The 54,089-nt window shown below is 36.0% G+C and overlaps 1 protein-coding gene and 2 long non-coding RNA genes across 3 annotated transcripts; 1 reads left to right on the top strand and 2 right to left on the bottom strand.

Moving 5' to 3' along the window:
* Positions 1–15,312: 15,312 nt before the first annotated feature.
* LOC121411307 lies at positions 15,313–20,037 on the bottom strand. The gene is made up of 2 exons (XR_005969448.1): positions 19,958–20,037; positions 15,313–16,126 (listed from the first exon to the last, which is right to left on the bottom strand). It is a non-coding gene; the product is annotated as an uncharacterized LOC121411307 (long non-coding RNA).
* On the top strand, positions 15,834–20,290 carry LOC121411308. Its single transcript, XR_005969449.1, has 2 exons — positions 15,834–15,892; positions 19,734–20,290. It is a non-coding gene; the product is annotated as an uncharacterized LOC121411308 (long non-coding RNA).
* Positions 20,291–33,338: 13,048 nt separating this feature from the next.
* On the bottom strand, positions 33,339–50,949 carry LOC121411306 (KIF-binding protein-like). Its single transcript, XM_041603959.1, has 17 exons — positions 50,843–50,949; positions 48,874–48,991; positions 48,019–48,185; positions 47,685–47,741; positions 47,471–47,535; positions 44,634–44,757; positions 43,536–43,677; positions 41,420–41,579; positions 40,749–40,947; positions 39,694–39,792; positions 38,410–38,582; positions 37,868–37,951; positions 37,042–37,079; positions 36,002–36,095; positions 35,368–35,424; positions 34,887–34,953; positions 33,339–34,054 (listed from the first exon to the last, which is right to left on the bottom strand). Exons 1-17 carry the CDS (start codon positions 50,906–50,908, stop codon positions 33,971–33,973), a joined length of 1,794 nt encoding a protein of 597 aa, XP_041459893.1. The 5' UTR covers positions 50,909–50,949; the 3' UTR covers positions 33,339–33,970.
* Between the last annotated feature and the right edge of the window lie 3,140 nt (positions 50,950–54,089).

Genomic DNA, 54,089 nt, shown 5'->3' with positions numbered 1-54,089 from the left:
TCGGTATATTATTGATAGAATTGTAATATTGCAAAATCAAGCTATTTGGCGATACATAATTTAGTTAAGCAAGATAGAGAGAAATAAGAAAGGAAAAATTGAAAAAAAGAGAGTGGGAGAGGGGGTTATTGTGCAATATTGCACAATACTCCATCTTATCATGTAGGGTCCAAGTGGTTATTGCACATTATTATTCATACAGACAATTTTAGAGCCCAAATACAAGTGTTATTTTGTTGGTGCACTCGACCCACTTAAAAAGTTTGTTGAACTCGCCTAATATTTTTCCGAGGTGACACAATATTGAAAATATTGGACGACTAGAAGGGGAATTCCCGAAATGTACGCACCACTCATCGCGCGCGCATGCAGTTTTCAATGGCAAATGCGCACTGTGTGTGGAACTGTGACTGCAGAGTGATGAACAATTCCTATTAAATTTTTTCTACAGAGGCTGCAGTAAATCTCTAAATGCAGAGAAAACCAACAACTGTTAGGAAGTTTGGAGTTATATTCGCTTTAATTTCATTTTATCCTATAATAATTTGAATATATTTTAGAAATTGAGGCACAGGAAATACTATTTTTGCATGATAAATCGAGTGCGTAGCTTTAGGACCCCTTCTATATCGGGCGGCGAAATCAAGAAATGTACGAAAAACACGACGGGATTTTCGTATTACTAGTGAGTTTGTGATATTTTCTACTTGGTTAATGATCTATAGAATGTTTGCCACAAATTAGTGAAATATAATTTGTTGAAATATTAAAGTTGGGACAGTTTTCATTGTTTGAAAACAAAGTGCGTAGCTTTAGGTCCCCCCCCCCCCCATCATACAGCAGAATCAGAGTCTCAGGGCGGGAGGGTAAGTTAAAAATTATTTGCTAAAATTCTCTGTATGAATAATAATCATAATACTGGATGTCCCATTTTTCGGTCAATACAAGGAAATATAGGACTCGCTTTGCAAAATATTGGACTCGTCTTCGACTCGTCCAATATTTATGCAAAGCTCGTCCAATATTTCCTTGTATTAACCTCAAGGCCATCCAATATTATATAAATATTCCATCTCATCATGAAGGGTACAAGTGGTTATTGCGCATTATTGCATAATACTCCATCTGACCATGTAGGGTCCAATTGGTTATTGCGCAATACTCCAGCTGATCATGTAGCATCCATTTGATTATTGCGCAATCCTCCATCTGATCACCATTATCATTGTAATACCTTGGTCACATTTGCTCTACGGCGGCCGTATGGCGAGTCGAAAATAGCCGTTTTATTCATTTTTATTCAAACCACCTATATTTAGCTGGTACAAAAATGCTAAAACGACTGTTTTTGACTCACGGTAAGGCCGCCGTAGAACAAATGTGACCGAGGTATAATCATCACCATCATCATCACCACACCACCATCACTACCACAACCATCATAATCACCATCATTACCGTTATCATCATCATCATCCCCATGACCATTCTCCTCCGCCTTCTCATCATCATTGTTACCACCACAATCATCATAATTGTCATCTTTATCACCCTTAACTATTTATCAACGTATTAACTTAATATCTCAATTTTATTCTTCAATTTTTTTCTCAGCAGACAAATTATAATGATTTTTCAGTCACAGATATCTAGAAGGTGTCTGCAATAATTGATTTTTTTGTTCTCCTTTCATGTTCTTTTCATCCTTACATGTATGAATGATATCAACACACAAAAAAGTTCAGGAATCTTGTTTTGTTGATCCATGTCTTTAAAAGAATATTGAAAAAAAAAATAATTTACCAGAATGTGAAAGAGCAAATTTCTATTCACTTTAGACATATACCCAACCTCAGATAAAATGGAATCTGCAATCATTGCTATCCAGATGAATTCATTTAACCCAGCATGGTTTCACTGGTATGATTAATACATCAATCAAAATGTGAGGAATTGCTCTTCCATATTCTGGGAAATAAAAAATTGTAATATCAACACTCTGATTATTATTTAGATTAATTTATTTTAATGTGCAGTCGGTGATTTCCATCTCGGTTTTGACCTATTGATGTTGGGCAGAATATTAATGAGCACAGTAACCAAAACATAAATAACACTGTTCTTAACAAAGAATCATAAAGTGTTGTGTTATCAGTGTGATTTTAATTTCATTGTTAGAAAGTCAGATTCAGCGTTGGACCTATGGAAGTCAATTTGTGCTTCGAACACTGATACCAAACACCAATCGAACTGAAAACCACCCGATGTGTAGCACCCTATCTCGTCATAGTGGTCCTTTGAGCCGCCCCTGTAACAATTAGAATAATACAATTCAAAACAAAACTAAAGGGCAGAACTTTTTATGTGGAGGGCAGGGGGCTTGTAAAACTAATAAAGGAGTAAGAGAGAGAGAGAGAAAGAGATTCTATGTTCACAAACACCAACTACCATAATCAAGACCAAGACTCAATTTTGATTTCATGATTTTAATATTTCCATTTACAGAACAATGGCATCCGTATTGATTTTTTATAATCAAAGTATAGAGAGGTGCACATGTTATACATCAAATATTTCTCCCCCGTTACGCTGATTCCCCCCCCCCCCCCCCCCCCCGCCGCCAAAGTGAAAGTGCATGACTTACAAATAGTACACAAACAATACAATGAGATTTCCAGGCTCATGTCATTGAGGGCGACATTTTCCCCTTTCCCTCTGTACCCCAATTCCTTTTGTATTTCATTACCTCAACATCCCCCCCCCTTTCTCTTTATATCTCTGAAGTCCCTCTATCCATGTTCAAAAATTTACAGTAAAACCAAAGATTCCATTGAGTCTACCTAAATGTAGCAAGCATCAAATTGTGTTATGTGGTTTTTATTTTCAGACACTACTTTCAAACATGACCTTTAAGAATTGACCAAGGGAGATATATGTATAATGCACATGACTTTACTAATCACTCAGCAAAAAAGAAAGTTTTGAGAAAAACTATATACATTTGTGGACATTCAAAATGGCATTACTTTCAAATATTGCTGAGTTTTAGTTATAATCTTTCTTTACCCTTTTAAATCAACTTCTTGATGGGATAAACTTGACCTATCTTTCTCAAAACATAAAGCCATGTTTTGAACTCACACATATATACACATTAGAATTTAATAAATAATATAAAAAGTCTTTTATCATACAATATCATCCTTCAATCTTAGGGGTCTTTCAAGAAAGTCATTTGCAATCAATTGCAGTAATAAGTATTTGGCAGATTGCTTTAAACAATAGCGATGAATTGATACTTTCTCTTGCATGAGTAAGAATAGTGATCAATTGCACAACGAACATTGTTTTTTTTTAAAGAATTTTAATCAAGCTACAACTGATTGCAAATTTCTTGCCACACCCCCTTCTATAAACTGGTACAACCATGATGGCTCAGTGGTAGTGTAGAGGTCCCTGGTTCAAATCCAGGACACTGCTCTACTGTAGTTTGGTAATACATGGATTCTCATCATTAAGTATCTTGGTCAGGTTTCATTCCTGAACATACCACATGATCCAGTTTCATGAAAAGGTCTTTGCAAGGACTGTTATTCATACTGCTGATTTATTATGAGATGCTATTAGAGGAATCCATTTCTAATTCATCGATGTATTGACATGTAATTCATTTTTCAAATCAGTTCTGAAATTATTTATAGATGTACATCATGCCACAAGATATACAAGTATTCATTTAAAATTTGATTTGCTGTTTGCAAGAAAGAGTGATTTTAGAAGTTTTTAAAATTTAGGTTGATTATGAATTTTAAAAAAAATGAAAAAGTCCTATCAAAGACTCATTCATGAAACTGATCCTCTAGGTTTTCTCATCAGTCCAGTACATAACCACAAACAAAATTAAAATCCATAATAGCAAATTCTACACTATTTGACACTCCGAGCAACAGTGATCAGTACTATGCATTCAGAGTTGCTATCAAGAATGTTGTTCCATGTACAATTTTGATATAATATGGTTTTTATTTTCAGCAACAAATTGCTTCAATCCACTACCAGCATAATAGTCTTGTCAGACTATACCTTCATTCAGAAGGCAGAAGTATTATGGAGATCATTTCTACATACTTTCCAACCTCTCTTATCTCATTTAGTAAATCAAATCCAGAAAGACATTATTTACAATCACTCACAGTATAAAGGGAATTTCTTCGATCACTAGCAGTCTTTATGTAATAGATAAATTTGCATTAAAAATGGAAACAAATTTCAATGGGATTTTAAACATGTAACATTGAAATTGTCAGTGCTTTAACAAAGTGAGCTTAAAGCCAAATTCAGTAAAAATGTGTGCTTCTTCAAGGCACATTTGAATCTTAATTATCATTCATAAATGACATTTAAGTAATCAAGGTTACAGCAAAGGTCCTCTTCATTTTGATTCTACTTACTTGAAATGTTAAAGTGATTGCTCTGACTGATTCTGGGAACTACAAAGCATATGACAAGAATGTCTATCATAGAACCAGTGAGTGGACCGTGTACTTGTTACATAGTTTGTATAAATTCTGTGTTTTTTATTTTTAGTTTTATAGATAGATTTGTAAAAAAAAAATCAAGGTAGAGGGAATGCTATATATTTTTTAAAACAATTTTTTATATTTATGTTTCTTGATGAAATAATGATCTCTTCCAATTTTGTTCATCTTCAGCAACCAGTTTGGACTGATCTGCCTACTTTGTGCATCTTCAGATATCAAAGGAAATATTGTATGATTGACAATGCAAGCCTATTTGTAACTCCAGCCTCACTATGAAAACTTATTAAAATGAGGCACACATGCTCTCATCAAAATTTAGTATTATCTATAGATATTCGTAATGCCATTATGGTACATGTATTATATTTCTTTTAAAATCATAATTTGTCATATTTGAAAATAACTGCTGGATTCCAGAAAGGATTCCAAATACTAAATCATTCAGATTTTTCATGGAAAGAGAGGAATTAGTAAAAAAAAATATGAATATCTTGGTTCTAAATTTCACTCATTTCTCAAAGACACGAGTATTGTAAGCATTAACAATTTTTTAATGCATCACCAAACTTAACCCCGATCCTAACTGTAAAACTAATCCTTTTCAAATTGAATACAGATTTTGAAGCATGTTGCATGATTGGAAGAGGAACAGGAATAGCTTGATATTAACAAGCTTTTCAAAGTGTGGTAGGCACGAACCCAAAAAGAACCCATCCCTAAGGGCCTGGCAGCCCGAAGGAGTGCAGGCATAATTGCATTGCTTCCTAACTCCAGCTGTTCACCTTTTTGAGGGACAACTCCTGGAATCCTTACTCAACCTGACAAAAAAGCTAGAAATGGGACAAAACGCCCGTCCACCTCTGAGATCAATCAGCAATCAAAGAAACATAGGTCCACTTGTCCATTAGAAGGTTGTGGGCCCTAAGCTTAGATGGCATGTCTACTACCATTTCCCAGACTTTTTCCACACCCAGGAAGAACACACCGGCCTAAAATGGTCAAATAACCTTTAGAAGTGGGCTAAGGAATTGTGCATGAGAGCAAACTTCCTCTTAGGGCTCAGATATGCTACATGGACTCTTAGGTTGCACAAACCAAAATTGGCACTCAGTACAAAGTCCCCTCAGCGAAAACGACAGAGTAGAAACGGGCCTACTGTTAGAGAAAGAAGGTTGGGAATGGGTAGTTCCAAAACTTCAGCCAATAAACACCAAGCAACTCTCGCTCACTGGTGGCCCCTTGTATTCTTGTGGAACAAACTCTCCTCAGGATAGAGGGAGGCTGTGTAGAATAAACAATAGCTACGCAATGAGCATATATATCCGGCGATACAGACTATAACATGTACCAATATAGCCCCCGCTCACCTCTGCGCATACTTGCAAGCATTACACCTGGCGCGCACACAACTTCCCAAACCCCACCCCCTCCCAAATATACACCCCCGATAACCCAGAGAGTCAGAGACAGAGTCCAAAGTGTCAAGCTTAATGTCAATAGAGTGTGCAGCAACAAGCTGTAAGACACCTGCTGCCAACCAAAATCTTGGACATCTTGTTGGAGGGGGAAAGTCCTCTGTACACTAACATTCTTAGGAGAAATAGAATAAGTACATGGTGTTTACCATAAAAACTTCCATTCTTGTTTTACGTATCTAAACATGTTCTGATGTTACGCAGATAATGTGCAATATGGACTCCTAGATATGCATACATATATAGTCCATGTCTTTATTATTGAAATAAACTTATAGAGTGGGGGCAAATTCATCTCAGCAATATCAATTTCAGAAGTATTCTTAAGGCCAAGTGAACTTACTCCACATGTTGTAATAAAAATGATGTCATTAAAATCATTGAAATATGGAACTTGGGAGAAGTTTTACTATCCCATGTATTTTATCGTTTTGGCTATTTTTTTCCTATCCTTATTTTTATAGACATCCCAAACAATTTATTTATTTTTGGTACCATGCCCTGACCCCCTCTGGGGCTCTCGTTACAAAAACTAAGCAATCACTTCATTTTATACAGAAAAGACAATGCAGCAGAAAAAAGGAGTCCATGGTCAAATGAAGCCGTCAAAGGGAGATCTAAAAGAAGGAGAGTTTCAAAGAAATTGAATATTTGCAAAAAGAAACTACATGGTCTAAAGTTTTTTGTCCATGTTGATTTACTTAACCTGATGTGATGGCACAAGCATAAAGTGGCAATGATGGACCAGTACGAGCAAGCAGAACTGAACTGCATCACCAAGCACCCTGGTTTGAAGGCGTTTGTCTCAATCAATCTGTGGGTTTTAGATACTGCCTACTTGGGGTATCGTCATCAGTATGGTGACAGGGCACGGCATGATGCAGCTGAAAATGACTCCATAACTGATCCTCTTGGAGGATCAACACTTGTTGTTCCTCCCAGAATCTGTTGCTTACAGAAGCTTTGAGGATGCATAGACTCCATGTTTTGGTGTGTATCATTTGGAGCTTATTTGAAACTAAGCAATCACTTTATTTTATACAGAAAAAACAATGCAGCAGAAAAAAAGTAGTCCATGGTCAAATGAAGCCGTCAAAGGGAGATCTAAAAGAAGGAGAGTTTCAAAGAAATTGAATATTCGCAAAAAAGAAACTTGAAGCCAAAGAACACATTAAGTATAGTTTGTGATTGTTTTATACTTGTTGTTTGGTTATAATCTTTTATTTGTAATTGTAGACTGTTTATTTGGTGTTATTCATTGTTATGGAGCTTTTTTCCATGCAAAGAGGGAAAAAATCTGTATATTATTGTTGGCTACACAATCCAGAACCACAAGAACTACATTGTCTACTGTCAAATGTTAATGCAACAGCAGTGGAACAAGCCAAGTCAGAGATAAACAAAATGGCAGTAGAAGAGTTAACAGCTGTGCCTCGAATATACATGGAGGAGCAAGTGAGACTACTCACAGAAAATGAGGGATAGGGCCCAACTTCATTCCAAAAAGTCAGATCCAGTTTACTAGATCAGTCGAGAATTTTGCAGTTCTTGACAGTTTTCACAAAAAATCAGGTAAATTGGACATGACCTTTCATAAATTTTAGGGGGCTCTTATCTAGAATGGTCAGGTAAACTAGACCCGAGGTTCAGTAATTCAGAGGACCCATTTCTTGATTGGTCAGGTTTTGCAAGTGCCCAATTCGACAATAACCTGATGTGATGGCAAAGGCGTAAAGTGGCAATGATGGACCAGTACGAGTAAGCAGAGCTCAACTTCAGAACAGCACCCTGGCTTTGAAGGCGTTTGTATCAATCAATCAATCTGTGGTTTTAGATACTGCCTACTTGGGGCATAGTCAACAGTATGGTGACAGGGCACAGCATGATGCAACTGAAAAATGAGTAGAACGTAAGAGATAAACAAAATGGCAATAGAAGAGTTAAAAGCTGTGCCTTGAATATACATGGAGGAACAGGTGAGACTACGCATAGAAAATGAAGAATAGGGCCCCCTTCATTCCAGAAACGTCGGGTCCAGTTTAATCAATCTATGGGTTTTAGATACTGCCTACTTGGGGTATCGTCAACAGTATGGTGACAGGGCATGACATGATGCAACTGAAAATGAGTGGAAGAAGCCAAGTCGGAGATAAACAAAATGGCAGTAGAAGAGTTAACAGCTGTGCCTTGAATATACATGGAGGAACAGGTGAGACTACGCATAGAAAATGAAGAATAGGGCCCCCTTCATTCCAGAAACGTCGGGTCCAGTTTAATCAATCTGTGGGTTTTAGATACTGCCTACTTGGGGTATCGTCAACAGTATGGTGACAGGGCATGACATGATGCAACTGAAAATGAGTGGAAGAAGCCAAGTCGGAGATAAACAAAATGGCAGTAGAAGAGTTAACAGCTGTGCCTTGAATATACATGGAGGAACAGGTGAGACTACGCATAGAAAATGAAGAATAGGGCCCCCTTCATTCCAGAAACGTCGGGTCCAGTTTAATCAATCTGTGGGTTTTAGATACTGCCTACTTGGGGTATCGTCAACAGTATGGTGACAGGGCATGACATGATGCAACTGAAAATGAGTGGAAGAAGCCAAGTCGGAGATAAACAAAATGGCAGTAGAAGAGTTAACAGCTGTGCCTTGAATATACATGGAGGAACAGGTGAGACTACGCATAGAAAATGAAGGATAGGGCCCCCTTCATTCCAGAAGTGTCGGGTCGAGTTTAATCAATCTGTGGGTTTTAGATACTGCCTACTTGGGGTATCGTCAACAGTATGGTGACAGGGCATGACATGATGCAACTGAAAATGAGTGGAAGAAGCCAAGTCCGAGATAAACAAAATGGCAGTAGAAGAGTTAACAGCTGTGCCTTGAATATACATGGAGGAACAGGTGAGACTACGCACAGAAAATGAAGGATAGGGCCACCTTTATTCCAGAAGTGTTGGGTCCAGTTTAATCAATCTGTGGGTTTTAGATACTGCCTACTTGGGGTATCGTCAACAGTATGGTGACAGGGCATGACATGATGCAACTGAAAATGAGTGGAAGAAGCCAAGTCGGAGATAAACAAAATGGCAGTAGAAGAGTTAACAGCTGTGCCTTGAATATACATGGAGGAGCAAGTGAGACTACTCATAGAAAATGAAGGATAGGGCCCCCTTTATTCCAGAAGTGTTGGGTCCAGTTTACACGATCATTTGAGAATTTTGCTACAGTTTTCACAAAACATCAGGTAAATTGGACACGACCTTTCAGAAATTTAGGGGGCCCTTATCTCGAATGGTCAGATAAACTGGACCTGATGGTTCAGTAATTCAGAGGACCCATTTCTTGATTGGTCAGGTTTTGCAAGTGCCCAATTCGACAATAACCTGATGTGATGGCACAAGCGTAAAGTGGCAATGATGGATCAGTACGAGCGAGCAGAGCTGAACTGCATTACCGAACACCCTGGCTTTGAAGGTGTTTGTATCAATCAATCTGTGGGTTTTAGATACTGCCTACTTGGGGTATCGTCACCAGTATGGTGACAGGGCACAGCATGATGCAACTGAAAATGAGTATTTATTTTACATATTTTCTGTTATCAAATATCGGAAAATAAAGAAAACAATATTAAAAAAAAATGTTTTTTTCTAAACTCAAATGTACGATGTTTTATATCATTTCAAACTATGAACATATGTATCATAGGGACAGTGTTATAATGAGCTATAAATATGATGAACCAGTACGAGCAAGCAGAACTGAACTGCATCACCGAGCACTCTGGCTTTGAAAGCGTTTGTCTCAATCAATCTGTGGGTTTTAGATACTGCCTACTTGGGGTATCGTCAAAAGTATGGTGACAGGGCACAGCATGATGCAACTGAAAAATGAGTAGAACGTAAGAGATAAACAAAATGGCAATAGAAGAGTTAAAAGCTGTGCCTTGAATATACATGGAGGAACAAGTGAGACTACGCATAGAAAATGAAGAATAGGGCCCCCTTCATTCCAGAAACGTCGGGTCCAGTTTAATCAATCTGTGGGTTTTAGATACTGCCTACTTGGGGTATCGTCAACAGTATGGTGACAGGGCATGACATGATGCAACTGAAAATGAGTGGAAGAAGCCAAGTCGGAGATAAACAAAATGGCAGTAGAAGAGTTAACAGCTGTGCCTTGAATATACATGGAGGAACAGGTGAGACTACGCATAGAAAATGAAGAATAGGGCCCCCTTCATTCCAGAAGTGTTGGGTCCAGTTTAATCAATCTGTGGGTTTTAGATACTGCCTACTTGGGGTATCGTCAACAGTATGGTGACAGGGCATGACATGATGCAACTGAAAATGAGTGGAAGAAGCCAAGTCCGAGATAAACAAAATGGCAGTAGAAGAGTTAACAGCTGTGCCTTGAATATACATGGAGGAACAGGTGAGACTACGCATAGAAAATGAAGAATAGGGCCACCTTTATTCCAGAAGTGTTGGGTCCAGTTTACACGATCATTTGAGAATTTTGCTAGTTTTCACAAAAACATCGGGTAAATCATGACATGATGCAACTGAAAATGAGTATTTATTTCATATATTTTCTGTAATCAAATATTGGAAAAGAAGGATAGAAATTTATTTAAAAATACATGATTTTTTTTCCAACCTCAAATTTAGAAAACTGTATCATATTTCATGTATTTTCAAATTATGAAAATATGTATCATAGGGACAGTGTTATAATGAGCTATATATAATTTTTATATGGTCATTTCCCTTTTGAAGTTTTGAATTTTCTTCTTTTTTAACTCACAGTTGTCAACTACAACCCCCCCCCCTCCTTATTTATGAATCACCAGAAATTCATGTAGCAGTTGGTAGGATCTAAAGGGAATTTTTATGATGTACATTTAGCAACAATGTGATGTGCTGTATCTGATTTACTATTATTTTATTTTTTTGTAGGAAACATAGGCACGTTGGATATTGACAGCTTGCAAAATGGTGTCGGGGATTCTTTGGACAATCTGTGTGTGTCCCCATAACATCCTGTGAGGTGACTCATATTCCAACATCTTTCCCATCTGATGTTTACAGAGGCTTTGAGGATGCATAGACTTTTTTTCTTTCAATGTTGATTTCTTGGAAGGCACCTCCACGATTTAGTTTGTATCATTCTATTTCAGGGAAAATAGCTAGCGAAGCTTTCCTGCAAACAACCCAGCTCAACATGGAATGGGAAGCTGTGCATAACAAAGTAATGAATGAAAGGAACAAGGTTTCAAGATTTTACAGTGATCAACAAAAATCAGCAAGATTTCTGTCCTCCATCACTTGTAAATAAATCCTCAAGAGCTGCAGTCCCATTTTTCAAACAAAAAATATCAGCTAACAAATGAACTCTTCATCAATGCATTTCAAAAATGGGTTTACTCAAGTTACATTTAGTGGAGAAGTTTGAGGTGGAGAGTAAAGGGCAGATCAAATTTTGTAGGGGAGGTCTATATAGGGCCGTCTGCACCAGCTCGAGTTTTCAAATTAGCACACTATTTCTGATCTGGCAAATTATTCGGATCTTAAAAATCTTGAGATTGTTTGTAATAGAGACGCGATTATTGCGCTAGTTCATAGGATTAATCTCAAGATTGCAATCCCAAAATTGGGTTTATTTGCCAAATAGTGCGCTATTTTCCGAATTATCCCGCTAATTTGCAGGTGCAGACGCACTCGAGATTGGGCTCGGGGTAATTTATTCATGATGTCAGTTCATAATTAAATTTGCATTCCAATTCCGCCTTGGTCAAAATAAACACATCGTACCGTACACATGCGAATGTCAACCTGTACCTGCACGCTATTATTATCATTTGTCTGAGATTGGTATTATTTGTCCGAGAATTTTGTTTTGGAACCATATTACTAGTAACTTGCAGAAGGATGTCTCATTGGACAGAAGAGGAAACAGCTATCCTAATTAACATATGGAGGGAGGATTCGATATTTGATGAAATAGCCTGCAAAAACAAAAGTGAGAAGCAAATAAAGTACAAGACAAAAAACTTCAAAATCAGAGTTAAAAAAACAAGATATTTTGTGTACGAGTGGAGAGGCAGCGGTACCGAAGGGAAAGTATTACGACATGATAGGAGAGATTCTGGGAGGAACACCAAGTGTTGATCCTCCAAGGGGATCAGTTTTGGAGTCATCAGAGACAGAGCCGGTTCCACACAACATTAGATCTACTGCTGACGACAGCGCACAATAGATGTAGATCTCGGCCTAGATGACCGAGATTAAGAAGAGTTGGGCATATACGAGCCAGAAGCGACGATTCCACACACAATATAGATCTAGATGATCATGACGTAGACCAAGAACCCAATGTAACCTCGCACTAGTGTGAGTGGATGTACACTAGGGTTCCCTTTCACAACTACAACCTTGCTGCCTGATCTGCAATGAGGTAATAAACATGCAATGCAATGAATGTGGATTTTCCATAGCTACAGCTTCCAGGGTTCTCTTGAGGCGCTAAATTGCCATAGCCCCTATGGATTATAAAGAAATTTAGAGTCCAGAAAGAAGAGTAATCCTGCAAGAAAAGGAAGAGCAGCAGATAGTAATTACAATTAAGACCCCTAAGGGAAAGGTTGGGACCCTCAAGGTCGGGAATGTGAACGTCGTCACAGAAACTTTCTTCCATATCCACGGACAGAAGCGTGTTGAAATCAAGTCCACCACAACGTACTTCGACTACGAAGATTAGAACTTTTATTGATAACTTGTTGATCTTAACTTAAGCCATTTTTTTTCATCTTAACTTAAGCCATGTTTTTTTTTTTTTAATATTCTTTATGTATTTTCAGGGGGGGGTAATGTAGAGATGTCTTGAGATAAATAGATGAAATTGAGCTATGGTACTCTGGTTTATGTGAGTGTTGAATTGTGATCACAATCTGCTTTAAATACTGCTATGAATACTAATATAATGTGATGTAGATTACAGGGTTGGCGATTTTTTTTTATTTTTTTTTTTTTTAAATAAAAAAAATCAGATTTTTTTTTAAGATAAAAAAAATCGGATTTTTTTTTTATTTAAATCAGATTTTTTTTATTTTTTAAAAGTTCCTTCGAAAAAAAAGGGTAATTATCCCCCCCCCCCTTACTCTTACAATGACATCAATATTGATGTTATACATTTCACCCCTAATATTGTTCTTAACCACATATTTTGTAATTAAAATCCAGTTAAAATGGACAATTAAAAATATATTTGAGGAATCATGTATCTGAACTTAATTCTATCATACAGAGGCCTATGAAGGAATATTCCATAGGGAATTCCCAGTGAGTAGAGAAAATTCCCCTCTGGGATTTTTCATTCAAATATTTAAAAAATCCAAGAGGAAAAATCCCCAGGCACTCCTCAGTGGAAATTGTCTCACATGTGCACACAAAAGCTTGGTGGCAAAGAAGGCACCATGTTGGGCAGGAACAGTGATCCAATATGGATTCATTTCCAGAAATTGAACATAAAATGGGCTGCAGTGACTTAAAAGGTTTATAAGAGAAAGCTTTTCTCAACAGTCAAATTATGACTGTACTACATTACGTTAATGTGATTTTTATAATTATGTTATTTAAAACATCAAATGTATGATAAATGTAACAATACGAAATAAGAGGCATGTTAAATATGTTGATTACATGCAGGTATCATTTTCTATTTTACATGACAGAAGTAGTTATGTGTAGGCGAAGGATCAAAACTGGAAAACTGCCAACAAACCTTTTCTCATTGACTTTTATATATTACATTTTTTTTTACAAACTGCTCTCTGAAAAGTCTTTGGATTATGTGACAACTTTATGTTAAGAAAGAACTTGACTAATAATAACTGACAAAGAATGTAAAATTTCAGAAGAAAAACTCGACATAATTTACAAAAAATGAGTACCTATTGACAACATACATCTGTAGTTTTTAAGGAATTACCTGATTTTATTGATTTGATTTTAATTTGTTTTAAGTAGATATGAAGACTTTGTTGATCTTTTGTTGATATAAAGTTAATTCAAAGTTTTTCAGTTGACTTGAAGAATTAAAACTGCATTGAACAAATACTTTGTCCATGATTTGTACATTTTTCAATGGAAGTGATTTAAATCAATGATTTAAAAAAAAAATCATGGTGATTTAAATCGCGATTTAAATCACGATTTAAATCAACATGATTTAAATCCGCCAACCCTGGTAGATTAGACTATTTTCTGTAGCAGATTTTTTTTTTTCTTATCAGGTGGTCTGTCATGAATATGACAGATCACCTTTTATATTCATCAGAATTTTCTTTATTTTTATTGCCATATTTTGTTCCCACTTTATCTCAAAATCTGGCACGTTAATTTTCTTGATTTTAATGTCATGTATAGACATCATTATGGACATGTCCAACGAAGCCCTTCAAGGTCATCAAATCATGATGACGTCATCTAGGCGCCATTTTGTAAAATTAAATAATTGATCATATCATCGCAACAAATCATTGAAAATCATCCATATTTGCATCATATCAAGTCCAGGTGACAGGTCATCAGGACATGCCATCAGAGGTCATGCGAAGGTCATGACATGCACATACGCATGCGTCAAAATTTCAAAATTCCCCAAATCCACCGCGGTCAAGTTTGGGTACGTTTCAGGTCATTTTGAGCATCTCAACAATTTGCACGCGCACAGGTATGCGTGTCCATTCTTGCACCTTCCATCGGTATGCATCTATTGAATTAAATTACAGCAATTATATGAATTGGTACTTATCGTATTTTTGTTTGTATTTCTGTACAATGCAGGGTTTTTTTTTCTCCTATATTATAAGAAGTCATCAATCAAACAATTGACTCCAGTGTTTTTCTGTCGGGTGTATTTTTAAATCGAGGAATCTGCTCAGTTTCTTCATTGGTGATCCCGACGTGATTGCACCCAAGGTGATTGAAGCCGGCGAGATCGGAATCCGACCTGACCTAAGCCCCGCCGAAGCCAGCTGTGATCCTTGGCCGATGTGATCTGAAGCCCGAGTGACAAGAAACTCGCAGTGACGCAGAGCCCGTTGTCGTCATGACCTGCTGCTCAGCTCGACATCATCCAAGCACTGGCATTTCCCACCGTCGGACATCGACCTTCTAATGGACATTCCAGATCCGACAGTCAGTCGATCATCAAGTCGAGATGTGATCATTAGGACATTTTAGGTCATTCAATAATTATTGAATGTAATTTATATTGTATTGAATATATTTAAATGTATAATTCGCTTCGATATGCTAAGCGATAATGAAGCTGGTCCTGATGGAGCACCACCCGTCCCCGCATTTGCACACCATGTACAAGCGGTCGCGATTAAGCTCCCACCATTTTGGAGAAGTGACCCTCTGGTCTGGTCCGCTCAAGCTGAGGCGCAGTTCGCGCCACGCACCATAACTCAAGAAGCAATGAAATATGCGCATGTCATCGCCCCTCTTCCGCAAGATGTAGCCCAGGAAATACACAATATTTTGGTCAATCCTCCAGCTACTGATCAATATTCTGCTGTAAAAAAAAGCCTAATAGCGCGTGTTTGTGCTTCTGAACAGCGTAGAGTTCAGCTCCTTCTAACTGAAGAAGAGTTGATTGCAAGCCCTCGCAGCTTCTACGATGCATGGAACAACTTCTAGGTGAGCAGAAGTTAGAGAAAGGAATATTAAACTAACTATTCCTCCAAAGATTGCCCATTAATGTCCGGCAGATTTTAGCAACTACAATACTCAGTGCAGATTTCCTACACAATTTCCGTTTATTAGTAGACGTGAAAAGGCTTAAGTTACTGGACTATTTAACAGGTCTCAATGTAACAGGTAGTCCTGCGAACCGTCCACGCATTAGTTCTGTGAGCAATACGACCGATAACCCTCATCCGCTTTCCGAGATGTTGCACGCGGAGTATGGTGAAATCGCCATACCCACATACAAAGGGCCCTTCACAGGACATTAAATTAAAGCAGTGATCAAATTGCTTTTTGAATGTGGTGACAGGGCTCCCATGTTTGTTGCCCAGGATTTGAATAGGCTTCCACCTGTGAGTTTTGATAGTTTGGATGTGTCTACCTTACTTGGTAGACTCCAAAAGTTAGAGGGAGAGATGACAGCTCTGAAACAATCTGTGTTGTGTCAGGCAAAAGTTTCAGAAGATCTGCAGCTAGTTGCTTCAGAAATGGATTTGCGTGTCTTTGTTCAGTGCAGCACCAAAAGCTAAATCCACGTCTATGAAGTCTGATGTTCTTGATGTACCGGTGCCACAAGAAGCCGAAATAGATGATTCTTGGAGCCAGGTAGTACGTGGTGGGAGGCGTAGAGCTTCATCTGATGAGTCCGTCAACAGGCAAACCACAAACGTTTGGGTGACCAAACAGTCAAAAAAGAAGCCCGGTATAGTGGGGACTGCCTCTGTTGGGGGAATACTGGCAGTCAAGACCAAACAGGTTAATGTGTTTGCCACGAGATTCGACCCTGAGCTGGATTCCTCCACTCTCCAGGTGTGTGTATTTTTTTTTTAGTTTTGTCAGACGTGTATCAATCAGATATGATTATTTACGTCTGGGACCGACCTTTTACGTCACTATCCGAAAGACATGATATCTCCGTGAGAAGATAAACAATTCTATTGCGTGTCGAAAAATAGTTATAGAGAATGCCCGTTTTTCCTCATTTCACATCACTGCCTTATGCAATGATGTGAATGACCAGCTAGGAGGCAGATTTTGCCATCTTCATTTTGCCCCCTAGCAGAAAACACCACTCTTTGAGAAACGTTCAATGTGGAAACTTCACTTCTGTGTTTTCATGCACACTCTCATTTGGTCAAACAAATCACTTTTCTCTAACTTCACCATCAATGTTGGAGGATCCTCATAACTTTGGAGCACTAATTTTGCTTTGTTTTATTTTCATATTGGATCATCTTGTGTGCCCTGCATTGGATTAATTTTTGCCTTTTATGTGTTACTTTTTGCAAACATTGTAAATAACATTTTATATTGGATCATCTTGTGTGCCCTGCATTGGATTAATTTTTGCCTTTTATGTGTTACTTTTTGCAAACATTGTAAATAACATTTCATACGGGATGTGCAATAACTGAACTTATTAAAAACACTTAATCTGAGGAGATCGACCTGCGCCAAGCATTCAAACCAAGACAAGCTGTCCGCACGGTAAGTGGAATCACAACTAACTAATATTCCTAAAAAGACTTCAATTTAAATTAGAACCGAGGTACAGTACATGATGAATAAGTGTAATAGGAACTGATGATGTAAAAACAAAAGAATGTATATCCCCAAGAACAACAGACAATAAACCAATCACTGACAAGCTTTTTTAGCACACAGGGAATCCTGGTTGAGGACAAGGTTACCATATTATAACCTTGTACATTTGATTGGTGTGAAATAGTAGTATCCATTTTTTTTCTTTATTTTCAATTTTAGCTCTCTTGAAAGTGGTAGAAATCACTAGCGTAAATCCGGTCCGTGCAGTGGTGGGGGGAGGGATGAAAGCAATATATTGACCAAAAATAAAAATTTGGGTGATATCCCCACACCTATATGTAACCGTGTATATAAATAATCCTTTAATCTTTCAGTCAAGTCTTTCACAATTTTTTTTCAATGGCTTTAATTGTAATGAAATTGTTGTGTTATAAACTACTGAACTACAGTTCATATATCCAAATGCTAGTGAGCGAGCAAAGGTTCAGTACTTTAAAGACATGACCAAAATCGTCTATCATGAGATGTGATAATTGGATAATGCAGCAAGTGAGCATAGCAGAGCGACCAGGCGAGAAATTTTGCAATTTTTTATGCAAAAGTAGGCCAATTTAAGCACTTTCATAGCATTTAAAAATGAATCCACGCACTAACAACTAGTGTCAACCATTTGATGATTAATTTTTGTTTTCTATCTTGAAAAGTGTGGGGGGGGGGATTATTGAACATGCCATCCCCCCCTCTCCGAAAAGTGGGGGAGGGATGTATCCCCCACCCCGGATTTACGACTGTGGTAGAAATGACAGTAAAAATACAATATCTTGAAACTGACACAATTAATTTATTCATTTAGTAATTTAGAATAATATCAAATGTAACTAAGTTGTGCCATTATGTTTATTTTTTTCAGAATTGTAATGACGTGGAATGAAGGGAAAGATCTGTCACTCCTGAAGGAGGTAGCTTCCTGTAAGAGAGGATCTAAGGAGCGGGGGAAATGTTGGACGGAGGTAGCGGAGGTTCTGCAAACACAAGGGTTCAAAGTCGATCAAAGAGCGATGAGAGATAGATACAATTTTCTTCAAGCCAGGAATCTAAAAGAAACCAAGATGAAAGGAGGGCATCTGGCATTGCGCCCATGGACAATGAAGTCCAAGAGGAAATTGTGACAATTCTAGAGGACCTGCACCAGCAGGACGAACAATCAGACAATATAGGGCCAAGAAACGACGAGGAACAGAAGAAAATAGATGGGACTGAGATGAGGAAGAGGCTGGTGGAAAGCTTCGGAGAGACAAATAGAATAGAAGGTGATCATTTTAGATCAAGTTAATTGCCAAAATATGTCACTGGTCCAAAAGGCCGCCTAACTTTAAGCCTAGCTTATATTTTTATTTAACTATGGCTTACTAAAAGTAAAAGAGAATCAATCTTTTTATGTTGCATGTTCCTATCCCCTTCACTGAATTCTGTTTTGATTGGAATGAAAACTTTGTACTTATCATTCCCAACCATTTGAATAGCTTCGCTACTATTATCATGAATTGAACAGCTACTTTTGTATTGAGTCTCTTTTAGTAGGCCACCCGACAAAAAGCTTATCGTAAAAACGCAAAAAAATAAAGATTTTTGCCAGAGGTTTGTGAAAAATCCATCAAACGAATTGAAAAGTTATTAGAAACAGAAATGTAATTACTTAATTTGTGATGTCATATGCTAGCAGCATTCCTACAAATACTGCAACAAAAATAAAAAATTGCTTCATGTTCTTGACTTTTGCTATTGAGCTTTGAAGTTCACCCAATTGGAAGTTCCTAAGAATCTCACATTCGAAAGAATTGGGCACTTTTGGACCTCACAAGATCCCTATGTTAAGTTTGTGCCTCTCTTTCTTGGTCAAAATCCACTGAAATTGATCAATCTTTATAATTTAGTTCATAGCCGATTCCATGGTCAGTTGCATTACAACTATGCGTCTTCTCTGATACTTCTCTGCTAGCAGTTCATTTGTCTACGAATTATTTATCTCATTTTGTTACTCTTTTTTTTTAATAAGAGATATAGCGTAGTGTTTTAAGTTAGATTATTCTAAAAGATGTACCATTGTTTAAAGTTCAAATCCGAACCATGCCAAATTGTACGAAATTTGTATCCAATAATGTTTATGTATAGCTTTTCCAATACTAGTTGTATTTTTCCCTCCTATCGGAAACTGTACCTATGAGTATGTGTTAATAATTAGTGTAGATTAGTGAAGATTGTTCATGTCCCATCCTGATGCAAACAATCTTGCAGTCGTACTATCTTTTCATTTGTTTTAAAGATATACAAATGTCTTTCAGTGTATTTGTATCAGTTTGTGTTACTTTTGTTAAATACATTTTTTAAAGTAAGTTACTGGACTGTTTGACAGGTCTCAATGTAACAGGTAGTCCTGAGAACTGTCAACGCATTAGTCCTGTGAGCAATATGACCGATAACCCTCATCTACTTCATGAGATGTTGCAGGTGGAGTATGGTGAAATCACCATACCCACATATAAAGGGCCCTTCAAAGGACATTAAATTAAAGCAATGATCAAATTGCTTCTCGAATGTGGTGACAGGGCTCCCAAATTTTGTTGCCCAGGCTTCCACCTGTGAGTTTTGATAGTTTGGATGTGTCTACCTTACTTGGTAGACTCCAAAAGTTAGAGGGAGAGATGACAGCTCTGAAACAATCTGTGTTGTGTCAGGCAAAAGTTTCAGAAGATCTGCAGCTAGTTGCTTCAGAAATGGATTTGCGTGTCTTTGTTCAGTGCAGCACCAAAAGCTAAATCCACGTCTATGAAGTCTGATGTTCTTGATGTACCGGTGCAGCAAGAAGCCGAAATAGATTATTCTTGGAGCCAGGTAGTATGTGGTGGGAGGCGTAGAGCTTCATCTGATGAGTCCGTCAACAGGCAAACAACAAACGTTCGGGTGACGAAACAGCCGAAAAAGAAGCCCGTTGTAGTGGGGACTGCCTCTGTTGGAGGAATACTTGCTGTCAAGACCAAACAGGTTAATGTGTTTGCCACGAGATTTGACCCTGAGCTGGATTCCTTCACTCTCCAGGGATATCTCCGTGAGAAGACAAACCATTGTGTGTCGAAAAATAGTTAAAGAGCATGCCTGTTTTCCTCATTTCACATCACTGCCTTATGCAATGATGTGAATGACATGTATGCGCCTGATATCTGGCCAGATGGTATTTTTGTCAGGAGGTATTTTGAACCTCGAAAGCAGAGACCTGGCATGCATGATGCAGGGCCCTATGGGCCTGGCAGAGAGAACATAAACATTTCATACAACATGAGCCGACAATGAATGGAAAATCATGACAGAACACCTACTTCTTCCTCATGACGAATTAAAATCTTGTCTTTTTTCCTTTTCTTTTCAGAAGATCATGATTTGCCCAGAGACTGTAGGAAGCGCGGAAGCGCAAAGGTAATTTTTAATTTTGTGGTCCTTTCGTAATGGATATTCTAGGTTGTTTGAACTTTTTACTTCACTTTATAATTTACCAAGTCATAGTCCTTTGGGAACATTACAGACTTTCATAAGGACCAGAAATCAGATACAGAATATTTCATGAAGGTCCCATATTTTACATATTTGATGTAAGGTTGGTCAGAACACTATATATCTGTCAACAGGAGATGACAGAGGTACTGATGATATTAATAGATTCATCACAGTCTGGAATTAAATCACAGCTTTCTATTCGGAGATGCATCATATGCAATTAATGAAAATCAGCAAGTCAAGCTCGGAATCTTACCTACATTTTTAATAGTTTATTGACTAGACTCTACTCTCGAGATCTGGATGATCTAAGTTACAAGTAGATGGAGCCTTTATAGAGTTAGACAGTGTGATGAAGAGCATTATACCAATGGTTTCACTTACAGGAGCAAACTTGTGTGCTTCAGAGACTCAATACTGTGGAATTTGCAAGGTTAGATTTCGAATTTAGTCCCATCCTATCATATTTGTATGCATGTCTATCCCAAAGCCCGCGTTAGAAGTTTAAAGAACAATTGGAAAGTAGTCAATCCATCTTTTGAATTTGAAAAAGATTTGACAAGATTTATACAAATTATTATAATATACCATGAATGAAAAATGTAAAAGCTTGGCAATTTAGTTTTTTTTGGGACATGTGCTCTCAACAAATCCAGTTGGATTCCTCATAAACTGAAAAAACTCTACACTCCAAAACCTTCTAAAAATAAATTAGGTGCAAGTTTGTGGAACACATGTGACAATACTCAAAAGAAGAATTACACGTACAGAAGTCGAGTCAGCCGACATTGGAAGCTTGGGCCTAGTTTCTCCAAAGATGGGTTTCAGACTTCAACAAAATCTGTAACAATCAAACCTCTACCTCTGCTTCCTCCTAATTGCCACTACCCAGAGTATAGGACAGGAGCCAAGCTGGATGACTTATCCGTTATGTGCCTGTGAACCATCCTCCTTTCTCATCATCTATTCCACTTCCATCTTGCACTAGCAAGTATGTTGAAAGGAAACGGCGATGGAAACCGCACCACAGAAGGAAGAAAAGAAAATCTGAAAAGGTATTCTTATATTAATATTTCTATCTCATGTGAATTTGATTAAGTACAATAAACCTCTTAAAAATTCAGTGGAAATGATAAGTAACAAAAAATATTTTGCAGAATCGGGATGTTTTCTATTTTTGGTTAGGTTGGTGTTACATGTCTTTGACTTTTTTCCAATCTTCTTAAAATTGTTTATTAATTAAAGCTCCCCTGTGGAAAATATTTTTGCCAATTGATGAAATAATTATTATTCCTTCTGTTAAAGTGCAATCTTGTCAGTATAGAGTACATGCTGTATAACCAAATGTTAATATTTCCTTTTACAGATCAACTATGATGTTGCTCCTGTCATCATATTTCATCAAGATGTTGAAGTCCAACCTGCAGCTGGACCCAGTCCACCACCACCATCCAAATCATGGTAGACTACTCTACATCTCTCAGCCACACCAAACCCCTGACCTCTCCATCTTTTAGCCTTAACACGATTCCAACCAGTTCCTATACTTGTTGATGTGGAGCATTTTACTGGGGTGAAGAACAAATCACCATGTGGTCAAACACTAGGTGGTCCATGCCAACTTTGTAATAGAGTTTCCAATAGGTATTTTCACATGTCAGCATCATCATCTGAAGTTTTGGATTCTTTGGTTCAGGAAAAATGACCACAAGTAGATGTTAACAAATGTATTTGCAATGCATGTTGTCTGAGGTACATGAAAAAGTTGAAATCTGACATATATACTCCTTTTTTTGTCCCATATTTTTTATTTGTGATCAAGTATCACAAGCAGATATTGCCTGTTTGCTCACTCATTTTAATAATTCATTTTTTCTTGAAGCATTGTCTATCCCACAAATTATTCCCACCTGTTTTAAACACAGGGCGCAACTACATAATGTCAAGAATAAAGTATTTTGTTCAGTTTGTGAATGCAATTTGAAACTTGGTAGAAAATATCCATGTGCAACCCTTTCTGAGGAGTCTGTTGATAAGCTGAGAAGAGTAAATTAAACAAGTTTTCATTAGAAGAAAACATTATCTTATGTCCTTCCTGTCAAAGATATGCTCTATGAAAAATTCAGCTCGGAAATTGATGAAAGAGCTCCAACAACAATTTATGAGAAATGTCTCTGCCTCTGAAGGTATTGAAGATGAATATAAGATACTCTCTAAAATACTAAATATGTCCTATTTAGATATATCCCGAATGTGTGAATCATCCAAAAGCTTTCTTTTAAGTTCTGTGTATGATTGTATTCTAACGAACATGAAATTAAATATCACCGATCAAGACCAATACCACGATTTTGCTAAAACTAAAACTTTTGTTGACTAAGATTCTGGAGGAGTTTGGCGACCTTCTAAAGATACACAGACTAGCTAAAAAAAAAGTATATGTTTTTATCTTTCTGATCTTTCAGTGGAGTCTATTATAGAAGCTTGGCAGAAAAGTTCTTTGAGAATAGATTGACACTTAAAAGTAGTAAAGACATAGAAATAGAATACTCTTCCAATGAAACTAATGCTTGTACATCTATTGAGATGAATACCCATTTTAGGAATTTGATTGTTAATTGTAATCATAGTTTGTGTTTTCAAGGAAAGCAAATAAGGGAACATTATCAACAAAATCCTTCATCGGTAATGAACTTTCAGTTAACAGATTTGTATAATTCATTTAATCCACTCGTTTGGAACGTAATATCAATGTTGACTGCCACAAAGGAAGAAAACAAATAATTTCAAAATTCATAGATCTGTTTTAGTTGATAAGGAATATATACACTTCCCCTCCTATAATACCAAGTCAGGAGAGATGCGCAAGTGTAAAAGGATAATTGCCACCTGCTTGTTATAGTTCATTCTTAGTGATGAAAATAGTTATCCTTTACAGATTGCTATTGGAACACTAATCAAAAGACTCTCAAAATCTTCAAAGCTGATACAATTTTGCAATAATTTAGGATTCACTTGCTCTGAAGATACACTTGAAAGATATTGGCAGCAGCAGTTTGCTTTTAGAGAGAAGTTGGGTATTACTTCATCTCTGTTTCCAAATGTTACAACAGTAGTTTCTCTTGATAATGTAGAAGGCCATCGCTCCTAGATGGCATGGCACCTCTGCAATGGCAAGACAGCCCAAACCAAAATCAGAAAAGCAACATTTCTTAGAAATACTTAAAGATGATGACTTAACAATGGATGTGGATATTGATAAAAATGTACATACTGATGATGGTGCCAGTACTTCTACGTGTACCATAGTTTAACTGAAAAAGGATTTGAATTAAGTTAGGAAGGCAGTTTTTGTGTATTTGTTGGACACATATTTACTCCATGTGAATAATGCCCCCAGCAGCCTGGCAAAAAGGACATATGAATATGGTTCTCTTGAACTTAAAATTTAACATCCAAAGAGGAAAAAGTGAGTGAAAAAAAATCCACCCCCAAATTGAAGAAAACTGCATGTAATGCTTCAGCTTCAAATAGAAAATAAGAGGAGGGAGGTCAGGAAGCCAAGCAATGTTAGTGGTGGTGGGGGGGGGGGTACCAGTAACAAAGGAAGACTGGAGTGATTCCCCCACCCCCTCAACTACCTCTGAAACAACACCTGCCAGAGAGGATTTTGGCATGGATTCCTTATACATGTAGTTATACACATAGTTAATTCAGGGCCCTTCTACCGAGGCTCCAGCAAGCTTCCTGAACAGTAAACACCGTATGTCCAAGGAAAGTAAAAGGGCAAATCACGAAGGCGATGGACACGTCAAGCTGTACATCAGCTCAAGGTATACTATAAATGGAACCTCTTTTTAAAGAGGTTGAATACAACAACACCCTCTCATTGGCGGCGGAAGCCAAAAATTTTAAGGGGGGACCACCAAAGATTTATGACAAGCAAAAAAATCTTCGTCCCCCACCTCAAACTTAGACGTCCATCCGTCCCCCCCCCCCGCTTCCGCCACCTGTGCTCTGCGGGTCACAGTTCTGTGTGCGCGCCCTTCAGATTGGCTGGCTCCTCTAAAAATGCTCTTAATTTTGAATGTCTTTGACAGATATATGGCGCTACACAAATGTTGTACATCATCATCATGCGAACTTAAAATTGGGTGTAAGAAATCTACCTGTATAGATATTTTTTAGATATTCTATTTAAATAGATAAAATTGTGGATCTAGCCCCTTTTGCAAACAAACTGAAAAGGATTCAATCATTATTATTTTTTTATTGAAAAGGTCATTTTTCTTTGCCTTTTTTAAACACGTTTTAATGGGAATTTCAGCTTTACTTTTCTATCATCAGAGAGACTAAAAATCTATACAATGAATAGAAAAAAAAAAAAATTATGAAAAATGGATTTGCAAATGAGCTCTTCAAAAGAGTTCGCTTGCAAAAGGGGTTAGATCCACCTTAGACCATTCCAAGAAACTCATGTTTTTTATTCTCCCATATTGCAATATTCTTATGCAAATTGTCATGATATACCATGTGAACATAAGATGGGTATAAAGGAAATCTGCCTGTCGTTTTTTATTTTCCCCCAGAAATAACATTTGTGGATCTAGCCCCTTTGCAAACAAACTGAAATGGATAACCCATTTTGAAAAAAAGAGTTACTTTTCTTCGCTTTTTTTCACATAATGAGAAGTTCAACTTTTCTTTGATTTAGCTTATAGAGCTATGAAAATCTATACAGTAAGACGGGGAAAAAAAGAAATTTGATGAAAAATGAGTGTAACCCCTTTTGCAATTAGGCTCTTCATATTTCTAACTCACTTTTCAACTCGGGCTTTTCAATTGACAATACAAATCGAAATATCATCTTGGACAAAAAGTTAAAACCCTAATATAATTTCTTCTCCCAAATTATTTGATATAATTTTAAGCGGTAAGTGTTTACGCTTGGATAATCAGGAGATTCCTTGCCGTGATTAAAAAATTAGTTCTGTACCAAAGTACGATATGACTACCATCAATGAATCAAAATAGGAACGAATCAAGAGTTGCATGGAAATTCATTGCAACATAAATTTCTATTGATTTCACAAGAAAATCTAAAATAAGTTTAAGTTAAAAGATAGTGTGCAACTTAACTTTCTTTTTAATCGTATCAAGTCATATCAGATCGTATCAGCTCATATCAGATCGTATCACTATCAGTTAATATCAGATCAGTCGCGATAATCTTATTTATACGTCATTTTGCCTCCGAAGAAGATTCTGCTAGGATCGAAAGCTTAGGCCCCTTTTGACTCTCTATTTATCGTAGAAAATGTTTGAATAGCTGAAAAAAGAATTCGCGATCAGTTACGAAGGGCCAATCATGGCTTTCGATCACACGACAGACGACACATTAACGATATATTCTACAATATTAATTCATTATCATTTCCTTTCTCTTAATTTGTAGGATTAGACCCCTGATGAGACAGCGCATAAACTTGACACCGCATCCAAGAGAAGGGAAGCGTTGTACAGAATGGACAAAGAAGGACAACCGTTGCACGCATAAAGCCACACAAGAGGATTTGTGTACCCAGCATTGTGAGTATAAAGTCTTTATTTTTATTTCTATTCACATAATTAATCAGCTTGGCAGGAAAGTTCTTTTGAGAATAGATTGACACTTAAAAGTAGTAAAGACATAGAAATAGAATACTCTTCCAATGAAACTAATGCTTGTACATCTATTGAGATGAATACCCATTTTAGGAATTTGATTGTTAATTGCAATCAGATTTTGTGTTTTCAAGGAAAGCAAATAAGGGAACAATATCAACAAAATCCTTCATCGGTAATGAACTTTCAGTTAACAGATTTGTATAATTCATTTAATCCACTCGTTTGGAACGTAATATCAATGTTGACTGCCACAAAGGAAGAAAACAAATAATTTCAAAATTCATAGATAGATCTGTTTTAGTTGATAAGGAATATATACACTTCCCCTCCTATAATACCAAGTCAGGAGAGATGCGCAAGTGTAAAAGGATAATTGCCACCTGCTTGTTATAGTTCATTCTTAGTGATGAAAATAGTTATCCTTTACAGATTGCTATTGGAACACTAATCAAAAGACTCTCAAAATCTTCAAAGCTGATACAATTTTGCAATAATTTAGGATTCACTTGCTCTGAAGATACACTTGAAAGATATTGGCAGCAGCAGTTTGCTTTTAGAGAGAAGTTGGGTATTACTTCATCTCTGTTTCCAAATGTTACAACAGTAGTTTCTCTTGATAATGTAGAAGGCCATCGCTCCTAGATGGCATGGCACCTCTGCAATGGCAAGACAGCCCAAACCAAAATCAAAAAAGCAACATTTCTTAGAAATACTTAAAGATGATGATTTAACAATGGATGTGGATATTGATAAAAATGTACATACTGATGATGGTGCCAGTACTTCTACGTGTACCATAGTTTAACTGAAAAAGGATTTGAATTAAGTTAGGAAGGCAGTTTTTGTGTATTTGTTGGACACATATTTACTCCATGTGAATAATGCCCCCAGCAGCCTGGCAAAAAGGACATATGAATATGGTTCTCTTGAACTTAAAATTTAACATCCAAAGAGGAAAAAGTGAGTGAAAAAAAATCCACCCCCAAATTGAAGAAAACTGCATGTAATGCTTCAGCTTCAAATAGAAAATAAGAGGAGGGAGGTCAGGAAGCCAAGCAATGTTAGTGGTGGTGGGGGGGGGGGGGTACCAGTAACAAAGGAAGACTGGAGTGATTCCCCCACCCCCTCAACTACCTCTGAAACAACACCTGCCAGAGAGGATTTTGGCATGGATTCCTTATACATGTAGTTATACACATAGTTAATTCAGGGCCCTTCTACCGAGGCTCCAGCAAGCTTCCTGAACAGTAAACACTGAATGTCCAAGGAAAGTAAAAGGGCAAATCACGAAGGCGATGGACACGTCAAGCTGTACATCAGCTCAAGGTATACTATAAATGGAACCTCCTTTTAAAGAGGTTGAATACAACAACACCCTCTCATTGGCGGCGGAAGCCAAAAATTTTAAGGGGGGAACACCAAAGATTTGTGACAAGCAAAAAAAATCATCGTCCCCCACCTCAAATTAAGGGGGGACGTCCCCCCATCCCCCCCCGCTTCCGCCGCCTATGCCTGCGGGTCACAGTTCTGTGTGCGCGCCCTTCAGATTGGCTGGCTCCTCTGACAGATATATGGCACTATACAAATGTACATCATCATCATGCGAACATAAAATTGGGTGTAAGAAATCTACCTGTATAGATATTTTTTAGATATTCTATTTAAATAGATAAAATTGTGGATCTAGCCCCTTTTGCAAACAAACTGAAAAGGATTCAATCATTATTATTTTTTTATTGAAAAGGTCATTTTTCTTTGCCTTTTTTAAACACGTTTTAATGGGAATTTCAGCTTTACTTTTCTATCATCAGAGAGACTAAATATCTATACAATGAATAGAAAAAAAAAAAAATTATGAAAAATGGATTTGCAAATGAGCTCTTCAAAAGAGTTCGCTTGCAAAAGGGGTTAGATCCACCTTAGACCATTCCAAGAAACTCATGTTTTTTATTCTCCCATATTGCAATATTCTTATGCAAATTGTCATGATATACCATGTGAACATAAGATGGGTATAAAGGAAATCTGCCTGTCGTTTTTTATTTTCCCCCAGAAATAACATTTGTGGATCTAGCCCCTTTGCAAACAAACTGAAATAGATAACCCATTTTGAAAAAAAGAGTTACTTTTCTTCGCTTTTTTTCACATAATGAGAAGTTCACCTTTTCTTTGATTTAGCTTATAGAGCTATGAAAATCTATACAGTAAGACAGGGAAAAAAAAGAAATTTGATGAAAAATGAGTGTAACCCCTTTTGCAATTAGGCTCTTCATATTTCTAACTCACTTTTCAACTCGGGCTTTTCAATTGACAATACAAATCGAAATATCATCTTGGACAAAAAGTTAAAACCCTAATATAATTTCTTCTCCCAAATTATTTGATATAATTTTAAGCGGTAAGTGTTTACGCTTGGATAATCAGGAGATTCCTTGCCGTGATGTAAAAAATTAGTTCTGTACCAAAGTACGATATGACTACCATCAATGAATCAAAATAGGAACGAATCAAGAGTTGCAAGGAAATTCATTGCAACATAAATTTCTATTGATTTCACAAGAAAATCTAAAATAAGTTTTAGTTAAAAGATAGTGTGCAACTTAACTTTCTTTTTAATCGTATCAAGTCATATCAGATCGTATCAGCTCATATCAGATCGTATCACTATCAGCTCATATCAGATCAGTCGCGATAATCTTATTTATCGTAGAAAATGTTTGAATAGCTGAAAAAAAAATCACGATCAGTTACAAAGGGCCAATCATGACTTTCGATCACTTGACACATTAACGATATATTCTACAATATTAATTCATTATCATTATTTCCTTTCTCTTAATTTGTAGGATTAGACCCCTGATGAGACGGCGCATAAACTTGACACCACATCCAAGAGAAGGGAAGCGTTGTTCAGAATGGACAAAGAAGGACAACCGTTGCACTCGTAAAGCCACACAAGAGGATTTGTGTACCCAGCATTGTGAGTATAAAGCCTTTAACATTATTTCTATTCAAATAATTAATCAGGAGGAATAATTAGAAGACGGAAAAGAGAAATTTAAAAAATAGAAAGGAAAAGAAGGTCCATGCAACTCCCTACAACATTATCAACCCCATGCAGCATTCAGTCACATTTTTTTCTTGCAACAGGAACATTATGTAAAATGATAGGGTGATCAAGACAGAAAAAATATTTACCTTCAATAATAATGATAATAATGAAAATAATTATAAAAATAAAAAAAAATAACAATAAAAGTAACAATAAAAAATACGATAATACTAGTAATGATAATAATAAAAATAGTTTATATAAATTTACAAAAAATAGTTTATATAGATTTACAGGCGCTACAAAAGTACTAATGCACGTACAAAGTATGAATATAATGGTCCCTGTCAATTAACATGATTAAACATAATCATTAGCTGTACGCACTCAAAAGTAGAATTAGAAAGAAAATTAAAGGGAAAAGGGTGAATGTTTTAATTAGTATTACTATGTTAAATGTAACATGAAAAAAAAAAATTTTCAGTAATATTTTGTCACCTACCCTACACCATGTCTGCCCCCCCCCTCGAAATTTTTGACTCGTTACTCCAGTGCGTGAATTCCTTCGTTCATATTGACACTCGGTACAGGCATGGAGGATGATAGACCAAAAGCTTCAGTCTCTGTATTTTGGTTGTTCCGCTGAACTGCGTTGGCTCCACTCACCATACATAGACTGAAAAGCTGCGGGGTCCGTGGCTACAGACAACGTATAGTGAACTAGCGTTTTATAGATCGCGATTTAAAACTGTTTTTTGAGTGAAAATTATAATATAATGACATACATTATCAGGGAAATACAAATAATTTAAGTAATTGCATACCTTGGACCGGAGATATAGAAAAAAAATCCACTGGATGATTGAGAAATCTGTCATCTAAGACATTTTCACCGGACCTAACCGATTTTCTTGCAAGTTGCCATCTTGAATGACGTCATTATCGTTATTAACTTTCTAATGTCTCGATATACCGCGATTATAACTAGTATCGTTTGTCTTCGTGTATATCGTATCGTATTATTGTATTCGTATTGCCTTGTAGGTGTGATGGTGGTAATTCATTCAATTGTTGAACTGATTGCTGGTGGTAATTTTGTTATTTGATTCATTAATTTATTTTAGTAATTATGGCTGACTACTGGTGTTGTAATTGTGATCGTAATTTGACTGATTGTCCTACTAAAAGAAGAACTTTAAATGCAAAAATGGATCACCGAGATTACACCACTGCTGACGCAATCAAATCATTAGGAATTGAAATGACACCCGATGAAAAATCAAAAAAACTAATTTGCGACAGATGCTGCAAACTAATTTTGAAATTATCTGAAAGTATTGTGTAAGGAAAAATAAATCAAGATTAAGAAGAATAAGTAAAATCAATGTTTACTTGGGGAGGAAGGTAAAGGAGAACAGTGTCCATGCATCACCATTTCTTCGAAGAAAACGGAGATGATTGACGTCAAGCCCTCATGCACAGACATCCCTTAAAAAAAAAAGATGTGACGACACAAACTCAACCAGACAAACGGCGGGTAAGTTTCTGTTGAAATCACACATTTCGAGACTGTGATGGCCCATGCATAGACACATTAAACTACATTTTACCGAGCCCAAAATGAAGAGATAAGACAATAATCAGGTCAAATGATAAAAATAGAAAATCAAATGAACCACAAGAAAAAAAAAAAACAACTGGACCAGTTGGACCAGTAACTCTGGAAATTGGAGCATTGGTTTTTCCTTGAGATTGCAAAATAACTTCTGTTCATTGCCAATACATATTCAAAATAGTTAAGTACCATCTATTCCTCCAAATCAGAAACGAATTCTTTTCATCCAGCAGGTTATCAAAAATCATTTCATACATTTCTATAATCATCGACGTAAATGTTATTATGGAGCAGATCGTATAATATCGAAAGCAATATCGATATCACATTCGTACATTGTTGACGCCCTCTCCGTTCGTTTGTAAATATTTCATAGTTTGGCTGCCATTTTTACCTGTTTTCCTGTGTCGTACCCAACTAAACATCGGTAAAGTATCATTTTCATGCATTTTCATCTATATCGTTTAAATTATCTTAAAATTGAAGAATTAAATATTTTGCATGTGTAGTTTTCACATCTTTAGATTGTAACTTCGATGTGAAATATTACACCAAAATTTGGACTCTGGTCGGACAAAGATGCTGGTGTTATAACAAATGGGAGCCCACACGGACACTTTACCGTCGGTGAATGGGGATTACAGTAAAATGTCAGAAATTGTTGAATAAATCCCCAGAAACGACAGTTATTCCTGTCTAGGAGGATGAGTACCATCTTACACGTATCCAGCCACTTTGGTGCAGCATGCAGGATAACATAAGTTATGTTTAGCTATAGGTTTCATCCCAGGTTTCGATTTCTTGCAGATTGATGACAAAAGATTCCTAACTAACTACAGGAAATATTCTTTTATAATGATAATTTTCTCTGTCTCTGGTCGGTATTATGATATATTTTTTAAACAGAAGAAAGCAGGATAAAATGTTATATGCTTGTCTGATTTTTCCGGAGTGGAAACCTTCAACAAAAGTTGCAATGATGCATGGAATCATTTCACACGCGGAGAGAATTCATGATTTTAAACTGAATTTTATATTGTGTTTGATTAGTTTGCTGATTTCTGTGAAAAAAATACACTAATTATTGTTTGCACTTACGGACTGGGGGGGCAAACGATACATGCTTGTCACCCCAATATTTTCATTGGTGGGGCGATCGCCCCCTTGTTTCCCCCCTCCAGATCGATGCCTCTGCATGTATGAAAAAATAAAAAACATGATTTCATGTAATAACATAAGAAAAGGGAAAGTGGGGATGTAACATCATCAGCCAAACTACTGAATATTCATGATGACGTGCATATAACATGTATAACACTATAACTTTGGTAGGTTTTTTTTATAATGGATTCATTGTTTACCCTTTTTTTTAGTCAGCCAATCTGTGCGCTTGAAACACCCGTATAAAGCGCCCTATAAATGTTAGCATTGTTACTATTATGACTATTTTACTATTTTCACAAAATATTTCTAAACTTTGAATTCAATACCTATGTTATTTGTTATCCGATTTAGGTGAAATATCAGCATTTTGCTCTGTGAATTTTAGACATAAATATTTTCAGCCCAGAGTACCCCTTTAAATAGTTCCACCTCCCCAGGATGTGCACCTAACCATGCTGAAACCATATCTTTAGAGTTTGGTATGGTCTATTTCGCAAGGAAAGCAACGTGTTTAGGGTCCAATTTGAGGGGATGATAAAACAAAATTATAATGTTTAATAAAGGATATCCTTTTTGCCCCAACACTACGTGTTTAGAGTCCGATTTGTGAGAGCTGTGGAAGGTGGTCATTGGCGGCGGAAGCCAAAAAATTAAGGGGGTGTCCACACCTGAAATTTTGGGATGGACACAGGTAAAAAAATTGGACAAGCGCCCCCAAAAAAGGTTATCAACCTGAAATTTTAGGAGTTGCTAACCAAAATTTTTTGACAAGCAAAAAAAAAAAAAAAAAAAAAAAAGGTCATCAACCTAAACTTTACAAGTGAAAAACACACGTTTCAGGGGGGTCCACGTGACTTTAGGGGGGACGCAGGGAAACAAATTGACAAGCAAAAAAAAACAAAATTGGGGGGGGAAACGTCCACCCATCCCCCCCCCTGCTGCCTATGCCTCTCATAATGTAACCAGGAAAATTTTCTTAACTATAATATAATCACCTTATACAGTGGCCACCTTAATCTAAACATAGACAAAGGGAAAGTACTGCAAATAGGGGCTTTTTCATCAGACACAAATCAACTTTGTGCGAATGCTTAATCTATGAAAATGTTTTCTTGGACAAAGGGAAGACCCGCTGAATTAATACAAAATTGATCTAACATGATAGCCGTATCATATATATAGAAAACAAAATACCAGATAAGGGAAAGTGGTTCATTTGAAAACCGTAATTTACTATAAAAAAAAAACACCATGGATTTAGCTCCCTTTGGAATGAAACTCTTCAAAATACAGATTTCATTAGGGGAGATTACAGGTATTTGATGCTGAAAATAAAAACCATATTAAGTACTGAACAATGACCAAGGCATATTACAAACTCTTTTCACATGATTAAACCTACTCAAAACTGTCTCCCATCATTGCTGATGCCAGACCAACCATCGGAATGCAATGTGTATCATCCCTCTTGTCAGATATACCTGCCACAAAGCTCACCACAGCAAGACCAGGAGGGGTTTTCATGAAGCACCTTATCACTGGCAAATTTCCTATGAGCCAATCAGATGCAAGGATTTCAGTAGCTTATAACAGGAGTGATCTTCTACCTCATCTGCACCTCTCCTCTGATATTGGCCATCCTGAGTGGAATCAGCTCAGTCATCTCTCTACAAAGTTCCAGTTCCTCCTACATGGGGACAGGGAGAGAATATGAATTCAAGTAATAGCATTATTATAGGAAAATAATGATTAAATGATTAAAAAACACTTTATTTCTCTCTTTATGAATTCAAGTAATAGCATTATTATAAGAAAATAATGATTAAATGATTAAAAAACACTTAATTTCTTTCTTAATTGTGTAAAGTGCACCTATAACATAAATTCTAAATCAGCTTATGGTTAAGGGAACATGCTCATTTCCATGTAGAATGATAAGAGGGGAGGGGGTTTTAATCTGTTATGCACCTTAATATACTCCATGGTTTCTCAAGTGTGGAGCATTATGAAGCATTTGTCACAGCCTTTAAATGAGGGTTTGAAGTTGCTGAAAAATCTGTTCTGGTTTATTTTGGAGGTTGCTGGGTTTTTTTTTCCAGGTAGAAAAGTGTACATCTTAACCGATTATACCCTCACCTTCAAATAACCACCAAGGTCGGTATTCAATCCAATACTTCAACAAGAATGTTCACTACGTATTCTGCTTAAATAAAACATATAACCCATCTTTGCAGAATGGGAGTTTATCTTTCAAGATTGATGAGGTAAGTTTGGTGGTAAAAAGTTGGTTGTATAAGCCACTAAAATCAAGTAACTGACTTACGGTGCATTGCATTCTACATGCATTCAATTCCAAATCAAGCACAAATCCAAAAATCAAGCATGATCCTTTGATTAAATGCAAATTTGCACATGACATGCATTCAAAAGCAATTCAACAATACGCTGGATTTGCAATTGAACATAAGTTTCTTGCAACTACCCACAATATTGAGATGTGTTATAAAACCATAGCCGACCTTGACTGTGTCTTTCTGATCAGGATTCTTCTCACAGTAATCTACTACAGCCTTGTAGTTATCCAAACTGAAAGAGACACAAAGAAGGAAATTAAGACAGATAAAAATTAATGATCTGTATTCTGAAGTACAATTTAACTTGATAGACCAAGGTCTAAATACCATGCTAAAATTATGGGAGGCTGAAAAAATGCTCACATTGCTAATTTTGTATGTTTCTTTTGTTACTATATTCCTTCCCCATGCTTTAATGATGGAGAAAACTATTTAGTTATTTTATGAATGGTTTGAGCGTCAAATGACCTGCCACATACGGGTGAGCTCATAATACAGGTGAGTTCACAACACTAAGCGAGGAAATGCAACATAAAATTGGAAGAAGTTTGTCCGAAGGATAATGGGGCAACGCTATTGCAGATATAATATGAAATATTCAAGAACTGATTTTATTAGAAAATATCTAGATCACCCACTCACTCACCTCAGCTGAAGATAATCCAATCTCTCAGGAGGGCTAGGTGTTACAAACTTTGAGTATCTTTAGAAAACAGAAGAGAAAATGACAGTTTCATTACATGTAAACAACTGGATAAAAGTAAATTCTATACAATTTAATTAATGAAATCTTGGACTGGGGCCTAACTATGATTTATCAGATAAAATTCAACGTTATTTCAAATTTGACATGATAAACATAAAAGAGAGAAATAATAAGGATTACAAACATACATATTCATGAATAGGGTGCATTTCTATGTCTGGATCATTTGAGATCCCTTACATGCCAGAACACTTTTTTAAATCATAAATCTATTATTAAACGGTCATAGGGATACATTTTCTGATAATTAATGACAATAATAATGCAATTTATTATAACAATAGTACATATAAACACTATGCAGAGAGATCACATCAATAACAAATTGTTCTTGCTCTAGCCATGTGGCCATCCCAGCACATAACATTACAAGGAATACTTTATTTCTGCCAGGATAGAATAGAATTGATAACACAAATTTCATTTGGCTCTACTTTCATATTCACATACCACCATTTCAATCTAAGAATAATGTATATCACTGACATTATGAAGCAAGAGAAATTGAACTCACAATCTGCCGATACAGAAGTAAGCTACCAAAACAGGCCTCAGGACATCACTCTCAAACTTCTCTGGCAATTTTCCCTCATGGTCCTTTGTTGAATCTGGCAAGATTTGTTAAAGATAAATGTAACATATCACAATATATTGAAGGTAAACAACAAAAGTATAATCCATCACTTAGGTCTGATCTAGATATGATCTGGGGAGCATTTGATGAAAAGATTTCGTCAGAGACAATTAAGCTAATGCATATTCTTGCATCCGGTTCGGTGGGAGAAAAACAGTCATAGAAAATCACTGAAAAAAATTAAACATAAGACGCTCCCTTTGGCTGTTCCAACATTTAAAATCTCTTTTCTGACCAGAAAGTCAGATTTAATAAAACCTTATTTAAAATGATTTCATGCTTCTTCTGAAGGGGAGGGGGCAGGGGCCAATCAGCTTTGAATTCATTTTTTTTTCATTTAGAAGAAAGATTATTAACAATTTATAGTCAATTCTGGCTTTATAGAACAATAATATGTAATGAATTATCATTTTCTTGAATATCTTTATTAATTCAGAATTTCAAAGGAAACTTCGGTAGTGGGATATGTGAAGATAATTCTTGTGCAATTTTTCAAGTTCTTTGCATGTTATTAAGGAAGTTAATAAGTTGCATGTTATACAGGAAAAGGGTCCACTGCAGCATTAAAATTATGACTGAATAACAGTTGAAACATTCAAGCTAAACTTTTGCATGTTGTCCCACACATTCATTTCTGTTTTAGGCAAGTGACTCAAAGTGAAATGAAATAAATTTTCAGCAAAGTAAAGTAAATTCCTCACAATTTTGGTAATTCTAAAATCTGATTCCATAAATCAATGATTAGGTGCGCTGTAATCATCATTCTCAATCACTTCGAAACAGTTTCTTCCACCATTCAATCTCATGAATAAAATCTTATTTTCATCTTTAATATTTTTTCACTTTGCTTTCTTAAGAAAGATTGAATAGGGTAATGTCAAAATGGTCATTTATATCAACATTGATATTAAGATACTTACCAATGAAATCTTTGTAATATGTCGAACTCTGCTTGCATCTGTAAATTGAATAGATGAATTAGTACACAGAGTTAAGGAATTTTTTAAACAAATCATTCATAATCCCACTTTCTTCATAAAATAAACCTCACTCCTATAAATCTGTTCACATTTTAGGTTTTAATTCAGCATAATTGATTGCAATGATTGAAACATAATGAAAAATTAAATTCCAACATGCAAAGGGTTCCAAATGAAGATTTCAAAAAGGTACACTTTAGGAGACATGCAAGCTTTTTTTTTCTTAAATTCTGTTTTTATTCAAAATATCAAGAAAATCACGATACTGACATGAAAGTTGCCAATTGACACACAATGTTCATATTTTTTCACCAAAAAAATCAGATTTTTAATGCACATGCTGAGATAATGACGCAATTTTTGGTTTTGCAAATGACACTGACAGCTTGAATCCACTTCCAAAATGTGCAAACTATCACAGCTTATATCTATCCACACAGCAACATATTCAGCTGTACACACCAACAACTCTCTTTCTTCTATGATACAGAGATTAGTATTCTTGTATCTCATTGGTCAAAATGGAGGTGGAAATCTTCTATCCATCTCTCTGATTGGCCAACTCATTATTGAAACGTTTGAAGCCATAAAACACACACAGGGCATAGAATATAATAGAATGACAATGAACTAAAACATAAATGCATCAGGAAGCATTCATAATTCTGTGTGTGAAGTAAGTCGTAAATATTTGTAATGAAGACAGCAGTGGGTATACCTCCAGCATCTTGAATGCAAGATTTATGTGTAATATAGTATCACTTACAAGGAGTTTATCTTTGAGGCTACCTTAGGTGTGGGTGGTACCCTCTGTCTCTCAGCTAGAGCTATCTTCAAATCCATCATCTCACTATATACATATATAATACAATGAATAAACCATGAACAAGTGAAAACAAGCTGAAAGTCATCATACACAGATTTAAACAAATGGGTACATATATATCTTGGAAAAGGACCAGTCAGCTCATAGATTAGAATGACATGCATATTTTGATTGTTGAAAATTTGTTAATTAACTCTTATTGTGGAGTGAGAGCTGGGTAATTATCATCCTAAGTTACCGTAATGCAAATTGATATAAGTTATTAGTCTCAGGTCAAAATATATTTTAATATTGATTATAAATCTTAGATACATGCAAACATATATAAACTCTGAATAAGCAAAATAATCTTGTTCAAGCCAAATTAATATCTACTTTTTATCGAAAATGTATTTAACATCTACCAACAAACATGTAAAAATACAAATATAAACTCCTCCTTATCAAATCATCCTTGTCTGTAATACCACACACAATCTCACCTGTAAGTTTCAGCTAATTCAAACATGAGTTGTCTACATATAGCGAGAAAGTGTTGTCTGTTGAGTCCATCTAACATATCAGCCAGCATGTCTACCCTTCGCTTGTGCATCTTGCATCGTCGTTCAAAGTCAGTCTCAAAGAATGATATTAGCTTGAAGAGTTGACTGTGATCCTAGGTGGTACAATGAAGGGAATGTAAGAAATGGTTTTGGTTTCATACATGAAGCAATTAACTTCCTACATGAAATATGAAGATACAAAATAAAATACTATACAAATAATGAATGTTTAGGAGTGCAATGGACAGAATACTTCATGAGGTGAAAGATGAAATGATCCATTCAATGAGGCGTAGCAGAGTTAAATGGATCATTGTTTCATCTTTCATCAAATGAAGTATTCTGTCCATTGCATGAATGAAAAAACATTCATTATTTGGTTTATATAACACCTAAAAATTGATTTTTTTTTTCATGTGAAATTTATGAATTTTGATGCAAAACATGCTCATGCAGTGCGAGTTCGGTCTGTTGATTGTTACGTCATTACAACATGCGCACTGCTGGTGCCTGCAGCTGGCAGCTGCAGTCTCTGTACGGTGCATGCTTGCAATGGACAAAAATTTATGGATCCAAAATTGCACGGTTGATTACGTAATTGCAAAATGGGCCGAATGAACGATATCAAACAACCATTCAAATCACACGGATCTATCTAGGTGTCATATAAAATTAGCATAATCTATATCTCAATTGATCAGGTTGTCATGAACTGTCAAGATAGGTTTAAAAATATTTTATTTTATTTCCAATTAGAGGGGTTAGCTGATAATATATAGAATAAAATTAAATGAAGCAAACACCATAAATTCAATCAAAATCAGATGAAAAATGATGAAGTTATTGAATTTCAAAGTTTGGCAATATTATATTAAACATTTCTATACATGCTATCATGATTATGGACATTCCAATATCCATATTTGGGCTAAGTTTTCAGTTGTTATGTTAAATGATTCTTTAGTTATTGTTAGAATGAAAACGGGACAGGCAAATGGACCAATGACACAAATTCATAATGCCTCTAGCAACAACCTACACTGGGCGGTGACGTAAAAATCGCAAACTTGTAATCAATTGTAACATACAATGTGTACACTTACTACAAACCCATGGTTTGGATAATAAATATTCTACAGCTTCACAAAATATTTCATTTTCATTTTGTTATCTGGTGATTCAAGCAATAGACTTAATTTCAAACATAATAAAGTTTCTTCTTACTTTGACTAGTTCTATGTGATCTGAGACAAATCCATCGAGGACAAAGTATTCTTTGGAAGAATTGATCCACTTCTGAGCAGCTAGGAACACACTTCGAGCCTGATTGATTAGAAAATACAAATAGAAGTCACAGATTAAAATCATGATGAAAATCACTTCATAACTAGTAATCACAATCTGTATTATAATCAAAAAAATATTTGTAAAGGAGCCTATAGGAGGGGGTCTTCTCGCCCCCCCCCCCACCCCTTAAATTGATACATCTCCTGAAATTGCTGCCTATAGTAATTTCATTTACACAAACAATCAATAACATACTGCTTTTCCAGATTCATGCAAGGAAGTGTCCAATAACATGACGAAGAACATTGACGAGCAATGCATGGTATTTTGGTTGATATCTATAAGACACCTAGAGCATGATATCAAATCCCATACCCCTCCCCCTAAATGAAAAAAAATCAGACTGACAACCGTTACAAGCTACTGAAATCCTGGAATCTGATTGGCTCAGAAGCCAATCACTGAGAAGATGCTTCCATTTTGGGGGTCTTTTTAAGTCCTGCAAAGGTCTCCACTCAGTGAAATGGAGGCCTTGGTCTATATGATTCAATGAACCGTTTATGGAGTGCTAAAAAAGTACTAGATAAAGTTGAAATTAGACCATCTTGGCATTAGACTAAAGGAGAATTAAGACTATTGGTAAGTAGGTATTAGACCATTTGTAGATGTGGACCAATTACAATTGGACCATATTGATAGTAGTCTAGATGGGTTTAGCCCATATGTGGTATTAGACTATCTGAGAAGTAGACCAACCACATTAATACAAATCGGAACATCAACTGGTCTATCTCTGAAGAGAGAAGTATTAGTCAGTGTTTATTTCTACAATCACAATTTCACAGTATTAATACAAGGACCAAAAGATTCTTGTGCAAATCAGTTCCACTATAATACAAGAAAAGCATTGTGCTAACTACATCATAGTGCACGACCTATAAGACCTACAGAGATGAACGATTTTAGAACATGCACAGGTCAGAGTTACATACCTCATCAAATGTCAAAATGACTTCATCTCTGACTTGACTTTCAATAGAAGTAAGCTCTAAAGACTCAAAGCGATCAACCAACTTGTCTTCTTCTGTCACATTCTCCTCATCCTGGTCGATAGAGGGCGTTTCTCCTCCATTACTTGATGAAGAGGGAGTACTAGATGCATTCTCAGGAGATCCGTTCAGCTGGTGTTCTCTAGAAGCGGTAAAGGAAAAACAACGAACAACACAGGATAACTTCATGAAAAAAAAGATAATTTCAAACATTGCAAAATAATATATATTGATGAGGAATAATGAACTAACCATCATTCTTTATGGTCAACAGCTATATTACATTTTTCGATTGTTCCATTCATGTTACTATGACAGAAGATCAAACACAAGTTTCAAGCTTGGATTAAAATAATTCCTAATAGCATTCATAAATGGTACAAGCTCCATTTTAGCTATATTCCTGGCAAATTATCAAAATAGAACTCAGTGACATAGCCACAGATCAAGATACTAATTAGCAAACTTGATGTGCTAATTATTTCATTTTTAGAATATTAATCACAACCCCTGACTTTCAATTTGATTTTCTGATTGAAAACAAAATAAAAAATAGGAATAGACATACTATACATCGATCGTGTTTGTTTTTATCTATTGATTTGTATTCTTACTTGGAATACTGTAGAAGAGAAATACAATATTTGATCCAGCATCTGTTGATGTTAGCTTTATGACTCTTGATGTTTTCCTGCCAAGCATCTTTATCATCTCTTTCCATGTCTTCAGGGATTGGCTTGTTCTCTGCTTCAGAAAATATACGAGTTGCACTAGCTGTGGAGGTTGTAGGGGGGTGGTTAAAAACAACAGCAAGATACCAATGGAGTAAATTAAGAACGCTAAGAGTAAGAAATTTATCACAATACTAAGGTATCTTAAACAACTTTAATTAAGATCACCATTTTCCATCATCAGAGTCAATGAATTCACTTGCATATAAATATACTATATTAAAAAATAAAAAGCTTGGTACACTGAAAATTCCATATAAATTTCATATTAGACTTCTCAAATGGTAAAACATATAAGTACATATAACTTAGGTTAAAACCAGCATGCTGTAATTTTGACAGCACGCTGTGATTTGCTGTCATTTTGAAAGCAAAAATACAATTATTCAGTTCCAAGGAATTTGGTGCGTGGTAAGTACTTTATTTTCTAATTTGGAAATAGAAAACCACAAAAATAATGTTGGTTGCCTCAATGGATTTTACACGTATGAAAATTATACATATTCTCTAAATAAAATCAATCCTACCATGACTTGACAACTCAAAATTGATCCATCTCCTCAAGAATTTGGCATTAGCAGAAATTTCTCAGGAGGATTAACAATCAGAATATTGGACAGACACTACTACCGATGATCCAGGTGGCAAGATAACCCTGGATGATTAAATGGGTCTTCAGAATGTCCAAGAAAGCCGCATCAATAGTGACAGTAAAACATTTCTGTGAATGCTTCAACAATGGGGTGAAGTCCCTCTCACACGATTATGCGGGAGTCATACCTGTGTTTGGCACATTCAGGGATAGTTTTTTGCTAAAAAGAATACAAGGGAGAGCACCAATGCAATCTACATTTAGTTTCATATCAAAGATGGCACAAAGATTAAAAGATGTCACAGGTTTCTTTAATGTGACAAGACCAAGGCTTACATGGCCAACTGTCTTCTGGCAAAGTATCTAGAATACAACAGAAACGCAGGAACTGATCATTACTTCTTCCTCAGGACAACCCAGGAGCAACAGCAACACGTCTTACCAGCACAACAATCATGAAGAAGCAGACACACTTTTGATCTACCAGACTGTCTCAGCATCACAGAGAAGCCCAACAGATACAAAGATGATTTTCTTCTCCCAAGACACTTATCCATAAAATCACTTTGATATTAAACTTAATATTTTGTATGAAAGCTATGAAAATTTTGTTATTAAAGATATTATTCATTATAATTTTGTAACTGTGTGTGTTATAATGTGTTGAATATAAATGAATAAACAAAATTCAACAAAATGTCCTAGTGTAAGTCATTGCAAACTATGACCACTTTCTGAAGAACAATTAATTTCCATGGCCTATGGACTTATTAGAATAGAGTCAATGTGAACAGCATTCAGGATGAAATTGCTAGTAATTTCATAATTACTGGCACTGTCAACACTGGGGAGTTCTCTCATACAGGCAAAGCAACTTGGCTTCAAATAATCGGGAAAGAAAAAAGAGAGGTACTCAATTCCAGGCAAATGCGTTCCACATAAGCAAAATTGGCAGAAAGTATGTTTGCCACATCAGCTACTTTGCCAGTAGGCCTACAGCCTTTGTCATGAAAGGCATCTCCACCTACAGAATCACTGTCCTTGGATGGCAGTACTTCTAAAAGCACATGGCAGAGAGTGACATGTTACCTCCTATTCTTAGAGCTCTGATACAACACATCTTGCGAGTCCACATCCAAGCTTGGGTGTGCAGAAAGGCAAGCATTGCTAGGCAGCACCCTTAAGTTTTTTCATACAAAGTTTTCTTCTGATGGCCAGTGGAAACTATGACTGATGTTCTTCTAGCTACAAAAGCCATTGCTAATATGGTGAACCATGTACATTCAATTATTTTCAGTTGAGTATTTTAAATATATAAAAACAAGTACAACGCAGTACTTAGCGAACTAGTCATGCATTGCTTACATAATACATTGAATAGATCAGAGATTAAAGAAGAGAACTCACCTAGACAGTGTCTTGCCTTTGTATAATCATCTTGTGTGATGTAGTACTGTGAAAGTGTAGCACAGTTGAGAGCCCAGTCTACAGGTTCGTATTGAAAAGTACTCAGTTGTCTTTGAAGCGTCATGTGACAGTATCTTGCAGTCTGTAATAACAAAATAAAACGAACCTCTCAATTACAACCAGTGTATTTTTTTTTCTGTACAGACCAATTCCCCATCGCATAAAAGTTACCATTTTATGGTGACATTGTCATTCAATGGTAATTACCATGGTGAGAATGCTCACCACCCAATTGGATTCAAGGATTTCAAAGGATTTACCACTGAATGGCAAAGTTACCATAATAGTAACCTATTTTACCATGGCATGATGGCACCCAGAAGGGTGTTTCATAAAGCTCTTTGTAAGTTACATGTTCATACACACAACTTAATCACAATTGGTGACCTACTCTAATGCTAAATGAAATGAAACAAAAAATCATTTTTCTTAGTGGAAATGTACAACCTAATCAAACTTTTGACAAATGATATCTTTTTAAGCAGATGCACGTCAACAAAAGAATTTAAATCTAAAAAAAAATTCAATTTAACTGATGAATCAAAGTGATCAAGAATATGAGTAAACTCAAGATCTGAGCATCATGTGTAACTTACCAACATCTTTATAAAAAGAACATCCCAGGCCATTCTTAATTTGGTAGGAATTTCATAATAATGTTCGTAAAGTTAAGCATAGCTTTACAAATGACCAGAAAATGTTATTGTACTCATTTTATAGATATTCCAAACTTTGCCTTGTGTTTGAAGGGGTCTGGATTTCCTATAATTAAAAATCATATTTTGAAAAATGATCAACTTTGCATGCATATGCCTTTAAACAACAAGCACTTTACTCTCTCAAAGAGGATGTTTCAACATAAGGTGATGGAGGAAAAATCCTTTAAAATCTAATTAAGCACCCATGAACATGTTCCAGGTGCTTATAATGTAATGAGTTACTTTTATTGTCAAATATCTAAGTCATTTTATTTATCATTTAAGTGTGGCTGGCAAATACAGATATAATAATAAAGGTATATATGTGATTTCTACTCACCAAGCTCTTTTCTCCTTGTTTCTCATACACCTGTGCTAGGTAATATAGTGTTAATGTGTAACAATTCTCAAACTGTTGTTCTCTCTCAAGATCAGATGGGTAGTCTGTTTCTTTTAAGAATAATCTATATTTGGGATAGTAAGAAACAGGAAATGATCAAAATTGATGGGAAGATTAGAACACTGGAGCTTTGGTGTGATATATGTGGCAGCTCAAGTCTCATCATATCTCTCCAGAGTCTGACAGATATCATAATGCTGGTTACCAAAAGGAATGCACAATACGAATGTCAAAATTGTAACCAGCTAATCAAACTCAATGTAAAATGCATACAGATTCAGAAGACTAATAAATGACATAATAAACATTAAATACAAATATCCAAATACCTTTTTCAAATAAAAAAAAATAAATAAGTAATGGAGTAGATGAGGAGAAGCAGAACAATATTCAAAACAGATTCAAAACATATTAGAATAATCCATCATATTGTACATTTCAGAAATCACTCAGATGTATTTTTCATGGAAAAGGCCAATAAATCAATTCTTCTCCTCAGAAAACTTTTCTGACAATTCTAAGTAAGCTTTTTCGGTATTGATATTTTCAATACCGGTATTACTAATAGCTTCAATACCGGTATACCGACTAAATTCCCAATTTATTGTGCAAACAGTGACCAATGTTTGTTTAGCCCTGATATGGCCTCGGATAAAGAGGGGGATGCTTGTGGTCAGCTGAGGAATGCTCAGCATGGTCCATTCTCATTGACAAAAACTTTCTCTTTCTTTACCAAAAGTTATACGATCATGCTCTCTCCCCAACAAGAGCTGTGAATTACCTGTGCATGTGTGCAAAATTATCTCAGCAAGCAGATGGTACGAAATCAATAAGTCAAGTTGCCAAATGCTACACCGTACAAACTCACTGCTACTTACTTTGCTAAACGTGTGTACTGCCTTAACTTCCAAGCACCAAAATTCCCTGCTAAAACTGTCAAGGATACATGAATATGCATGATTTTCCCTTTACCGATCTGGCCCCACTCATTCACATTCAGATTCGCCCCTTTTGTTTACCACTCACATCAACACGTGTTTGTCGAAGGTTCAAAGTTTGTTGACCTCAAATTTTGACGTCTCGTAAATAACTTTTCTTATAAATGTCCATTGTGTTGAACCCCCCCCCCTTGTGAATCTCCACGTTGTCTAAAAGTAAAACCCTCCCCCTAAACTTCTTATCCCCTGGCTGCCCCTTTCTCACTCATTTTTCTTGCTTTTGTTTTTCTTTATCTCCCCAGTCCCTTAATTCTTCACTCTCTCTTTCCCATCGAACCATTCTCTCCCCGTCACCACCCCTCTCTTACCACGAACAATCAACATCCTCCTCTTCTCCGAATCTCGATCTTCCCTTTTTTTTGTCAATTTCATCTTTCACACATGCCAAATTTTAGTTGATCAACATCTTATCACGCCACGAGACCATCATAAATTCAAATTACGATCAATCCAATAGTTTATTTCATTTTATTCATGACCGCACATGCACAACACGGATACAACACCCATCACAAATCACACAAATATTCTCAGCCACTTTCTTCCATTTACGATCACTTCACAGATCGAAATAAACAAAGAGGGATGGCGTAACATTTTTTTCCTGTTAATGTTATCAACATTTTCTGTCTTTTTTTATTTTCATATTTAATTTATTTATTCATTAATGTATTATTTTTTCTTTATGTATTTAATTATTTATTATTATTTTTTTTCTGGGGGGGGTCAGACGATTTTTGTAGCAGGCTTATAGTATAAAAGTAATCTTGTCATAATTGAAACAAGTCAAGAGCAGTCCAGAAAAAAAACATTGCATAAAGAAAAAGTGTTAATCCCTGTGGTTTGTCTGTCAATGCACAGCACCCCCCCCCCAAAAAAAAAAAAAAAAAAACCTCAGTGGACATTCCCATTGATACAAGTTACGAGCAGTCCGAGAAAAAAAAACTTGCATAAAGAAAAAACAAGTGTTAATCTGTGGTTTGTCTGTCAACGCCCCAAGCCAAGGTTGATACTTTGTTGAAGCCCGCAATACACCACGTGGTCAATAGGCAGGCTAGGGAGTGTTTCAAAAAGAGTTTTGTCAGTGATTTTGTTTGTGTAGAGGGATGTTACAAGCTAGGAAACCCTCGCATGTGATTGGCGGAAAGCAAATCTGTTGTTGAAACCACTGAAAAAAACTCTTCTTGAAATGCTCTCCGTCTCGGTCGACTTCGTTGTTTACTGTAGCCGTGTACACGAGTGCATGGAGCTGAGCCGACATGCACCCCAGTATCAGTAGCGGTGGGGCCGAGGCCTCATGCAGCGGCTAACGGAGCTCAGACAGTAGTTAGGGGCGATGTATTCATTTCGAGGTTAGATTATTGGATTCTGATTTCATTAAATACATTGAGAGCCAAAGAACTTATTGTTTTGGCTTAATTTTACTGTAAAAATACCCATAAACGACAATACAGAAGAAAATACCGGTATCATATTTTCAACTTTTGGTACGACGGTATTTCGGTATTAAAATTTCAACGGCGGTATCCATACCGGTATGACTTTCATACCAAACGGTATTACTAATACCGGTATATCGAAAAAGCTTAATTCTAAGAAATATGCAAATGACTTATCAACTGTGGGAACTTCACTTGATAAAACATATTGCTAACAGCTTTCTGTAACACCTTCTTCAAATAAACCATCACATACTAAAAAAAAAGTTTTTAAACAAACATTCTAGCTGAGTACAACTAGAGAAAAATAAAATGAAATACATTATCTCATATTACTCACTCATGAATGGTAGAAGGGGATGAGCCAACCTCTTTCTTGAAAGTTTGGAAAACAGTTTGGGCTTCCTGCATTAAATATAAAAGAATGAAAAAGCTACACTTCTTGATATTCACTTTCATTATATTCATTGCTTGAACCAAAAAATATGTATATTTCAAAAGGAACTTGAGTAATTTCTCACCACAGAATTATACGAAATATCAAAATGGTTTACCTTCAAGAATTCCATTGCTTTTGTATGATCTCTCCTAGTACACCAGAGAATAGCAAGCTGCAAAACAAAATAAAGAATCCAAATGTTACTGCCAAAGGTACAATTTGGTCAATTTAAATGATTTTATTCAAACATTGCACTGTAGCAAATTTATCAAAGTTACTGAATACCTTCGCTTCAGCCTATCATAACCCATATCTATTTTCAAATCACTTAAAAATTATCAAGATATTGAATTGAGGAAGGGAGGGATACATTTATACCGGAAGATTTCACATTAGACACCATCCAAATCAATTTCAAGTTGTAACTCTAGATGAAAGTGATTACTCACCTGGTTCAATGTGTTGAGTGCAGTGGTAACACATCTTGAATCTAGTCTGTAATCCTTGAGAATGCTGTCAGCCTTGGTAAGGTGCTCATGGCCTGATGATGTCTCTTCAGTCTCTAAAAAGTTCACTCCTAGTTGATACTGGATAAGTGCTAAGCGAAACTTGAGCTCTGACAAAATAAAGTGGTGAGAAATTTCTGACTTTAGTAGGACACTAAATATCTGTAAAAATACTGTTTCACGTCATTTTACAATGTATACATCTTGACATATTTTGGAACCTGCAGCTGTGAGAGAGATCATTTTACTGGCGCCTAAAATGAGAATCTACTTTACTAGATCCACCCAAGAAAAAAATTGACTTAAATGAATTTTATTTTTCACAAAACTTTTTATGGAAAAGAAAGGAACTTGCAAATGAGAGAGTCAATGATATCACTCCCTATGTACATGTATTTTGTATTTTATTATATGAATATTTTTTTGCAGATTTTTCCATAAGGAAACTTCATTAAATCACAATATGTTCCAATTATAGCACTTCCACATTTACAGGGAAAAATCAAACACAAAAAAGCAAAGTATTATTAATAATAAAACACAAAAGAAATTTACTGATGATCTCAAATGATTTGGACATTGCTTTGTTCATACTTTAACAGCTACAGTATAGGCCTACTTAAAAAGAAATTGAGACTTCTTCTTCAGACTGATTTTGTACAAAATATGATCCTTTTCTGATAGTTATATATTGAGGAACTGGATGCATTTGCTGTGATATGTACATTCATTTCATGGTAAAAATTCAAAGTCTTAGAAAACATTAATTTCCATGTGGTATTTTGATAACTGGTTTACCTTTGGATTCCTCGCCCTGCTCACTGGCATTTTCTAACTCTTTCCTAATTTCATGAAGCAACTCCCTTGCTTGATACTTTGATTTATAGGGATTGGTTTCTGGATCTTTCTTGGATGCCTGTTAAGAGAACATATGTAAAACACAATGACAAACATAACATTTCTGAGAAGTACCGGTAGATCAAGACTACTCGATACTTTTCATGCCAGCTGGATCAGTTCGTCAGACTACACATTGCCACAAAATATGAAAGCCCTTGAGTAAGTATGCTACAATAGAAATCTGATCAAAATTTGAAAAATATGAATTTCTTCAAAAACTATTAAAGGACAAGCTGTTTTTATATTTAACCCCCCAAAAAAACTATGGTGTTCCACGTATGCATTGGGGGAAATCCCAGGGGGGGGGACTGGTCCCCCTTACTAAAAATAGTAGGGGGGGACAATATCAAATGCCCCCTACTATTTTTGGTCTTTTATGATGGAAAGAAATACATCATTCAAATTCCAAATAAAAACAAGTATTTTGGACGAGATGAGCTTACTGTTTGGGTGATAACTTTTTCTTTTTTTTTTTTGCTTGTCAAATTTTCCAGCCCCTGGTCCCCCTACCTTTTGGGAGAGATTTCCGCCCTTGCACGGATGCGCACCTATTCATTTCTTATACACTTGTTGGCAGGGTGAATTGTCTTGTGATTTTTTTTTCTTTTAGATCTAGACTTCTAGTCATGAATTTTTTTTGGTGAAATCATTTCTATTAGGTAAAAATTTCGATGAAATATCTGTGGATTTTGTACAACAGTACTAGAAAGTCTGACTACTCTGGCAGCTTTTTCCCACCTTATTGAGGTCCCTATGCCCCCTAGAAAGAGTGCCTAGAAAACAAATTGTATTCTTTTGATTTTTGGCTAGATCTAAAGTATAAAAGTGTCAAGTTTCTTTTTCAGGCTTGAAAGTGGACTGACATCTATGGACAGTTTAGCATTCTCTTTCAAATGTTATCACATTCATAGGTATTAACAAACAGGATCAACAGTCGGTTACTGAAAATGGGCAAAATATTTGTGATTTTAGATTTCCATCTGGCACTGTCTGAATGGGAAAATCCACTTGTTCACTGCTACCACCCTGCCTGTGGTGAATCTACAGGTAGGACTATGGTATGCCAATGTTGTACAGAGCACACACTTCAAAAAATCATTAAAATATCACTTTTGTGACCAAAATTACTAATTTTCATACAGTTGCAATTTATTTTTCATTAGTAACTTTGGAATAATTTTTGTATTTACCAGAGTGCTCAAAAACTTGAATTTTGGGCATATTTTGTGTACGCCCTCTATTGGTGGAAAGTAATATGGCAAGAAAATTTTCATTTTTTGATCTCTATTTTTAATTAAGAAAAAAATGATTTAAAGAATCAAATTGAAATAAGAGCCAAGTAGTATGAATAATAGGTGTAATGAAAACTGTCAGTGTAAAAAAAATCAAGCATTTGCCCCAAAGAAAAAGAGAAAATAAGCCAAAAATTGCCACCCTCATTTTGCCACACATGGAGATATAACTGAGAAAAGGTTATATTATAACCTTGTTCATTGAATGAGTGGGAAAATCATGAACTTTTGACTTGTTAAAAAAATGAGCATTTCCACTTATTCCAATAAAAATATATTACTTCTCACACTTTGTGCAGATTTGTAGAGAAAAAAGAAGACCAGAATTGACTCTTTTACATTATACAAAACATTTTAGTAAAAAATACCCAGGATTTTAGTTGAAAAGGAAACAAATGTGAATCGCTTACCGCCGAGTTTGGCGTCATCATTGATTCAGCACAATTCAAACTTAGGCAGGACTAACACAAACTTGCACATGTGGGACCGATCACGTACACGTCCTTTCTATTCGAGATATAAGCTGTAAAATTTACTTTTTAAACCTTTTAATGAATAATTTGGCTTTCACTCACCTCTTCTGAAAGTTTTCTCGCTTCTGAATACTTTTCAATCAAATCAGTGAACTGTGAATCTGACATGATGAACTGCTCTGAGCTCTGTCTGACTTTCGTAAATCAAAGCACTCTGACTTGACGCTGGCCGGCTGCGCGTTTCCGTTTTACACCCTGGCGAAGGCATTTTCCGGAAAAGTAGCCAAAAAGCGACTAGTGAAGAGTCTACACACGTCGCTGGTTGCATGCAGCGTGCGACACAGGCGAGTCCACCACACCGCATGCAATTTGCACAGTTACTGATCAGAGCACAGAGTTCCTCGGCACTTCATGTACAGAGAGAGCGGCAGTCAGGAGTGAAATCCGAACATGCTTTTGCAGTCGCGTTGTTTATGAAGGATAGATAGATAGAGAGCTAGATAGAAATATGGACAGATAAAGAGAGAGAGAGAAAAAAAGACAGATGCTCGAGAAGGAGAGAGATCATAGAATTTGAGAGACAGATAGATAGATGTTAGATGAGATAAAGAATGAGAAAGACTGAGAAGATAGACAAATTAACAGATATAGATAGATAGATACATAGATATATAGATAGAGAGAAATAGAGAAAGACAGACAGATGGATAGATAGAGATGAGAGATAGATAGATGTTAGATAGATAAAGAGGGAGAGAGACAAAGAATATTAACAAATTAACAGATAGATAAGTTAAAAAATAGATAGATAAAGAGAGAGAATAAGAAAAAGACAGACAGATGGATAGATAGATAGATAGATAGAGATATTAAATAGATAATTAAAGAATGAGAGAGACAGAGAAGATTATTAGATAGATAGATACTGCAGTTATATAGATAGATAGAAATAGAATTTGAGAGATAGATATATAGACAGATAGAGAGAAAGACAGACATCAGCAAATCGGCAAGGCAAATGATCAAGGCAAACATTCTCATTGAACCTGGAAAGTATATTAAAGCACAGCTGCATTTGCAAGTACGGTATGTTGGATAACTTCGGTGCGGACTTTGGATCGCGCGCCCAGCTGATAATGTAAACAAACGTAGACGTAGACTCTTCACTAGTCGCTTTTTGGCTACTTTTCCGGAAAATGCCTTCGCCAGGGTGTAAAACGGAAACGCGCGGGCCGGCTTGGCGTGGTGGACGCAATTCACAATTTTAGTCTCGGAGATAGGGGGCTTTATTCCGAATTTTTTGGTGGGGAAGGTTTGACAGGCTTATCCGGGGTAAAATTGTGTGCTGATTCCAAAAATGTCAGTCTTATTGATCGTACTCACGACATTTTGGCCATTTTGGCCAATTTTTGACCAAAAATGACCATTTTGACCACTCTTTGGAAAATGGTCCCTAACAGAATGCTTTTATACCCACATCCAATTAAAAGGGTCCTAAGTAGAAATGCACCCAGATTCTAGATAAAGTGGTTTCATTCGCCAAATCACAATAGAAGTGGTCATTTTGGCCACGTTTTGACCAAAAATGACAATTTTCATGATTTTTTTTGTCCGAAATGTGTTACAAATATTGATCAGAACTACGATTGGATGTCTTTAGAAATCCACATTTATTTTCAAAATGTGCGCTAGATCATAACAATCAACCTCATGTAATTTATTCTGTCAGTTTTGACATATGAGGGTCATTTTGGGTACTTTAGACAAAACTGACCATTCGCTCAGTTTTACATAATATTTGTATCAGCATCTGCGTTTATGGTGGGAATTTCTGAAGCAGATGCAACGAGACCAATGGCCCCATACATTAGAGGTAGATGAAATAACTGATGCATAAGCAGGGACACCCCCCCCACACACACACACAAACACACACCATCCACGTCCAAAAGGTAAACTCGTAAATATTTATTTATTTATATAAAGTTTATTTATTTATTCATTTATCTATCTATCTCTATCTCCCGATCTACTATCTATCTATCTATCCATCTATCTATCTATCTACCTATCTATCTATCTATTCATTTATTTATTTATTAGAACATATTTATTCAGGTACAATAGATCAGCATAAAACTGGTTTCATCAATAACTTGATGAAAACATAAAGAACAACATAAATCATCATATTATGAAAATAAAGTCAAAATCTAAGTGAAAGATAACAATGCTAGGTAGCATAAATAAAAAATATTTTTACTTTAATTAAAATATGAATCAAACTGGAATATTCAAGTTATCAAAAGGGAACAGAATTATAAAACTACTAATTGTATTTATTCACTGATTAAAAAAACACTTTTGAAATGATAGCAATGAATTAATTATGGCATTATAGAAAATTGAGTGAAACAATGACAATCAGTTATATGTATAAAACTATCAAATATCAAATATGAAAACTATAATTTGTTTTCAAACTCGCAATATTAGGTTTAATTATTATTGAAGGGCTTTTCAGTCTCTCATCACAAATTCCTCATGCACTGACAGGATTTGTGACGCCATGCAATCACGAATTAAAAAAATATGCTCGCTCGCGCTGCTTTCTCGCACAGTGGTCATGCATTGGCAATGAAACTCAACATCAAAGCCCTGAAGAGTGTTGATTCAAGCTAGGTACCACCTACCCCCCCCCCTCGCAATAGCTCTTAATTCGGGTATAGGCCTATATGAATATTGTGCCTGCCCCCCCCCCCCTGCTTTGATCGCATTTACGCCACTGCCCCTAAATAACCGTTGTGAATTTGAAAGAGTGTCATATCTTGCCTTCACTCTGTGCTGAGTGTTCACTCAGGCATGACTTGACGAATCAATATCTTAATCTCACGAAAGTTTAGGGGCATAAAATTGTAGAAAAAAAAACGTCTTCCCAAATTATCTTCCTTTCAGCTAGGGAGGGATGGGATGGTAAGTAAAAATATCTAACATTTTCTAATATTACATAATTTTCAAGAAAGAAAATAAGTTGCCATTTTGATAACAAATTTCCTATAGCTTATAGAATCATATGGATTTCTCTTTCAATGCCATTAAAATTGGCTCGATTCCGCATTCCAAAACACTAAAGGCTGTTGCTCCATTTCCTCAATATCCCAATAATTTCAACACATTTGAATGCCCTTATAATTGGTAACCAAATTTCCTCTTCGATTTTAAAGCAACTTGAAAACCTTCCGTTTTCATACCACCGCTTATCAGTATGAGCGTTAATTTTGCAAATATTTCAAATCATTGAATTTGCTGATTTTATTTCAACACATTACTGTTCCTTTTCCTAACCAAA

The sequence above is a fragment of the Lytechinus variegatus genome, chromosome 3, assembly GCF_018143015.1.
Source record: "Lytechinus variegatus isolate NC3 chromosome 3, Lvar_3.0, whole genome shotgun sequence".
Taxonomy (NCBI): domain Eukaryota; kingdom Metazoa; phylum Echinodermata; class Echinoidea; order Temnopleuroida; family Toxopneustidae; genus Lytechinus; species Lytechinus variegatus.
This window is presented reverse-complemented; position numbering and strand designations above follow the sequence as displayed.

Bases quoted from the DNA above. Each gene is read 5' to 3' on its own strand.
- LOC121411306 (XM_041603959.1), bottom strand. From the start codon at position 50,908: ATGTCAGATTCACAGTTCACTGATTTGATTGAAAAGTATTCAGAAGCG. The intron at 48,186-48,873 runs GTAAACCAGTTA...TTATTTTGTCAG, and splicing joins GCAGGGCGAGGAATCCAAAG to AGCTCAAGTTTCGCTTAGCA. The intron at 37,080-37,867 runs GTAAGTGATACT...TTCAATTTACAG, and splicing joins GCCTCAAAGATAAACTCCTT to ATGCAAGCAGAGTTCGACAT.